This window comes from Tachypleus tridentatus, chromosome 7, assembly GCF_004210375.1.
Source record: "Tachypleus tridentatus isolate NWPU-2018 chromosome 7, ASM421037v1, whole genome shotgun sequence".
Lineage (NCBI taxonomy): Eukaryota > Metazoa > Arthropoda > Merostomata > Xiphosura > Limulidae > Tachypleus > Tachypleus tridentatus.
This window is the reverse complement of record NC_134831.1, coordinates 142,732,592-142,794,034: the sequence shown is the minus strand read 5'-3', so window position 1 is coordinate 142,794,034 and position 61,443 is coordinate 142,732,592. Positions and strand designations below refer to the sequence as shown.

Here is a 61,443-nt window from a genome sequence, read left to right as displayed (position 1 = left end):
GAGCGTGGGAATAAAACAAAAGTGGTGCAATTATATCAAGAATAGATAGGTATATGAACGAAATATTTCGAATTTTACTTCAGAGGAGTACAGTCAGTATTCGAAGTTATCAAAAATTTAGGTCTTTTTCTCATTATGTTATAAAAGTAAAGTTAATTTCATAGTATAAATCTGGATTATTGTATGTTATTTCATATATTGCTGATAAAATATTGAGATATTATAACAATTCAAAGCCTAGAGTTGACAGACAAATTCTGACTACATTTTCTCAAATTAGAAGTTAAATTACCCTTTGGGTTTTCATCAGTACCTTTTTTTTTTTTTGTATACTGTGATGGTAGGTAAGAAGGTAGAATTTACAGTTCCTGTGTTGATAAATGTGTCTATATAACATTGAGAAAATAACCTATTTGAAAAAAAAAAAGTTTGATTTAAACTTTACACGAGAAAATACAATCAAATTTTCAGACTTTATCGGAACTGTGTGTGTGTGTTTTTTCCTATAACACAGCCACATTGGGCTATCTGCTGATTCCACCGAGGGGAATCGAGCCGCTGATTTTAGCGTTGTAAATCTGTAGATTTACCGCTGGACCAGCAGGGTACTGATCGGAACTGAAATTACCATCCGAATTGAGACTATAAAAAAAAGGCTTGAAAATTAAACTCAAGTCTCAAAATAAAATTCATTTGCTTACATAAAACATAAATAACAAAATAAAAATATATTGCAAACTCCATCCCCACTTGAAATTCGAATGATATATTTAATTTTTAATTCTTCCTAAAATAAATTGACTGTTAAAGTTAAAATTCTGTTATAAAACTTCTTTTTAAAATCATAAAATAGAAATTCACGTAGAAGGCAATTAAGATGACAAATAGCTGTTCAAATAAGAAAATAAAACAGACTGAAAAAAGAGAGGAGAATGTTTCGAGCGACGGGGATTCAAACCGGGACCGTTAAATCACGAATCAAGTGCCTTAACCGCCTGGTCAAGCCGATCTCGTAGAAATGTCGATATGTATAAAATTTATGATATTTTCCAATAAGATTGATACACACAATTTTCTTTCTTGACACAAATGTATTTTAATATACAAACAACCATACAATTTATAATTATGGTTATTAGAAATAATGGTTTATGTATAAAAATTTTTGCAAACTCACAAACAATATTCAGTCTCCTATCTGGTCTGGAACTGAATATTTTATCGACGATCCAGGTCCACGACGAGCGAATTAATGCACGCTAGCTGTCTATTCTTAGTTGGCCTTACGCCAGTTACAAGCTGACTTTTTACCGACGAAGATATTTAATGTACTCGTAGAGATACGTCCTAAGTTAATTTAATGAAATTAAACGGTTTGTAATGTTTGAAATATATGAACATTCCTGGTCCAAAATCTGTAATTCTTCAATTGATAAGCGTTTATCACAATTATAGCTTCCGAGATTTATAGTATGTTGATTGTAACGACCCAAATATATATCAAACTGGCTCTTGATACATCGATTTATAAATTTTAAGGCAAATTTCTAGAAAGTTCAGTTGGCCCAACATTACTGGTATTTACACAGATATATACATTGTTGATTCTTACGCTCGAGAATCTTCTACAATTTAGAGAACAGGCAGGACTTTCGCAATATACATGTACATTTTAAATATATAAAATGAAATAAACATAAAGAGTAAAATAAATATAAAATATTAAATTCATTACAAGTTAAATACGGAGAAATATATCAGTTAAAACGAGAAACATTAACTTTACAATATATGAAGTTTCAGAAGAATTCTTTCTCATTACATACACTAGGGTGTGAAGTTAAATTTTACCTGTGGTTCAAAATGTTTTAATCGTTTATGAGTATAGAAGCTGTATTATAGGATTACTAATATTACTTTTATTTTACATATTCAATTTACAACTTGACTAACGTCTGAAACTAGTAATTACAAAAAACAAGGAAAGGTATTGGTAACTCGATTAACATATCTTATTTAAGATATTAATAGTTTATTATAATATTTCTAATATTTATAACAACTGTATAGTTTAACACGCTCAAAATGTGTCATTAAGTTTCTAAACACTTACTTAAGAAAGTAAATACAAAATTAGAAGATTTAATATCAAATTTCTTGATGCACATCCATTTTATATGTGCGTTTGTGTTTTTTATTATTGCAAAGCCACATCAGGCTGTCTGCTGAGCTCACCGAGAAGAATCGAACCCCCTGATTTTAGCGTTGTAAATCCCTAGATTTACCGCTGTACTAGCGGGGTCTTTATATGTGAGAAGAAAGGTAAAAAATAGTTTTCAACATAATATTTTTGTGTGGATCTTTATGTATTTCGATAAAATTGGATCTTGATAGGTTTGATTAAAGAACTTTTTCTCATTTTCATTATATAACACTTCAATTTTCAACGTGATTTTTGTATAGTACGACTAAAAACGTAGCCACTATTTGTTGGACATTATCTTTCATAACGTGTGTTCAGTCTTTTGTGTGGATGCATCACTAAGCCACAACTCTTTTATTTTTATTTTTTAATGAACAGAAGGCCTAAACCAGTCCTATTTAAGGGATATTGTAAAAGAACGTTCTGTCTTTCCCCGAACAAGAAAAACCTTTCCCAGTCCAAAGACCCTTGGAAAAAAATCAATACATGCGATGATACCGCGTGCGAAACGGGACTATCACCTAATTAACGTATCATTAACATCATTTTTATCATTGCGTAAAAATGTTTTTGAATCAAGATCAGATTCATGCTGCTTCCGCTGCTTCGAATCGTCACATTGTAATGACAAATCTAAAGAATCCCATATTAGTAAAACTCGTGGCGAGACCTTTGGAAAATGCTGTAAAAAATGTCCAGCATTGGTGGAACTCTGATATCAAAGTACGAAACTTTGACTGTGAGTTGATACAGACAGGTGGAAGAACGCGACAACTTTAAGTTCTTTGGTGCGATTCGTTCACAACAAAACAGGCAGATGTTTTCAAAGCACTCGAAAGATCAAAATACAACTCTTAGTCACTCGTCACATTAATGTGCGTCACAACATCGTCTGTAGAGCTATGAAACGCCAGAAGTTTATTTCATTGTTAAAATCATTTAACTCTCGCTGAGATGTGATTGAAAATGCTGATGGGAAAAATAAAGAAATACTGACTAAAAGCTTGTTCAGTTATTGGTTTCTTGGGTTGTTCATTTTTGGAAAGGGAGAAGGACATTTTTTTTTGCAACACCCTCATGTTTGTTAATACAGTGTGCTCTTCCTGTCGTAAATATTTATGAATCATCTCCTATTTTTTTGCAGTTCAAAACTAAGTTTGGTATGGTATTGGAAAAAAAGTAGGCTTAAGTGGTTAGATCAGGGATTCCTAAGTTCTAGAAATAGACATTTCTATGTTATAGCTTCTGAGTAGTAAAAGGTTAAACAATTAGTAGCACAAATGGCCTACGTTGCTATTCTCAATAGAATAGCGAGATTGAATGCCACAGTTGTAACTACTGAACAGTTAAAAGTTCTTACTATGTTTAGCATTATATCGTGGTTCGAACCATCAATAGGGTCACCACTTTTCCAAACCTAAAATCTGGATTGTCCAGCTCTTGCCCCTAAATTCAAAAAAGGTTATTACGAATTGGAAATGATATAACTTTTATTTAATTTAATTTATTTTTCCACAATATTTCCACATATAATAAAACTTTCATATTAGAAATAATTTCAACTACTTTTCGGTAATACACAAAATCAACGAGCAAAAATAGTGCATCTATACATCTAAGAAATCTTTAATTATTCACTTTATCCAATTCATCTTAAAATGCACTACTTCATACCTAGATTTATTTAAGAATCCAAATGTTTCAAATCTATTACTAGATTTAGAATTTAGCATTACCTTGAACTCTTTAGACACATTCTTTTTGAAGAATGAATAGAATGTATGAGAGTTTTTTTATTATTAGATAGTCATAAAATTCAGTACCTATCTATACGTCGCGTGTTTTGACGAATAGTAATGCCTTTAACTCGTCTTCACATTAAAATCTGCGCAACCTTGGTTTTACACTGCTGGCCTGGTGGAACTTTCGAGTTTGGCAGCAGAGTACGCGTTACAAAAATGAGAAACTCGTTTAGTTCTATTATAAATGTAATTCGTTCGGACTGACAGTTTTATGATAAAGACATTTTCTGCGTACAGAGAGCTTTTCTTGAGACTCTGGAACAAACTAAGAAGACAAAAAAGGGGAGACTATACCAGAAAAACCGAAAGTCTTTTCATCTTGGATCTGCTGATGCACAGTCCAGAACGTTATCAACTAAGCCACGTGTGGAACGTGTTCATTAGCATATCACGAATGAATCTTAAGATCTCTAATCCACAGTCCAGCACACTGACTAGAAGACAACATCTTACCTTTCTGAAAGAACAAATAGCTCCAAAAACAAGTACTACTACTGGCAGAAATTTTGATTTAAATTAAATTCTTCCGATATAATAATCGGAAGACAACCTGCTCGAGGTAGAGACAAAGCAGATTTGAGTTTAGGTGAACCCAAGGCTTTTTGTAGTTCTTCTTATTGTACAGTTTGTTTTCTTCTGCTTATGGGCTTCTGCGTTGTCTAACAACTGGCCTTGGCAGAGATAGATCTAAATATTCAAAACGAAGATCTTGTGTGTGAGTAAATGGGAGTTCCTTGAAAACCAAACACTTTCATTGATAAAACACCGAATACTCTACTTAACTACTGCCCGATTAGACTCGAAAGCTGTTAAACAAACTGGTGGAGGAGGAGGACAGTGTGAAAAGTGTAAAGGCAGGTTACTATGATAAGGAATTCAACTTGCTGCGGATTATGCTGACGAAGGAATTTCTGCTAGGAAATGAACTGGCCTGAGCTGGTCTCCTTCGTCACTGGATGATGGGCGACGGGAAAAGGAGAACGAAACGGGTTGAAGTATCGTTGGTTTAGATGTTCGGCGATGAGAAAGATTCAGCAGATATGTGAATTAATAAAACATTTACTGAATGAGATGACACATAACTGACAGGCAGCTTGAGCTGGAAGGTCGAAAAGGTTGAAGAACGCTTGGTGGCTTGGTGCTGTCGTTGATGGATTTGAATACCTGAAGGTTTTGTGCGACTTACTTCCTCTTACGCAATTTCATTTTGGTAAACTAAGTAGTTGTGGTGGCAGTGTCAGTTAAGATACAAACATCTCGTGCTTTATTCAGACCAATACGTTTGAGTTCTTTGATTCTTGTTTGTATTCGATTGGGGAAATTCCTAAAAGTAGCAAGGTAGTTGTTTTTGGAACATATGTTCACATAGAGGATACAGAGGATATGTAACTCTCCCACAGGTAAAACAGTTCTTCTTTTGTAACGGATGTGCCGCCATTTTATGTGAAATTCTGAAACATCCTGCAAGGAAATATATAAACTCTGAGTTGACGCCACTGGTGATACAAGGAAATGTATATCGAGGCTAAACTACCTTAGAATGTCTATCAAAATATAATTTCGTCTAATTGAAATCTCAAATCCATAAGCAACTGTTATATTTAAAGAAATATTAATGAAACATTCTCTGGCAGACCCAAAATTTGATCACGCCAGCGTCATTTACAGGCACTCTTACAACAATGTCTAGACAACAATGTTTCATTGGCTGTAAAGAAACATGAAAATTCATTCAAATATCTTTATGTCTTTGAAATAAAATGCAAATTTAGGAGTACAATAAATATAATTGATATTTAGTGAAGTTCATTTTATCTATTCTTTCATTATTCTGTTTTTTGGGCAATATTATATAAGGTACATGCGAATGCAATATTTATTTTGTTACTTTTTATTTTTTACGGGATCTGTTAGGTTCTGACTTCACTTTTACAATTATTTGTTGTATCGGATCATGATACTTTTGGTTATAGTTGTAGCTTGCATTAAAATGTGACTTATACAAACTCGTAGAAGTACAAACATTTTAAAAACAATGTAAATTATTTTAATTTATATAACGGGGCTAATATTTCTTGTTAAAATCAGCATCACCATGTTGTAGAATAAGATGTAACGGCTAACTTATATTGAGTAAGAACTTAGAGAACTTTATTTTCGAAATTACGGGGTAAATTCTGTGAAAATATTTCAATAAATTTCGACTCCCCAATAGCACAGCGGTAAATCTGAAGGCTCATAAAGGTGGAAATCAGGTTTCGATGTGCTGAGAAAGCGTAGCACAGATAGCCCATTTTGTAGCTCTGTACTTAAATAGATAAAAGCAAACAAATAAACAACATTAAAGGTGTTTATATCGCAATTCACTTATATTTTGCTAAACATTTAATTTTCGAAGATGAGTGTGATTTTTATTTATTTTATGAACAGTGAACTTTCTAGTATGCCTTCCTTCGAATTCCGTTTTAGTAAGCCAATTTTCTAATCCTATTCCTCCGAGAAATATTCTTAAATTAAAATGGTATTTTATTTTTATGTTAGAATTAGAAGCATAAAACGACAAAAATAACTTGTCTCAAGGTTTTGAATGCAAAGTACCCGAAAATATTATACATTACGTATGAAGAATATCGCTTCAATTTTTAACTCATCCCTTCATTCGTCAGTACTTTCACCCTCAATATCTTTAATATCAGACAACTCTATGTAAGTACCTACAATGCCAGAGCTCTCTACGTCAATACTCTTAATTCGAGGCCATTCACATAAAAATATTTGGCATTAGTAACTGCGATATCAGAGTATTGTACGTCAGTACCTTCAACCTCCTTTCTGAATGACACAATAATATTCAGGTCGGAAACCTCTCTACACGAGCAACCAATAACTGCATCAAAATACTATGTTGCTCATCTCAAGGAATATGGATCTCTCTTGAATACTGACAGATTGAAATGGTCAAAAACACCACATGTATCATCAGAAAAATTGCCCTCTATTTGGTCAAACAGTTGTCACATTTAACAAAAATTGGTTCTTAGAACCCTAGTGGGTAAAGTAAAGCCACGAGTTAAATGGTGATTTCTATTAGACTTGCCTTTTTTGGACATCATAATTTTTCAAAAGACAGGTGAATAAAATAAAAACCATAAAGGTCTAAAAAGAATTTGCTTTCTCATAAACCACTTTTCGAAAGCTAGCTAATTACAATAAATTTACCATGCATGAAAATACTTACTACCATAAAGTTTCACTTGTAAAACGAGCTTTATTTCTTGCCAATTGTAAGGATTGTTCAAAGCGTATTGACTTTGTTTTAAATATTTGTATTAAATGTTTGTATTAAATAGTTTTACTTTTTGCGTCAATTGATCTCATTAATTCTGCAAGGAGTTTCCAAGGTGACCTTCACCGAACGTATAAATACTGGATGAAATGTTTTTCACATTTAAACAGATGTAAATATGCAAAATATTTACAACAATTTGGTAGTTTCTATCTGAACGCCACCTGGTCTAAACTGACAGATTAGAGACCTCAAGATTCAGCTACAACGATCCAAACATTTCAACTGGTGATCGTAAGGAGTGACGTTACTGAGTAGCATCCACCATCTATATAGCTAGTATTAACTGGATAGCACGAGTTACTTTTGTGAGTTGCCCACAGCTGAAAATTGGGTGATTATTGAACAACATATCGAGGAGGAGGGGGGATCTAACGTTCTATACATCCTGATTCGTAGCCTTAAATACCATATATATAAATCACAATCCTACCCTAAGACGTTTCAAGAAGGTAGAAATCGTTGTATGACAGATAACCACATATTCATACAAAACATTTTGAGAGATATTTGTTTATGTGTTATTAAGACAATATGTAATAATTTCTCAAGCCTACCTTCAAAAGCATAAAGAGCGCGACCTGAAGATTATAACGGTTTCAGATTTCGGCATAATATTGACAAATGTGTGTAAAAATCTGGCAACCTGTTAGGAATAAGTTTCGATTTTTGTTACAAAAACATGGGATCATATAATAAATACATTACTATATGGATCAGGACTATCATTGCCCACGAAACATAAAACTTCAAATCATTTGTTTGGAACCCAATCCAAAGTTTGTGACAAACATCTCTTTCTGTTATATTTTTAACATTGAAGTTTAGCACATTTCATGGGAATATTTCACACAAAAACATGATACAGGATGTTGAATTCGCTGATGTGAAACCTAATTCGACTGTGACTGAAATACTAATCATACAGCGTTCAGTAGAGTTCATAAATATATTAATACAAGCTAAACACTTTTTCTTAACAATATATTGATAGACCTGAATATCGCAGCTGCTCTTATTATTTCTAGATAGTTATACTTTAGGAGATTCGATCACAGAAAGCTATCTTATTATTAAATCTTAAACCTTAAGTAGTGACTTTATTTAAAAAGGCTAACTGGTTTCATATATTGTATATTGTTTTAAAAATACTACAATCTATGCAAATATTCTACAATTACCCCTGTTGCTAAGATCAATTAAATCTATTTTTAGTTTTTGTTCTGCTTTTCTTTTTAAATTTCCCCGTGGATGTTTTAGAGTAAATTTAAAATTAGTCTGTAATAAAGAGTTCCCTTTATCGATTAGCATCTGCTAAAATCGAATTAAATTAGACAAGAATTTGAGAAATATGTATAATCACGAATTAAATCTCATGAGAAACGTTATTTTCTCTAAAAGTTTGGAATTGTGTGTGTATCTTTCTGATAACAAAGCCCCATCGGGCCATCTGCTATGCCAGCACAGATAGCCCTCGAGTAGCTTTGTGCGAAATTCAAGAAACAAACAAAAAAAACGACAATCATTAACCCTTAAATGACGGCCATCATCAGTTGATGCTGCTTCTTTCAATATTCCCGCTGTTTCAGGGTTAAGTAATGATAAAATTTGCGATCAGAATAATCGGTCACAGCATGTAGCTCATTGTACAGCCTTGGGACTAAAAAACAAACATATGTCATTTGAGTGTTCCTCTGAGCATTTTTCTTTCACATTCCTACAGTTTCGTAACTACAAATATCTTATCTTTCTAGTCATTGCACCTTCTGAGTCACTGGCAGGCTTGTTTGTTGCACTCTTGTCCTTTACAATATCAGAAAGATGTTTTCAAATATTTCGTTGAAATATCGTAAGGTAACAATGTCCAATAACATCACTAGAAGTTCGAAATACGTCAGTAAAAAGAAAGGTACGAAAACAACAACGTCTTTTCACTTTAAAAAAGTAACGTTTATATGTGTAACTAAACATGCAATTAACTATAAAAAAGAGAGTGTTTTGAAATCATTAGAAAGTTTGAGGCGCTTTTCTGAAGTACAGGGTTATGAATATGAAGTGATAACAATTGTGAAAAACTATGTTATTCGGAAATACAGCTTTTCTTGAAAATAATGATTTATCATCCGTGATGACGAGAAAACCCACTTGTAGAAAAAATATATATGTAAAAACTGCTGGTTTGGGTAGAGAAAGAAGGTCAAAACGTTGTTCGCTTCTCTACATAGTGCTTTCTCTATTCATATCAGCCGTTTTTACATATATAATAACTTATCATTTACGCAAAAATAATTTGTTATGAGGACAGAAATAATTTCAAAACAAGAGCTTTAAACCCAGTCATATGGAAGTATTTTCAGCTTTACAAAGTGACTACATTACTCATTTTAGACTATTTGATGATTTAAAACAAATTTTAAGCCGTTTTATTTCTAGATATAATCGTAAGTTCTGGTAATAAAAAACATTATTTTATGCACAGAGAAAACTGAAACACTTTAACAGAATTTCAACGTTTTATTGAAATAAAGAATATATGATAATTATTCATGTACTTAGATATAATAATAAGACACTTTCAACATAATTCTTATTGTGCATGTGTGAACTATTAAAAATCTTTAGTGTGAATGACTCTGTACAGGTAGAAGCAACTTGATGAACAGGTCACAGATTTTCATCAATCCTTGAATAAAATAAAATCGTTTAACAGAACTGCGAGAAACGCGATGACTTTCCAAAGATATTGTTAATGATATTTCGTGTAAAAACACTTTTAATGGGTTGGTGATATACTGCTGTTAATTTTTCAGCTTCCAGTTTGTGCATAATTCGTATTCGTCAAATATGTTATTTTATCAGTTTTGTTGTTGTAACCATCATATAAGGCGCTTTCTTATTGGTCTCAAATTTTTTTATGAGTGTACACTGCTACAGTTTCGTAAAAACAACGTCCTTATCTTGCAAATCATTTTCCCTTCCTAGATCCCTGATGGGATTGTCTTCCACACTTTCATTCTCTGTCACATCAGGAAGATGTTTACAAAGCTTTTGTACAAACACAGCAACGTAACAGTCTCCAATAACGTTGCTCGAAGTTCGAAATCGGTCGCTGCAAACAAAAATATAACAGTGCATTTTTATTTTAAAAAACAACGTTTTAAACACTTATAAAGATACAATTAATCAAGCGACAGAGTTCCATAATTGGTAAACAAGTTTGAGCTACTTCCCTTCCTGAAATACAAGGTTATGAACAAAAATATATTAACTTAATTTTGTAATTTTTTAGAATAACATCCGTTACACATAAAATGTTCTCCACTTCCCTTTACAATAATATTAAACGAACTGTGATATTTTGTAACTTATACTTAATTCATTATTAACTATTAGATTTGTATATTATTTTATAAGGTAAAAGGAAATAGTTAGAACTTTATTTACTATATTTAAATTTGTACACAACATTAGCTCCCCGCAAATAATCAAGTCAGATTTCATGATCAATGAAGCTAAAAAAGACACTTTTGTTCAAAAACATTATGATACTTTTTGACTTTTATGAAGGGTTATGTGCTGTTGGGGTTCTATACACAAGATGAATCAAAATTAAAATCAGTTTGTTTTCAATAAATTCAGGAATAAAAGTTATTAAAATAAAAATATAAACCACTAGTTGTTTTGTGATTCGTTTCACAACGAAACTTTCCATTACAATTGTTTGTCAGTGTGTCTTATAAAGCTAGATTATGCTTTTTCGATGTTTTATTATGATTTTAAACATTTATGTTTACTATTAAGATTCTTTAAAACTGATCAACATATCTGCAACATTATAACTTACTTAAGCATGGTCAATATACCTGCGGTAATATACAGGTTTTAAACTCGGAGAACAATCTTTTACTGTTTGTTTTTTTATAATAACAATTGCTAAGTGCTAATGCTAATTTTGATTTCTTTACTACTCCATAATTTAGGTCATAATAACAATTGCTAAGTGCTAATGCTAATTTTGATTTCATTGCTACTCAGTCAGTTTGGTCACATATAATGTTACAAAGGAATGATATTTTTTAATGGTGCATCACAACTGTTTCTGAAAAAAACATATTTAGAAATATCCGTAGTACTATCATCGTTCTGACACAAAGTATCCACTGCCTGTTGTAATATCTCTTCCAATGGAAGCTGGTCAGAGATTCCACGACAAGACTAACACAACGATCCTCATTTTAATTTAACTGCGTTTACCTTGTGAATAAAGATTGTTCTATTTTACTACGCATTAAGTCAAGTCTCTTTTCATTCATCAAAATAATACAAAGTCAATGAATTCAGTTTTACGCCGTGAAACTCTTTCAGTCAAACATAACTACTATTCTACCAGTTTTGAACCCGGAATCTCCAGGTGGTTAGGGCGTTCGACTCGTAATCTAAGGGTCGTGGATTTGAATCTCCGTCCGACCAAACATACTCGTCTTTACAGCCATGAGAGCGTTATAAGTGATGGTTAATCCCATTATTGGTTGTTAAAGAGTAGCCCTAGTGGTAGCGATGAGTGGTGAAGGTTAACTGCCTTCCCTTAGTCTTACACTGCTAAGTTATGGACTGCTAGCTCAGATAGCCCTCGTATTGCTTTTGCGCGAAAATCAAAAAATAAACAAAACCATTCCATTACTATTTAGAAGATCATATGCTTCTCAATAAGTATTTAGAACGGCAAGGGGCCAGGAAGAAAAGGTGTTGTTTTTTTTTCTTAAAAAGCGTCAGAGCGAGGTAAGAATGACACAAACTATTATACGATGGATGAAGCAGAATAAGCTCTCTCGCTAGGGCTGGGACAGTGTGACCAAGTTCTTAACCACATAGTAACCGTCACAGTTTTCATAATATAACTCATAACAGTATACATTAGTTTATAGTTAATTTTATTGTTTTATTACCTTTTGAATCATGTTTCACTAATGATCTCGTCACATAAGTTGTAAATCACAAAGCGAATGTGCAGCTGCTGTTACCGTATCGAATTACGAAATGCACCGGCTGCTCGTGTGAACACCTCGTGAAGAGTTTTTATTAGTATTATACGTTTCCTTATCTTACCTTATCTGCTCTAATAAATTTCAGATATTACATTTTAGCTATTTTTATAATTATAAATAAACAAAACTCATGAAAAACATAAATATAGTACTCAGCTTCGAAAATATCACAAACCACCCCTTCTTCTTTTTACCTAATTCAAGCACTTTATGTGTTACAAGTACAAGCAAAAAATCTATTATTGGAGAGTTTTAAAATAACTTACTTACAAGTGGAATGGATAAATATCTTTATATCAGAAAGCATAATGCAATATTTTATTTACGTTTAGAGACCAAACAAATATCTTTGCTAAAAACATGTAATGTGTTAGTGTACCAAAAATGGGTTGTTTATTAAACGCGTATTGAACATGTTAATACGCAACCACAGTAGCAAAAATTGTATAAACACGATTTAATGATATGATTATTTATACGGGCACCGAAAATGTCAAGATTACCTGTCTTGAAGATATATTGACAGTATCAGTACTTACACAAGCCAATCAATAGCTAACAGTAAGGATATATAAGAAGGATTCCTGATTCCCACAGACGAAAGAGCTGCCAATAGATACACAGGATTTGGACCTCCAGCTATTCCTGGTGCTGCCACCGTCAACAACACTGTTGTAAGACTGGAGAAATAGTTCTTGACTGTAGTTATTTCACAATAATAAATCGTTTGGCTACTGCTATGTATTGAAGTATTAAAAACATTCTAAAGTAAAATTGTAGTTCAAGACTCACCATAAAAATGTTAGAAGAATATCATAGATGTAATATTGTTGTTCTATCTTATAACAGAATACACAAGTCACCAAAACAATAAACAATCGAACACCAAAGTTATATAATACGAAGAAAATAGCTTTGAAACTCATATTTATATTTCTTTTATTCATATCAACAAAAATATATACGTACAAATTGTCATAAAAATATTAATATTTTCAACCTTACGTAAAATAAATAACCATTTAACAGCTGCAATCAGCAGCTAGTTGAGAGTTAAGATAACGACGAAAACAGGTGGTAATGTATCGAAGAAATGGGAGACCATTTGACGTGGTAAACTGATCGGTTGTCAGTTGTTAAAGTGAAAGTTTTTACATAATATGAAAACATGTTCTTTTGTTGTACGCATAGCGGTTACATTTTTATATCTGTTCATTTGAAATATATTTATGTAAAGTACTGGTTCTCATGATGTCATAAGCATAATTATGGGGAATATCAATGGGAAGCCATTGTGTCTTGTAATTAATCATGTTACGTTCTATTTGTGGGTTTCATAAAATTCGAGAGATCACTCAAAGTCGGCTGCATATCAGATAAATGGTGTGTAGCTTACAAGGACAAAATACATAGGTTTTATTACAAGTACATTTGAAGAAATATAAAACGTTTCACTGAGTGAAGTCAACATTCTCATATTTAATAAATTTTAAGAAAGTATACATTTTTTAAAATTGTGCTTCTATATAAATTAAAGCTAAAATAAAAATGATAGTAAGAAAAGGGTTAGTGTTTAAAAAAGCAAGTCTCTTGAAGAAATTACTACGAACGAAAGTTTTGTGCATTTCTTATGGTTTTTCAACCTTTAATAAAATTGCAGAAACTTTGACATAATTGCTTGTGTTAGAACAATTTATGCAGAAGCTGGTATGTCATTGAATAAGCTTGTTAATCCGTTGTTAAACACAAAGAGCTATCTGTATTCTCCCAACAAGAAGTATCGAATCCCGGTTTCAAGCAGGTGATTGTTTGTTTGTGTTTGAATTTCTCACAAAGCTACACGAGAGCTATCTGAGCTAGCCGTCCCTAATTTAGCAGTGTAAAACTAAAGGGAAGGCAGCTAGTCATCACCACCCACCGCCAATTCTTGGGCTTCTCTTTTACCAACGAATAGTGGGATTGATCGAAACATTATATCGCCTCCACGGCTGAATGGTGCGACGGGGATTTAAAGACCGTAAACATATCGCTATGCCAATTGGGGGCGCTGCAATAGAGAGATAATTCTGAAGTTATACAAATGAAACTTTTAAAAAAAAGTATGTAACTAATAATGTGTGTGTATATATCTCCTAAATATATCCTTTATGCCCAATGGTGATTTTAATCATAATTGCAAAATTCGATTTCACAATTCCTCCCCCTTTAAAGTTCAAATGATCCTTTTTTTTTCTGAAAAGATAAATAAAGTCTGTTACTAAAATCCAAGAATTTTATCCCACAACTGATGTTGTAAATAATTTTTTTAGATTATATAAATTAAGTTCTTTCGTTGTGTGCATAGCAGTTAAACTTGTATATCTATTAATTTGAAGCACGTCTTATACGAGTCCATTTACATATTTTTTTAATATCAAAATGTAATGTTCCAAAACTGCATCACTTCAGTGTAACCAGCTGTTAGCCTCCTCTCATGGAACAACGCAATAATATGGGAAACAAAACTTAAATATAAAAACAACAGTATATGAGAAAACTTCCACCGACTCAGTGATAATAGCTTTGGAGTTTGCGATGAAAGTATTGATATTAATATTCAATACTACAAGTAAACAAATCAACAGCTCATAATCCTGCTAATACTACAAAACTGTTGCCTCAGCAAAAAGAAGTGAGAATGGGTCGCTTACATAAACAGACTAAAACTTCTACGTTTGCAGAAATACTGCAAGCTTTCCCTTTTTTTGCGTGCTTTTTAACTGCAGTTTAGGTTAAGATAGGTCGTACTTTCGTGGTGGTAATTTCTGTTTCTCTTGAATAATCTATTACATTAAATATATTTGTAAAACCGTTATGTACTAAACAAAGAGAAAAGAAATAGGAAGAAGGACTTCCTACATACAAAATATCATATTTTAATAAATAATAATAAATCATGAACACAGCTTTTCAAATGCAGTTGGCATTGATGTTTTCAATAGAATTTCCTTTAATTGCAAAGTTTGGTTTTGTTAGACAGTCCTTTCTGTTTTCTCATCCATAATTTTACACACAATTTTTTGAAATATTCTATAATAAATTATAGCCTATATTGCTTTCATGACTCCATGTTTAAAACTGTTCATACCCTCACGCAAACCAGCGAAACAAAACTGGTGTTATGTGTTCAGGTTCCAAAGAAGGCGTGGGTTCGAATCCCCGTCACACCAAACATGCTCCCCCTTTCAACCGTAGGAAAGTTATAATGTCCTACTATTCGTTGGTAAAAAAGTAACCTAAGAGTTGGGGGTGGATGGTGATGACTAGCTGCCTTCCCTCTAATCTTACAGTTCTCTGGCATTTTTAACTGTTTATTTTAATGTCTGAAATACCTTTGTTTAAGAAACGTCCAGAAAAAAAAAATGTGCTGGTTTATTGATTTCTTTGTATTTCATAGAAACCATAAACTAGGTATTGTGAAGCACTTTATTATGGAGTTAAGCTCCTTTAAAATACAGAAAGAAAAGTACGTAATGATCAAAATTTGGCAAGTGTTTATGAATGACGTCATTTACATCTCTTCAACCATCCATTAGCAACTTTACAAAGGATAGTGAAAGAATCAATAACTTTTAAAATAATTCTTCTCAGGTAATACACAACATTTGTTGTTTTTTTTTTTTCAAATTCTATGAGGTTTTAATTGTCGTGTGTGGGTGGTGTATATACTTTTATTTTATTTTGGCTTTTCCCTTTAGCAGATATAATTGTCTTTCACATGTGTTGCCCTCCTCCAATCATCTTTATTCATTCTTGTGCTTCTTCATCATGTTTTCTTTAATTCCATCTTCCAATCCTTTACTAGCCTTCCGTGTCTTCTCTCTCCGGTTTCCAGCAGGCTCTAATTTTCTCCTTATTGCTTATTTTATTCTATACTTTTCACGCGACTGAACCACCCCAGGGTCGCCTCTTGGACTTTTTAATTTATTCCACAAACACCTGCCATTTCTTTCATTTCCTTATGTGTTCTCTTTCATTCACTGCTACTCCAACAGCCAGGTTAGCATTCTCTTTTCTGTTTTAAGCAGCAAGCATTCTTCTTTCTTCTTCAGAGTTCAGGTCTCGACTCCGTAAAGGAGGACCAGTGCCCTTTCGTTTCCTACAGCTCTGACGAATTCTATCTCTCACAGCTTTCTCACTACCTCCTCAATTTTAGATTGTGCTTCCAATGCGTTCAATGTCTTCTACCTGTTCCAGCGAGTACTTGTCTACTCAGGTCATTGATGGTAATGGTGACCAGTAGAAGTTAATGCCTGACCCTTGGTGCAGTTCAACGTAATCCTCAAACCTGTTTGCTTTTCGGTTTTTACGAATGTTGTCGCTCCTTCATAAGTAGCTGTAAATAGCTTGATCAGCTTTTGAGAAAGTGTTATTTTTCAGAAGCACCAATACACTAATTATCGTTGCACGTTCTCATATGCTTTCTCCTAATCTAGAAATTCATGGTATAACTTCGTGTTTTCTTTAAAGTACTTCTCCTCCAATTCTCTCAAAATAACTATCGCATATTTTTTCTCCAACGTCGAAATCCAAACAGTATTTCGTCGATGGTTACGAATTTCCTTATCCCATTTTCTTTCAGTTTCATCAGCTTCTTCACTAGTTTTATTCCTCTATAGTTTCCACATTGAAGATAATCTATTTCCTGTTTGTTCTTTACCACTCTCTCTCCGTTCTGTGCATATCTGCTCTTCAATACATACTTAACTTCATCATCTCTTCGTGCCTTGACTATCTGAATCACAATCATTGATGAGCCCCCATCTTGCGTATATTCATTTTTCTTATTACTTCTTTGACCCCCTCTCTACTGACGTCCAACACTGCCTGCTATTGGTAGTGTAATCTCCAATTCTTTTTCCTCATATCTGGCGTTAAGTAGATCCTTGCAGTATCGTTTTCATTCGTCAGGAGTTTCCTTTCTTTGTCCTGAACTACATTGATCACTGCAAGGATAGTGTATATACTATATGTATACATTATATATGCAGAAAAACATGCAAAGCTATCTGCGCAATACTTGCCACTGCAGAGATTGAAACCTCTAGCTTTAGCATGGTGAGCCTTCTATATTACGCTGAAGTACAAAACATATATAATAATGAGATTTGGATAAATGATGTCAAAATTTCAGCTTCGGCTTTAAAGACTCGACAAATATAATATTGGATAATCAATAACATTTACAGCAAGGTGGCCATAACCCTTCAAAAATATAAAGATTAGGTCTCCAGACAAAAAAACATTAATGTATGTAAAATATCAAAAATAGATCAAATTGCCTCGTTTACATAGACTATACTAGTAGCTACATAATAAGGGTGTATAAAATATCCTCTGGTTATAGACGATTCTCTTAGTTACGTAACTATTTTTTTGTTTCCTTGAGGAAATAGCATCACTATTTCTTAACCTATTTCTTCTTCTTATAAATTATATTTTAATCCAAAACCAACATAAAACCAAAGTAGCTTTCAATTATTGGTTATTATGGAAAAAAACAACAACAAAAACATTTGAACACAAATTATATGAGTACCTTAAAATCACCAAGGCTCCAGCTCCAAGATGAATAGCCATTACCTGAGAGATGAAAAGAACCTGAATTGTAAGATCTATACATCCTCCTCCCATGTGGGCAATCATTCCGAGGGGGAAGAACAAACCGTGTGACGCAGGGATGAGCCTTATTTTGTTCTTCCATAGTCCGCATAGTAACCGGAAGTGTAGCAGCACTGCCATTAAGGTAAAAACTGTGTGTATTTGACAATAAATAATGGGATTACGTAGATACGTACACAGATAAACACATTAATACCAAACATTCAATAATTTCACAGTCTATTATAATTGTTTACCTTTCTTTAAAACATTGAAATATTCACATTTTTTTGTTTGTTTAATTTTTGCGCAAAACTACACGAGGACTATTTGTGCTAGCCGTTTCTAATTTAGCTGTGTAAGATAGAGGGAAGGCGGCTAGTCATCACTACCCATCGCCAACTCTTTTACCAAAGAATAGTGGGATTTACCGTCACATTTTATTGCCCCCCACGGCTGACTGGGTGAACATGTTTGGTGTGAAAGGAATTCCAACCCGCGATCCTCGGATCACGAGTAAAGTGCCTTAACCACCTGACCTCTTATTTTTTGAGATTTAGTCAAACAAATAAAAAGTTCTTCAATATTAGCTCATTTAAAAGTAACAAATAAACATAGGCCTGTGTATAAAGCATTATAAATAGCATAACCGAGGGAGATTTAGTTATTTTAAGAAACATTTAATGACATACAGTACCTTGATGAAGTTCCAAAAGCAGTAAAAAACACAGGTAAAATACTAACGAAGAATTTTAATGGATTTTTCCTGACTATGAGAAGGTAAAGTGTAGGAAGAAGAACTAACTGATGAATGGCATAACCAGAAAAAACAGTCACTAGGTACAACCCTATGTTCCGGAACATCTCAGTCACGGATGAAGTTTTCAATCCTTCTTCACACATCCAGAAGAACATCCCAATAATCAAAATCCTAGATTTGTATAAAAACACTCGTTTACATAGACATAAAGAGTGTTACCAAACAAATATCACCTTGTATTTTACTTTAAAGTGCATATCACGGATAACCCACATTATTTAAGGTGCAACTACTTTTAGAGTAAACTTATACTCTAATTATACGTATTGCACACAGCATGAAATAAGCTGGCGCAAAATCCTTTATTTTTAGCCAGATTTTATATTGAAATCATAATTAAATTTTATATCCTGAATTTTAACAAAGACCAAATTCTTTCCTGATTGCTGCAACTTTTCTTTAAACTGTTGTGCTAAATTGTTTAATTTTCTTTACATTACGTTGCTTCTCAAAATTTTAACGTACAACAATACTTTTAACAGACTCTTGAAATGGACTTGTTTCAGTGAAAAACTTACAACATTTACTGAAACGACTTAAGTTATTTACCAGACTCCATTAGTGGGTGTTAGATGTGAAGGGGTAATACTTCACAAAGACGTGGCTGCATGGATATGTGTGTTTGTAAATCAGATGTTTTAATAAACACTTAAGTCATACCAAAGTAAGAATTGAAGAATCTTCATGATGACAGCATTGATCTGCACAATGACTTGCCTCAGCAGCGCCACTTTATCGCCTAGAGACGACATAGCACAGCCAAACACCACACTGAATACCAAGAGACCTAAGTCAGAAAGTTATCAAATATCAAAGAATGGCAGTCACCTAATTCTGGATACAAATTAAGATCACCTGTATATTAAGTAACTAGAATATTAACCAAACAATTCTCTCATAGAATTATTTACTATATGTCACTAGGTTACTTTAGTTATAAAACTACTAATATTGAGAATTAAATAAATAAAATTTTGGGATGAATGACAACTGAACGTGATAGCCAGATAATGTTATTTTTCACTTGGTGGTCAAAATTCAAACGTTCTGCGATTGGTTAGTCTTTTTGCAGTTAACCGCAACACTACAAAATGGACTGAGGACTGGCATGGCCAAGTGACTGTTGCACTCTAATCAAAGGGTCGAGGGTTCGAATCTCCGTCACACCAAATATGCTCGTCCTTTCAGCCGTGGGGGCGTTATAATGTGACGGTCATTCCCACTATTTGTATTTGTTTAATTAGTGAATTGTAAATATGTTAGTCACGAAATACATACAAAGAAATTAATGTCGACTTTTCCCATTTATCTCATTAATGTGTCAAAGATTATAAGTTACAAAGTTGTCGTTTCTTTCTCAAAATTCATGTTTACGTTACATATTAAAGTTTTATTTGGCGATTTATTTCCCTTTTTATAGATCAATGACTGAGTGCAGCCCAGTGGTATTTTTGACTGTAGATGAAGTGCTCAATGGTTTGTATCCCGTTACAGCCGAAAACAAATAAAAAAACACGCTCCGCATGGATGCATTTAAATAACGATCGTTGAATATCATTATTCTATTAGAGTAGCCCCCGAGGTAGCAGAGTAGGCGTTGACTAGTTGTCTTCCCTCCAGTTATCGTTTCAAAGTTAGGGCCGATTAGTGCAGGTAACTATTGAGTTGTTTTTGTGTGGAAATTCAAACAAACACGTCCTCCCAGAAATGAAAACTGATTAGGAGAAATAAATCTAGTGAAGGCAATTTCTGTACTTGTTATGTATTATTAGTATTTACATTTACTTATAACTTCGGTAACAACAAATAAAAATAACATTTTCTACTTGTATGACAACATATGACAGAAAAATTTGTTCGTTCTTATCAGAAATCAAACTTCGAAGTGAAACAATAATTCAGTATTGTATAGCAGTCTTACACAATTGTGTAAATAATCTTTAACGATAGATTTAGATATTTCTATTTCATGATTTGGTTCAAAGCTACTTGTTGATGTAATTATTATAAGCATAAGTCCCTGAACTGTATACGAACATATAGACCTCCCATAGAAAAGCCCTTAGCTGACGTCACATGCTCCAATTATCAATTTTATGCCTTTTTAGTTAGCGATACAGATAAAACTTTACTCTATCCTATCCTTGAAATAAAGAGGTTTTTAATATTAGTTATTAAAAGCAATACAGAATTATTATATTTGTGTATTTTCTTATAACGAAGTCAAATTTGGCTATAAGTTGAGTCCTCCACGGGGAATCGAACCGCTGATTTTAGTTTTCTAAATCAGTAGACTTACCGCTGTACCAGCTAGGGAGGGTATTATTTGTAATTATATAAGAAAGATCCAGTTTTACCAGTCCAACTGTAGGTGCTTATAAGAAAATAAAGATAATTCAATGTATAGTGCATTCTTAGGAATATCTTGCATTTATTGTTTTGAATTTCACAAAAAAACTGCATGAAAAATATTTGCGCTGGCTTTCTCTAACTTAACAGTGAAAGACTAGAGGGAAAGGAAGTGGTCACTATCCATCGCCAACTCTTGGGATACTCTTTTACCATAGAACAATGAGATTGATGGTGACATTATAACATACCCAGAGCTAAAACGGTAAGTGTGTTTGGCAGAACAGAAATCTGAACCTTGGACCCTCACATTACAAATCAAGTGCCCTAACCAACTAGCCATAACACGCCTCGGGTACGTCTGGATAAGCAGACTAAAAATCAATCTAAAAACATACTCGACTATAATACACATTTACAAAGTTCTAACTCTTATTTACTCACCAATCAACCGATAATAACCATAGAATTAATGATTTATCATAATACAGCGGAGGTAAAAGTATACTTTTAACCATAGTACTCTTGTTTCCTATACTGAATTTTATCAACTCACCCTCTGTAGGGAATTATTTTACAGTATTTGGTTTACCTATATAGTTAACTCCGTCTTGCAGTTTGACTACTTTTGTGCTTGTGGTAGCGTTCTGTTCCGTTGTGTTGCTAAATTCAAAAAGGGGCTGTCTTTTAACCACGGTTACTTCCTGAAAAACAAGTTGAATCTCAGAAAAGATTATAACATTATCATATTATGTGAAAATTTCTTAGCGCATGATTGCCTCGTAATAGAACCAATCTCGAGCGTCTTTCCTTGTGATAAATCCTTCGACTCTTAGAAAATACTGTTAGGATCATAGTTTAAAGTCGATAATACAAGAGTTAAAAAAGATTATAGACATACGTATTCAATTGGAAGATAACAGAAAACTGCGTAATAACAAATCACAGGACCAAATTGTCTTCTACCTACTAACTCTGTGATATTCTTATGTGAACCTGTATTCCTTTAATAGCGATTAGATAAGATATGCTGAATAACAGAAGGTTTGAGTAAAGAATCTATACCAGAGAAATGCCTCTAGGATTGACAAGTTTAAAGTGAAGATATTAAATATAAAACACAATGAACCAATATTTATTTAATACTAAAATAATCAATGATAAACAAATGTATTGTGTGACGTCTTTAATGATGAGGTCCAGGAGTGTTTGAATATGTTTAATGTGGAAATATAGATCTGGAATTTGTATCTAGATTGTTTGAGGTTGAGAAAGCATGACATTATATATGGAAAACAATGCTGACATTCGTCTCAGGATGTGGACACTACCCCTGTGACGGTTAGTTAATTGCATCGAAATATAACGAAAGGTATATATTCAAAGTAATACCTGAATTACCAGTGAAAATGGCCAATGTCCGTTTGTACATAGTATGATCTATTTTACAAAAACCTTCCCACGAGAAATTGCATCATTATAGCATCCTAGCTGAACGTTCCAGTTCAGTAAGCAATTAGGGTGAGAGGAAATTACTAACTGATTTGATTTAAATTCCATATTAAAACTACAAGCGCACTATGTACATAAATTTTAATGCATTATATTAAAAAGGGAATAGGAAACAGTAGCATTCCACATCCACAGCGGATCAAACATGGCTCACTCTTTCGTAAACAAATAAAAGACGTAATTTATGTTATTTAGTACAAATTAATGATTGCCGTCTAAATATACATAATACATATTGTATAATTTATATGTTACAACTTGTGCCTCGAAGAAACTAAACTCAGCTTTGTACAACAAGGAGGCTAAAACTAAACTAATTAAGCAACTAGTTTGAAAACAGAAGAATAACTTAGAATTATAAAAACGTGAAACACAAAATCAACAATAAAGTATCAAAAATCTATATAGATACTAATATAAAGAAATGAAACATTGCAGAAAAGGAATTCAGCGCCATCTAAAGTCATACAATATAAACTAATTACCAGCTATTTTACTTCACAAATTCTGGAATAAAAGTGCTTTTAAAATTTAGGATTTAAGCTGGTATTATCTGTCAAAATACGTGTTTGTTATCAAAGCAGTAAAGGAAATATTTCTTATTTAGATAGCTCAGCAACAAATTCATAAGGGTCATTTGAGAATCAATTCATCTATACGTTAAGGCAAAAAACAAAAAAACAATTGGTACTTTATGAAACCATTAGACTTTCTAAAAACTTTTTTATCACTTATGGAAATATAATTATGTTTTTAGATTTTCCTATATTTACATATACACGCTTTTATTTGTATAAACATATGATTTTTATCATTTTAAGAAGAAATAAAGCAGAAATATATTCTCACATTCATGAAAGTGGCTCGCATTAGGTTGTTAGGAAAGGCATTTCTGAAAACAATGAGAAAAAAATATTTTAATTGTCCAAAAAAAATAAAATGGAAAGAACAATTGTAAATTGAAAATAATAAAAATTACAGAAGATTAAACTGCTTTAAACAATTTTCATATCTAAACACAATGCGAAACAAACGTGAGACCTCCACACGTAGTTCACGACACATTATCGACTATTTGGTATTGCAATAATGCACTAGATATAGCTGGTTAAATATAATACAGCTCATTGCTTGGAAAGGATATTCGTAGAGCGAAATCTCTAAAAGTCGTACAACAAGTGAAAAAACAATGAATACGTGTTGTTATGCGTGTGAAACAAAAGTAAACTAAGTATGGGCGATGGTGCTGTGGGCTAACTGCCTTCTCTTTAGCCTATCAGCTCAACATTTTGGACAGTTAACGCAAATTAACGCCCAATGTTGCAAATGGTAATAATATACTGAATATCGTAAAGGATCCATAGAAATATAGAAGGCTTTGGAAAATACATAATATGTGAATCAAAATGTATGGATTATTAAGGATATGATTAAGAATCTCTGGGTTTAGAAAAACTATTTACAGACAATGGTTTTCATTTCCGACATGGAGTTAGAATGTTAAACGATAGCTTTTTGCTATATTTTGTAATTTGGAAAGACTCTTCTATTAATGTGGTGAAAGACTTATACTGAATTGCAGTTTACGACCTAAACTTGAGAAGCATCTTTCTAGTTTTGAATTCGAAAATAGTTTATCATATAAATCACGAGTGAAAATGTTTTTCAACACTGATATTATAAATGTAGCAAGTAGAATCCTTATATCAACGTGCCAGAATTCAAGAGATAATACAAATATTAGAAGCGGAACTTCATGGTTATATGGAAATTTTGTATTACTCTGTGTATATATTTTTCAGTGTAAGTTATTTAAGCTCATAAATCTAATAACAAGGCTTATTTATGAAGTTCTCGTTTTGATGAGCAATATTTAGATCAAGTATCTCAGAACGGCTAGTATGGGTATAACACTTTTATTAATAAGCAGAGAACAACTTTTCGACCTTTCTAGATCATCTTCAGGTTCGCAAATTGGGTTTTGCGTCATCAAAAGTTTGTGCATAGTTTGTGATATTTTTCCTGAAGTTTTTAGTGTCATGGAAGAGGTGTCTCCTCAGAGAATTTTTAACACCTTTTAAATTCTTACCTAACTTATATTACGACAGTACAGCTACACTAATTTTTTTCAGTTAATTATCAATTAAGCTTACTATTATGCTTACCGAAACAAGTCAATTACAGAATCCAAAATCTGATCGTCATTGTTGGATCGGTACTGCTCACCGCTATTATTTTCCAAAGAGGTACTTAGCCTTCCAGGATGGATAAGAAAAGCCAGAATAATACCTAAAACTGCACAGAACAAAGCGATGCCGAAGAAGAAACTAATTGTGAGGCCAACCAATCTTCCATTGTTACCCTTACCAAGAGACGAAATACCTGAAAAGAATTATTTCAGTTGTACAGCCTGATTACATAGCAAAACTCCAAAAAGAAGTGACAAGAAAAATCCACTCAAATTAAGACCTTTAAAGTCTATCAAACCAGGAGAGATTTCGTGCTATAACTACTGAGCTTCAATATACATTCAGAGGAACCAAAATTCCCTCATATTTTACAGGTCTGGCATACCTCCTAGGTAATTAGATAAGAAATCTAGTAATCCGCTCACTAAGAAGATATAATCCATAGATTTCTCGCCACACATTTACATTGGAAGTAATTATGTTTAGTAATGTTTCACATAAGAAAATTCGCCCATTGATTACCCTCTGATTTAAGCTGCGAATAATTACGAGAATAACGAACCAGCAGCTGTTAATGTGATCTGTCAGAGGGAAATTAAACTAAGAATGACTGAATTGCCTTTTAGTAACTGTTAATAAAACAATTATGCTATTTTTACACTGGCTTTCAGTGTAGCCACTTTGTTATTTATAATTAATCAAATGATTACAAAACAGGTTTCTTTTAGAATTTAACGATCATTTTAGTTATATCATGAAAACAAAAAACTACTACCATTTACGTTTCAATGATTTTAAAAATGGACCCAAATACTAACCGTGTTATATTCAAATTAGCATTGTATCGAAGTGCCTTTCGTCAAGATTTAGATGTGGCGTACATCACTTGGTGGTATGGAAAGCAAAGACCGTCACTTTGTCCGTAATCATACAGATAAATGACTGTGGTAACTGTTGGTTCTCCAGCGGATCTCATCCAGTATCACATCAGTAGTGGAACTGTGCTTGATACCGCAGAAAGTAAGGAACACAATCATCCATTGCTCGACTGTCGTACTATTAAAACATTGATCAGCTCCACCCATATTGATTGTTAGGTTGAGATCATTGACCTTTTTAATGGGTGGAGCTGCCGAATACTTTTATTTCCAGCAACTCCTCATCTGAGTCTTTATCTGATTCATAAAAGAAGGCCAGATAAGAATCTTTATCCCCTTCCTCATCTTTGAACAGGTGTTTATGTCTCATAACGTATCCTCATTCACGTCTGACATATAAGTCTTATCTTTCGACTTCTGATCAAGCCACGGATCCAAAAAACTCGTCTTTTATAACAATAAATACAAATTATGAGCCTTCAGATTCATAGTCTGAACATGTCAATAAAAGATCTCACCCGACCTTAGCATGGTAAGGATTGAGTACAATTTACTTTTCACTACTACCAGTGTTTAGACGCCCTCGCAAATACAGCGGTAAGTCTACAGACTTGCAACGCAAAAATCAGGGGGTTCGATTTCCCTCAGTGAATACAGCAGCTATGCTCCAAAAAGAAACACACACAGTGTTTTGATAAAATTTTATTCGTGAATTCAAAATGTTTTCTACATTTAAGAACAACAGTCACTGAAAGAAAAGACTAAAGCCTCTTTCAAATTTTTTAAGAATTTGTCTTCTAACTGACAAAAAAATGGAATGCCAACTTTTGTACAGGAAACTATAAATGGCAGAAAAGAGCAACGTTATTACTTAAACTCAGAATAAGAAAATTATAAGTTGCATGTAAATGTAGTACCATACTGTCCTACTTGTTTTTTATTCCTTTTAATTTTAAAGTAAATTTTGCAAAATTTTGACCCTTTTTTTCTATAGTTTCACAGTTGGAACACCGTAATGCTAATTAGACAATGTAGAGATTAGGTGCTTATTATCTGAATGTCTTGCAAAAATAACAAAGGATTTTAAATAACATGTAAAGTTATTCTTATTAGTGAATCATGTAGTAGTCACAGATGAACTCTGTTGTCTTAAGTGTCCATTGTTCAACTGATATAACAGGGACCAATCAGCGTTTTTTGGGTCAAACACTGAACAGATTATTGCTATAACTAAAACAGTGGTAGATTTTACCCAAACTTTTCATAGGCTTTTTAAAGATTTTACCTAATTTATCAAAATACTTTACTCGGTGTTTTCATACATTTTTCAGATTTTAAGCAGAATTTATCTTATAATTTTAAAACAGTGAGAGATATGAGTTAGTCTAGAAAGATATATGCATTCCTCTGTGGTAAACAAGGTCAGTGTATTATGTTGCTATATTTTTCTTTTTTAAGAACGTTTTAAGATTTCCAGTGACTATAAAGTAAACTTCCTTTATTTGTATGGGTGAGTGGATTCAACCACAAATTTAGTTTACTGTGTAAGCTCATCTGAAAACAAAGAGTAGATTTGTTTTGTGTAATTAGCATTTATTTCTTTTTTATATTTGAATTGGTTCTATAGATTTATATTAACCTAGAAACACGTTCTCTGTTAAGGTTATGCTGGTTGAAGTTACACGCAAAGACGTTTGGTTGAATAAAGATTTGACGAGTCACACTGTTCCTCTATTTTACTCGAACATGATCGCTTACCCTGTTGTATTACCTTGAGTTGTTCAAAAAAGGGCGTAGTTGGTTGTACTCTAAGCTGTGGTGTCTTTGTAGACTTGAACTACTCTGCTTTGCCACAAATCCTCCAGATGACACATAAACGTATTTGAAATTTTTTGTTTATCTTGGATCTCCCATGGTCGGTTTTAGGTCCTTAGAACTTTAACGCACTAGCATTCATATTCGATCATATACAACCTTTTTATTTAAAATATTAAAGTGGTTTTGTTCACACTGGCCTGAAATATATGTCAGTAAATGTATAAAATTAAGGAGTACTAAATTACTTTTTAGGGGAAAAATAGATGGAATAACACGTGATAGTAAAAATAATTCTCGTAACTAAGTAGATAATTTTTTTATACATTGGGATGAGTGAAAATGAAAAATCATTTTATTCATTACTACGCTGGAGTATTTGAGTTCTATCCATGATATAGAAATTCGTTGGCAATTGGTCAACATTTACGCATGTTGTTGTTGTTGTTTAGCAGTGAATGAGTTTATAAGACTTACCTACGGTCACATTACACACTATCAATGGTACTATGAGCAGGATAAAACTTCGGATGACAAGTTTTCCAGGAAATCCAATCAATTGAATTGTTCTCGAATCCGGTTCAAAACGACGTAACGTCAGACCAATAAAAAAACCTGTTAATGTCGCGGTAATGATAAGGATGGATAGTTTATGTCGGCGCCAAAACGGTCTCAGCTGGAACTGATAAAAAATTGACTTTTGGACAGAGAAATACAACCCTACAAAGTATAGCTTTTGTTATCACTGAAATTCACAAAAAATGATTTACATATTACACTCTTCAATTGTGGTACTGGGGAGAAAGAGATTTAAAATGCATGATTAATTAAACCTCACTTCATGTTTGTACATGTAATATATTATTTTTGTCTGACCAACGCTACACAAGAGCTGTCTGCACACGTCGTCTCTAATTCTTAACTTACAGGTCGAGGAAAGACAGCTAAACTACAGCACCCACCGCTAATTCTGAAGCTATTCTTATTTGATCAGATAGTGAGATTTGACCATCCCGCTAATGGCGCACCGTATTTCCAAAATTTGAAGTAAAATCTTGCGTATATGACTCACACAACATGAATACTCAATTCACAGTCTGACAAGACAACAATGAAGCCACGACAGATCCACATAGGATATGTAATTAATAAGGAAACTTAAAAGTAAAAGGAGCGGAATAATTATTGCAAAAATATTTTTCAGACATAAACTGTCTATTCACATGTAAAGCTTAATGTTGTCTGTTTTCCCCTCAGGTATAAGAAACAGATATATATATATAGAACCAAAACTGAACTAAGCTTTAAATGATGATCTAGCTTTTAAGGTAAAGAAACACAACTGTTAAAAGTAAAAAATCAAAAATGTGTTTCTCTTGGATCTTTGCAATGATTCAACATTAAAACACAAAAACATCATAATAGCACTACTTACTGAATGAATAAAAAATATAGTGTTTCTCAGTATTTCAACAGTGTTTGAACAAGCAGTAAGAGGAAACATATGCAAACAGCTTTAGAAATAATAAACACTTATATTAGAGAAAACATTACGATGAACAAAAATATATTGAGGACGAAATAAAAACTTTCAATGACGCAAGCAATGTTCAGATAGATATATTTGTTAACTTTAAAATCAGATTATCTGAAGCGTAACTGATCCCTCCTTAACGCAATGTCTTTTGTTGTTGTCATATTTTGCCAAAGCTAACAATATCTATGTTAGATGTTCTCAGGCTTAGGTCTATGATTTCAAAATTGAAGACGAGTAGCGCAGACAATCCTCTTGTAGCTTTGAGCAAAATTCACCAAAACAACAACAACATTTATCATAATCCGAAAACTCACCCACCAAGAAAAGCAGAACTATTAAATGTTCCTCCTAAACTTTCTACTGTCAATAGCGAAGTATTAAAAACGTATTTTCTAGTTAACGTTTTAAGAGTTAAACAAGAAATAATTTAATAATTGCGAGAGAGAGAGACAGCAAGAAGACTTGCTATTTGGACGATCAAAACTGTTCTTGGTGGGTTTTTTTCTATTATTGAAATTCCAAATGTAGCTTTGTTTGAAACACACTTAATGTTTTCTCCCATGTTTTTATAATTCTGTCATTTCCTTTTCATTCAAGTTTTGCCGTATTCATTTCGTTTGTTTACATGAGAAACAGTTAAAAATTTTTCGGGTCTAAACAAACATTTAATTTTTCATAAACTAACCTTAAATTCTTGACGTTGAGGCAGGTTGGGAAATAGTTAAAATTCTTTCGGGTCTAAAATAACATTTAATTTTTCATAGAATAACCCTAAATCGTTGACATTGAGACAGGTTAAGAAACAGTTAAAATTTCTTCGGGTCTGAAATAACATTTAATTTTTCATAGACTAACCTTAAATCCTTGACGTTGAGGCAGGTTGGGAGGTATCTTCTCTTCCTGAAATACCATCGTACAGCTAACAAATACTTGCTGTTTATTCACGTGAAACAACTTTTTTTTTTTTTCACTCTCCTTATTCAGTTCCGCAGAAAGACATGCAACCAGTTCTTGTCAAAACAGCCAGGTTCCACCTGTACACAATTTTTATTTATATATTCTTGGTTTGTAATTCATGACGTGATGTATAATACGTATTTTTGTTGACGTTTTTACTCAGTTGTATTGTATCGTTATAACAACTTGTTTTTGAAATACGTTCCGAAGTATTTAACAAAAGGAATATTTTCTTAATAACACCTACTTCACGTTCCGGGGTTAGCGTATACTGCCTCCGTACTAAATAGAATGTTAGGGCTTTCGTCTTACAGGGTAAAGTAGAGGCTAACTCTATATCCCGAAACCAGTTCAGGATGTAGCACACCTTGGATAGTACGTAATTTCGTCACTATCAGCAGAGTGTAACCAACAGCTTTTTTTTTTTTTTTTTAAAAATGTTTGTTGTTTTCCAGCAGTAGAACTTACATTTTTGAAAGTGCTAACCTACTACCCAACACATGCAAAATAACGACTCGTGCATAAGGTTATTTCAATTAAATTTAGCAGAGCGATTGGTTTAACTATGGTGTATTGGAATAAGTAATTTAGTGGCCATTTTATTCTTACCTGAAACTCATATAATAAGATTGTTTTCTTTTTCGTTTGTTTGTCTCACCATAAAACTAAACAAAAAATTCTCTTTGTTTTATCGTCTCAAGTGGCACAGCGGTGTGTATGCGGGCTTACAACACTAAAATCCGGTTGTCAATAATCGTGACAGGCAAAGCACAGATAGCCTATTGTGTAGCTTTGTGCTTAATTACAAACAAACAAACTGTATTTTACACACCACAGAGAGTCAAATCCCAAAATTTAACTTTGTAAGTCTATAAACCTGCCGCTGATCTACTGGGAGACTAATGATTTTTTCTGTATTTAACTCTAAAAGGAACAACAAGAAACACATATTAATACAAGAAATAAACGATTTTATAACACTGAAATGTGTTTTTATTTAATTAGACATTCAGCGTTTTGCTTTCTAATTTATATACAAGCGTTCAATAAATCACTATAAAATTTGAAATGGTTTAAATAATAAATTGTGTTCGAATTCATAACGTACATTTGTATAGCGGCCTCCCACTAGTACAGCGCGGTATGTCTTCGGATTTACAACGCTAAAATCAGGGATTCGATTCCCCTCGGTGGGCTGGGCAGATAGCCCTATGTGGCTTTGCTGTAAGAAACACACACTTGTACAGCGTGCTTTGATATATTTAATAGTAAAGCTGATTGTTGAAAAATTAACTGCTATCTGTAGTAAACGAACGTTCTATCAAGATTACAGAGCGAAGTAACGAAAATTAGGATAATATTAATGAAATAATTAAATTAAGATTTTGTTATGTTTGTTTCTTTTGGCGCAAGATAGACAATAAAATGTCTGTATTTTCTCCGCCTCAGAGAAAGAAACAAAGAGTGAATGTCACTCAAAACTTGAGAACAGAACCATTTCGATCAAAATATAGAAAGAACTAAAAGCCAGCAAAATATCAAAACCACAACCTCTAGTATAACCAACACTGAAACAAGGCTCGGCATGGCCAGGTGGTAAAGGCACTCCATTCGTAATTCGCGGGTTCAAAACTTCGTCATACCAAACATGCTCCTCCTTTCAGCCGTGGGGGCGTTATAATGTACGATCAATCCCATTATTCGTTGATACAAGAGTAGCCCAAGAGTTGGCGGAGGGTGGTTGAAGACGAGTAGCGCAGATAGATCTTGTGTAACTTTGCGCGAAATTCAAAAACAAACAAACAAACAATACTTAATATGTCAAAAGCACACTGTACAAATGTACGTTATAAATTCTAATAGAATTTATTATTTAAACCATTTGAAACTTTATTCCATAAGTTGTGGCTTTTATTGAACGCTTCTATAGAAGCTACGAGGCGATATGTTGAGTGACTAATTAAATAACAACAATTCTTCAGTGCCATAAGATTGTTTATTTCTAGTATTAATATGTCATCTATAAATTAATTTACACTACAAAAATTAAACAGAAGATATAGATTTTGCGCACAGCTTTTGTTTGTTGTGCTTTTCAACAGTTGGTATTATCAGTTAAAAAACTAAGGAAAATCAACAAATCAGTAGTGTCCGTCATTTATGAAGTTATTTTTGAGAAATAACATGATTGGCTATCACTCAGATAACGCCCACACAACCCAAAGTATGGAGTGTGATAAGTGATACATCGTTGCTCGAACCTTGGACCATCGATTCGAAATTCGATAGTTATACATTAAACCACGCTAGGCTTCAAATGGGTTTCAATAATAAAGCAACACATGTTAGGTTACTATCAGTTAATTTTATTTAAAAATAAAAATTTTGAATTTTCTACGAAGCCTCGTTTGCGTCATCACAAGAGGTCGACTGCATCCTAGTGGTTAATGTACTGGTGTGTGGGTTTGGGGTCCGCGTCTCGTTTTACCTCCAATATAGTTTTTAATGTGCTTCATCTTAGAGTGGGACCAAGGGTGCATTATAATCGTTAAAATAAAATTCCACTATTTGGTTTGATTTCTTTGCCCTAATACAGTGTTGGTTTGTCTATATCTCTCTGGTTTATCACTTTAAAATTAGGAACGACAAACATACCTTAGCGCGAAATTTAACCGAACAAACGAAACATTTTATGTGGATAAATCTGCATCGCTAAATGTCGTTATTCCATTGTCTGCCTGAATATTGCATTTACGTGCAGTTAATATATATTTTTGGTGCTGGTAATTAATGTATAACTCATTGTACATCGCTGTTCAGAGATCAGTTATCTAGCCGATTCAAATATCTTAGATAATGAGAAAAACCTCTTTAAAACAACTAAACACAAAATTAGATTTTAAAACAAACAAACAACTTAAGTATATAAAATAGCCATAGGAAAGGGGCTTCTGGCTCTTCGTTTATGATTCAAACCATCTCTTATTTTTTAAAATTGTAAATGCCGCGTTTAGTAATAAATTCACAACCAAATATGATCACAATATCTCACAAAAATATGTTTATTGGTTAATGATTACATGTTTTTGTTTGTTAATAATTGTTTTTAGAGTTTGTAATGATTTCAGAAAACAAAATGAACGTAGGCAGTGAGCCTCGCTAATCAAAAGTTAAATTAAGTTGGAAATGTTGTTTTGAATTAAGCACAAAGCTATACAATGGGCTATCTGTGCTCTGCCTACCACGGGTATCGAAACCTGGTTTTCAACGTTGTAAGTCTGCAGACATACCGCTGAGCCACTGGTGGGTAAGATAAGAATATAATACTGGTTGTACAATGCAACTTTATTATCATTTATTCAGAGCGTAATATCAACTGTTCAGATGTGCAGTGTTTGTAGAAATATCTGTCATTAGTATATATAGAAAGTTATTAATATCACCAATCCAGAAGTATCAGACTCTTAGATATGAAACAGCGGATAATAAAAGGTATGTAAGAAACAAGTACATCTCTTTGTTGTTGTTTATGATATATTTGTATTTTTCAAGTTTATGATAGCGATACTTTCAAAAGTGTACATGATATTTTTTTTGCATCATATCATTCAAAACTTATTACTGATAATATGATTAGCTCACCCAATCATTATATATGCAAAAACGGCTCGTTTGGGTTGAGAAAATATTTTACATAGAAGAGCAAACAACGTTTCGACCTTCTTCGGTTATCGTCAGGTTCACAAAGAAAGAGGTAACTGACCGGAAGCTGACCACATGTTTGAAAGGGGTTGTATAACTGAATGTCGAAATGTAGAGGGCGGTATTAGATGTTTGAATATATAATTTTATTTATTTTATTATATTAATATAGGTATAAAGGCGTTCCTTTATTTGGTTTATTTTGGGTTTAAGTTGTTGTATAAGTAAGGCTTCTTTAATTTTGCGTTTGTTTATGTTTGTTTCTTTATTTAGTATTTGAGTGTTTTCTATGGTTATGTTGTGTTTATTTGACTTGCAGTGTTCGAAAACGTGTGAAGGTGACTTTTTTATGTTCTTTGAATCTGGTTTCCATTTTTTTACTTGTTTCTCCAATATAGAAGTCGTGGCAGTTATCACATTGTATTTTATAAATAATGTTGGTGTTGTGTTTGTCAGTGTAGTTTTTACATAGTATAGACCTCAGTTTTGTGCCTGATTTTTGAATAAATTTGGTATTAACTGGAATGTCATATTTTGTTACTAATTTTTTGCCAAATGTTGGTTATTTGTTTGCTGATGTCAGGAATATATGATATACAGCAGTATATGGTTTCGTGGTTTTTTTATTCGTGAGCTGTATTTACTTTAGTTGGTTGATTTTGCTTTCTGTCTAGGTGTGTGCGCATAATGTTTTCTACGGTTTGTGAAGGAAACTTATTGATGTTGATGAAGTATTGTTTTATTTTGTCTAATTCATCGTTAATTTTATCTGGTGAGCATAGTTTTATGGCTGTGTTTATTTGGTTTCTTAGTATGTTGAGTTTTTGTTTTGTTTTATGTGCTGAGTCCCAAGGAATGTATAGTCCAGTATGGGTGATTTTTCGGTGGATTTCTGTTTTGAATTGTGTGTCAGTTCTTGTAATTTTGAGGTTAAGAAATGATATTTGATTGCTTTCTTCCTGTTCACATGTAAAGTTAATGTTGGGATGTATAGAGTTAGTGTGATTAAAAAAACTTAAGTATGTGTTCTGTAGATTTGAATCCCGCAACCGTGTCATCTACATATATGTACCAGTATAGTGGTGGATGTAATGCTGTGTTAATTGCTTGTGTTTCAACTTGTGTCATAAAAATATTGGCTAGAACTGGTGATACTGGGTTGCCCATGCTCAGGCCATTTGTTTGTATATAGTTTTGGTTGTTGAACATGAAGTTTGTCTTTATCGTGGTGAATTCTATGAGGGTTGCTAACTGGTTACTGGGAATTTCTATAGTTGGGTTAGGGTCTCGGATATAGAGTTCTAAGGCTATCTTGCAGGCTTCAGTGGTTGGAACTTCTCTAAAGCTGGATATAACATCGAAACTGGCCATTAAGGCTTTATGATTAAGTTGATTTAGATTATACTTGAAATTAAAAGAGTCTTTGATGAATGAGCTGGCTAATGTTACATATTTGGAGAATGCCCATGCTATGTATTTACCAAGATTGTAATTAAACGATTCATATGTGGACATTATTGGTCGTAATGGACAATCTGGTTTATGAGGCTTGGGGATGCCGTATATTTGCGGTGTGCGTGAGTCGGTTTTACGTAGGTAGGAATAAAGTGTTTGTGAAACTGTGTTGGCTTTTTTCATTTGTAGTTAATTTGTTCAGTTGCGTCTCGTGTGTCTTTGTTGGATTTGTGTGTATTGGTTTAAATTTGTTCGTGTCTGATAGGATATTCTTTATTTTTTGGATGTATTCATTCGTGTTCATTATGACTATAGCGTTACCTTTATCTGCTTTTAGAATTTTTATGTTTTTTGTCTTGTTTTAGGTTTTTAATGGAATTAATGTCTCTTTTTGTAAGGTTATTTTTTAGTTTTCTGTTTTGTGACATTATGTTGATGGTTTTGTGAGAAAATTCTTTGAAAAAATCGTTTAAGATGCTGTTTTTAGGTGTTTCTGGAAAATATAAATTTGTAATTTTACCTGGGAAGTTTGGCTGTTGGATGTCAATAAAATTATCTAAGTTGTCTTCTTTCTGTTGGTTGTGTTTGGTTGTTTCCTTGTTTTTCTTCTCTGTAGAAAGTATCACCTGACGATCACCGAAGAAGGTCGAAACGTTGTTCGCTCTTCTATGTAAAATATTTTCTCAACCCAAACGAGCCGTTTTTGCATATATATTTCTCAACAAGTGGGTTTCTCGACATCACTGATTCACCCAATCATTATTTAGCTTCTGGTAAGTAGTGTCATCTAGTGACGAAGATACAAAACGTATATAAAAAATATAAACGTAGCAACAAATTCATTTGATGCGAATCGAAGTTTAATCATGAACAGGAGAATAACGCATCAACAACGAATGTTTGACACGTGTTTGTGTGTACGGTAACAAACATCTAATTGTCGAACATTTCGGAATACACGTATTCCATTTTTAGCGAGCTGTATTAAACATGGTAAATCCCTTATTATTCAAGTCCTAATACGTAAGTTCCTTTCTCACAAACTTGAGCTCTTAAAGAAACCATACACTGTTGGTAAACACCCATTAAGACTTTTTTAGGTAAGCAAAGTTTCATGCTGAAATCACAATATTAAGAATAATTAAAACGTTATGTGCACAACGTAAACTACAAATGATATTTCAATCACCTTTTATTATATAAAATCTATTCCGATCTAAGGACCTATTACCTATTCTTAAATGTTCCAGAGTCGTATACAAATACACAGGCGTTGGCTGTAATATTACTTACATTGAAAAACAACACTACAATTATATCTGTGAGTCTGCAAACATATGCCAGTATCGAACAGAACAGGTAAAACCTACCAAATCAACCAGACTCTGTGTAACCTGTTACAAATATGTAGCAGCGGCAGATAATATGGTGTAATGAATAAAAATATGCATATGTTGATGCAAGTCTTAATTATTCTGTTTCATTTATTACATATGTTATGCAAAATATCGACTAAATATAGCTGTATAAATTAAGTGTTCTATGATTTGGTATGGCTTATAAATCTTTCGTCCTTCTACTGGGCATAATATTCTCATTTCTAAAATCTTCTATCCAATACTCCTATTTTATACATATGACGAACTAAGACTTAGGTCCAAATAAAACTGGTTCTTGTCAAATTATTTTTAAGCAGAAATAATTAGTTAAAGGGCGCCTCTTATATTATTGTAAATCAGTATTATTATTGGCTCTAAACGAGAAAAGGATACGCCCAGCTTTTCAAGACGATGGGATTACTCTGTCAGAATAACACTGATTAAGGAAATTCACGTCATCATGAAACCTGTTTCTTTATAAACATATTTTATCATATCAGTGCTACTTTCAGGCTATATTAACGTGCGAAATTTAAGAGCTTGTGAGCTAAATGACCAAATAAGGTGCAACTACGAAATGTCATGTTTGTTTCTTGTTCTTCTTCTTACTTATATGTTGATCTTACAACCAAATCCACACAAAGGGCTCACTACTAAGTTCCATTGTGGGTATCGAGCCCTGGAATTTTATTATCATAAGTCAAGAAGCTTAACCACTAAACTACATTACATCAAAAGGATAACTGGTTCCTTAGTATTCGATTTCTACAACTACAGTTGGTGACTTTTTTTAAGATCGGCTATAGCAATCTGGTTATAGTCATGATGACGAAAACTAAACTACATGAAAAACTTTGGCTTAGCGTTGTATTAGTAGTCACTTATTTATCCTTTGTATCATCTTTCACTTAGCTTATTGTTCTTGAACTTCAATTTTTGTACTTCTCAGGTAAATCCTTAAACACCTTTAGGTTTTGCAAATCAGTGACTAATGAAAGGGTAGTAAACAACAGTATTATCCTTATACGAATGGTTTCTCTTTTCATGACTCCTCACAGGATTTACTTATAAGAAGAAAGTGGATACAGTCACAGATGGAACATAACATTACAGAGAAGAGTTCAGCCCTTATACTTACAAAATAACTTTTACAGTTGGTGAACATATCTTGCATACCTTTTTAGCTGTTGCATTTGGTGTTTTTTTCTCAACTATAGCATTTATTTAGCATGTTTATATAGCTGTATCACCTGTGGAATTTTCTTCCTCTTGCAAGTATTTCAGTCACTAGCTATCGCTTTTTGTATAGTTGTGTTTTTTTAGTTGACAGACCAAATGACACATTTTAAAAAATATTAGACAACAGTTTATTTCAAGTTAAACAAAAACCATGACAGTTCACCATTGTGCATAGAAGGAAACTGCTCATGTTGAATCTTGTCTGCGTCATGTTATCTTGCGTAAAAACATCACTCATTTCGCAGATTCCGTAACTGACATACATCGCTACTCACAGAATTTTAATAACAATTACTACTTTTAGTAACCGTTTCCATGATTGTAAAATAATTTCGAATATGCAGATCAATAAGCCACGTGACAATCATATACAATATAAAATCTCCATGGAACAGTATGCATCAGAACTACATTTATCTTGTTTAGTATAGATGTTGTATGATGCTACTGAAAATTGATCGTCTTTGGAAAGGATACAAAAGAGTATTTTTTAATGCAAGATATTAATACACTGAGATCATAAATATGTGCCCACAATAGGATATTAGAATTTACATAACATGAATATTCTTTGTTCGATTTGGTATTGGAAACTAAAGGAATATGAAACAATTTATTAAACCAGGACAAAGAAAAAAGGAGACCTGCAATAGGTCTTGTTTCAGGAATGTTAAGCAAAATGTGGCGTTTTTTTTAGCAGGTGAAAACCCAGCAACTTGAGGATCAGTGACAAAAGCCGTCTAAGTGTTAGTAGTAACAGTATGCAATACAATAAAAAACTATTTTTGTCTGTAAAAGCGACACAAACCACGTATAAACAGAGTATTTTTATGACATATCTATTTAAGTACTGTATATTTAAGTAGCTGGAAAACAAAACGTATATTCATGGTATTCATAAGAACACAAGTCATTTAATTTCCCAGCAGCAACACCTCTGGCTTTTTGTGTACATGTACAATTGAAACAAATGCTGGAAAACCGTCTTTCTCGTACACTAGATGGCGAATGGAAAACATACAAAGAGAATAGGTGTGCTTTGAACAAGCGAACGTGGAAACAGCAAGTGTAACAATGATGTAATAAGGGCGTGGAGACATCAGTTGTAACAATGATGTGATAAGGACGTGGAGACATCAATTGTAACAATGATGTGATAAGGACGTGGAGACATCAACTGTAACAATGATGTGATAAGGACGTGGAGACATCAACTGTAACAATGATGTGATAAGGACGTGGAAACAGCAACTGTAACAATGATGTGATAAAGATCAAAAACTGTTTTAATATAAAATACTGAATGTCTGTAGATCTACTTTTTCAAATATCTACAGTTTGTTGGCTCGTGTACTTTTTTATTTTAACTAAGATATACGTGGTTAAATTCTTGTAAAGAGGTTCAAATTTATTTCAATAATAAATCGTTTCTTTTTCATTCCTTACCAGGCTTTCATCTTCTTCAGTCTCTTTAAAATATTTCTAAAACCTAAAAACTCATTCTGTCATTGAAAAATATACATTCTTAGGATTAAATATTTCTGAGAAATAAATCATATCGAATATTACTGCCCCCACTAGTACAGCCGTATGTCTCCGGATTTACAACGCTAAAATCAGATATTCGATTCCCCTCGGTGGGCTGAGCAGATAATCCTTTCTGGCTTTGCTGCAAAAAAAACAAACAAACGAATATTACTACACTACTGCCATCACACAGAGACATTTGTAATTTGAATGACGAATGTAAACATGTCGCCAGATTTGTTAACATACACACAGGTCTAACACAATATGCCAATTGTGGTATGGTATTTAGATACTACCATATCCCCTAAACAGTTAAAGTTTCTGCAAGAACTGCATGGACTGTTAAGCGAAAATTAAATCGAACAAAGACGATGAAAAGAAAACAAACAAACACAAATGAAACCAATTTTTATTCACAATAGCTTATAAATATCCCACATTTATAATCCTACAAAGCCTTAGTGTGGTATTCCATAAGTCATAAGATTATGTACTTCAACCAGTAATTCACATACAGTTCTAAGTTCTGGAAATATCTTACTTCGTGTGTACAAAACAAAACGTGTGTAACTCCGTTTGGCTCAACATGGCTAGGTGATTAAGGCATTTGACTCATAATCTGAGGAACGCTGGTTCGAATCCTTGTTACACCAAATATGCTCACACTTTCAGCCGTGAGGGCATTATAATGTGACGGTTAATCTAACTATTCGTTGCTAAAAGAATAGTCCAAGAGTTGGCGGTGGGTGGTGATGACGAGCTGCCTTCCTTCTAGTCTTACACTGCTAAATTAGGTACGGCAAGCGCAGATATTCCTCGTGTAACTTTGTGCAAAATTCAAAACAAACAACCAAATAATGGGAATATTTTATGTGACAACGTGAAATGAATATTAAACACTTACTATTAAACACTTATTAAAGACAAACAGTTATCTTTGGAGCTTTTATTCAAATTGAAACGCCAGAGAAAGCCACTGTAATTGACATATCTTTGTCTTAGTCACCTTCCAGTGTAACTAATGTTTCAGTTTCTGTACTTTACCAAAACAATTCTCGGTTGTTTTTTATAGAAGTTTGTTTTAAATATTTAATTTTGAATTTATGAACAAATAGATTTTTCTTTCGTTGATTTTCTAAATTTTCTAAGCTTTGATGAAATCAACATCAATCTGATTCTGAGTTTAAACTTTAAAATTTAAATTAATGAATTTATTATTGTTCACCTAAATATGCACGATAGTTAATACGACATCTATAAAACATTGCTTATAAACATCTGTAGCCAAATCTTGTTAGTAACAATGTCAGCAATCTAGACAATAAAGCTAACAATGTACTTACTCTTTTACATAATATTGCATAAATATATTTGTTGAATATTTAGTGTGCCATACTGGGTATTTCTTTTTAATTTAATTCAAACGTAGGAAGTTTGATTTTTGAGAGCTGATTAAGGTACGGGACCAACTTGCTCGTATTCTGGTCATCTGTTGTATTTAGGTATTCTATTTCTGTGTCACTTGACCATCTCTTCAGTTACTATAGCGATTTCAACTGTATGGTGGGTTTTCGTGAAACCTGAAATATTGCCCTTCCTTTTCTTATTTTTATTGAATGACCAGAAGAGATGGCGCTGTTGTTTTCTGTACACTGTCATAAGCTCATGATGAAAGGAATCAAGTTCTGATTATGGCGATCTGTCCGTGAATTAAAACAGTTCTTTGATCAGGAAGACATACGTGCTTTGTAAAGCTAAGCTAAGCAGTAGGAATTACTTATAGAAATAAATATCGATGGACAGTAATGAAAGTGCCACATTTTTACCTTGTCGGTCCGTTCATTCCCAGGTATACAGACGAATAGTATCATTCCATCAGTTCGACAAAATCAGTAGATAACACTGTATTCTACAACAAACCATAATAGTTACAGACCCCACGCGTATTTAACGAGGAGGAACCAGTTAATGAACCAGAAAAAAAATAATGGCTTGATGAAACGAAGAAGGAATATCAACTAACCAAGGTTATGCCAAAAAATGCTTACGAATAAAATATTAAAATGAACTCTGTTTTTGTTGTTGTCTTTTAACATTTCTTTAAAGCGTACAAAGTAAAACTTTTTTTTATTTTGTTCACAACGTTTCACAGGATTTACTTGGTATCATGCGATGAAATACAAAAAAAAATATTTTAAAGAAGCATTTAATCAGAACTTGTAATGTGAGCTGCGCAATGAAAGAAAAATTTTGTTTCGAAAAGCACTTCTTACGTTCACCATAATGTGTTAAAACACAGAAACGAGGCTTACTGAAGCATTAGCTAAGAGTATACGATACTCCAAGTTATTGTTCTCTTTATTTCTTAGCGTAAAGAAAACATAAAACACTATAGTAGAAAGTCATTAAGAGAAGCCACAAGTTCGTACACTTCACAAGTATGTAGCGAACACTTTAACTTTTAAATTTATGATAACATCTTAAAGTTGAAAAAAATTATTATGAACAGACCTTGATGTCCCTCTATTTTGATCTTTATTTTCTTGTTAATCATTTAACGTCACAAATATAAATACAGCACTCATTAAAGCACAAATTTATGGATTTATCTGCCAAAACGTTGAATACGTGTGATTTGTATTTGTTTTTATGACGATAAACCTTAAAGAAATTTTGCGCACATCATTGGGGGAAGGATATAGACTTCAAATTGGCAATTGTCCCAAACCCTGGACTTCATTTAGTAAGCATTAAACCATAAACAAATTTCTTAGCTAAACTATAGGACATGTTATAAAAGATAATAGCATGTCACACTGAGAAAATTACGTTTAAAGTTTATTATTAAGTACAACACTACACAAGAGCGATCTGTGCTCTGCCCATCACGGGTATCAAAACCCAATGCTGGGTATAAAGACCCCTTCATGATTCAGAGACGTCCCCTTGCATTAATCGAACGCCTCCATAATCCTCATTACTTCTGTGGCTACACCAAAGAGAGGCCTGTATCCAAAAACAAACCCCAATAAGACTCCAGCCTCTGCTACCTGAGCGCAAACTCCATGTTTTGTCTTGCTAGGTTGTGAATGGAAACATGAGCGTAATTTCAAAGATAGCGTCCCTAGAATCTTACGTGGGTGTCAAGCACACAAAACTTAATTTAGTATTATTGTTTACAACCCTGAATGCCATTCCTTAGGTTCTATCATGTCTGCATGATATTTACGGACGCGTTGTAGCCTTCCACCTTTTACCATGAGGAGATAACTTTCCATGCGAACCTGAATTTACTTGTTGTGTTTGATGCTGCTATGTAACTCTGAAAGGAGCTCGCGGACATAAAGAAAAGACTTAAAGATGAGAGATAGACTCCTTTGAGAGCTGTATTTATATAATCGTTCTTGAATATTTCACACGTTTCTGAAACGTTTCTCTTTTTCTTTTAAAATAAATGTCCTGCTTTTGAATGGCATTTACCGAAGATTCATATGTATACTAATAAACCAGTATAATGATATTAATTGCATTATCCTTAAATGTTTCTGATGTCTCTTAGATTAATAACCTCGATTAAATATTTTTGTCACGAGTAACTAGCATCAAAAGACGTGTTAGACATATTTCAAAACAACAAAACTAAGAAAAAGGATCATATTTAAAAATTGATTTTAATATAATGCAGATGAGTTTCTAGGTTAATTGCAATTTATTTCACGAAATGATGATTGCATATCAGATAAAGGTTTGTTTGTTTTGTATTTCGCACAAAGCTTCTCGAGGGCTATCTGCGCTAGCAGTCCCTAATTTACCAGTGTAAGACTAGAGGGAAGGCAGCGTCATCATCACCCACCGCCAACTCTTGGGCTACTCTTTTACCAACGAATAGTGGCATTGACCGTCACATTATAACGCCCATACGGCTGAAATGGCGAAAATTTGTTTTGTTTGACGGGGATTCGAACCCGCAACTTTCAGATGACAAGTTGAGCACCCTAACCACCTGGCAATGCCTGGACAGCTGTAAATGAAATGGAGCCAATGTGTATCGTAAAATCAACCGTAACAATAAATTACCACGAATATCAAAGATACAAATAATAATTGAATTGCACCGACTAATGCAAAAAGTAGTTTACTAAAAATGTTAAGTACAGATTTGTTAATTATGTCAAGACACAAAATAACGCTGACTGACGAGTCGACCCAAGCTATAACAGGAACCACAGTTCGAGCTGTTTACTGACAGAACGACGCCTGAGAAACTCAGACTGCAAATATAGATTAAAACTTCAATTAAAATTATTCACTCATAAAAAACTGTTAGCTCAACAGAATATCAAAGAAACTTGAACATGAAAATCTAAAAGGAGTTGAATATAATGTAAACTGTAAACCAAACATTTAGTTTCACTTCATACTGACGAAAGACGTAGAATGTGACATTCGAATAAAAATCGAACCCTGTCTTAAGGAATATTTTCATACAGTTTTTTTTTTGTATTTGGAAAAGTGGATATAATTTCTGTTTTTTTTTCTCTAAACTATCAAAACACATAAACATTTCTATATGTCATAATTAAAAGTAGCCTATTACATAGATTTAAAAATGTCTTGTTTCTCGTTTCTTACTGAGATTTATCAAACATTATCTGGATTATAAATTAACGTTTACGTCATTTCTGAGCGCAGTTGTGGTGATATCTTTATTTTTGTATTTTATAAATGTTTTTTTTTCGATACTTAATCATGATTTGTAGTTTTAGCACTTTTACTTTTGTAACGGTTCATTCAGTAATGGAATGGAAATATTATTTTATTAATAGACACTGCTTATTAATAAGAACATTATTTGAGCAATAATAGAGTTTAACATATTTATGTTTATTGTATCACCTCTGATGAATGATCATACACAGCAGTTGCTGAACTGGTAATTAATAAACAAACGATGAATGTTTAGACGATGAAAAAGGTATTTCATTCCATGTAGAAAACCCATTTAATAAAAATAGAACACAATAATAATTTTAACAATGAAACCATAATTCAGAATATCTACTGACAACAAATGGATATTAGTCAAAATTGTCAAAATCGATTTACTTACATCCAGAGCAGAGGAGGAAAATTTTCTTTTATTTCTAAATACAATCCTGCATTTTGTAGCCAAGTTAACAAAAATAACTTTATATCTTAGACACAGTACGTCATATTATCTTTCATTACACAGTAAATCATCAGAACATTAGGGACAAAACTTCAAGAACAGAGTATAGACTAAAGTAGCTCTATCCCTGCAGACTTATTTCTTTAAAACAGAATAAAGTTATTTTGTTGTTGTGTATCACAATTTGTATTCCATTACTTACATTGGCAACCACCAGCAACCACTGGTGCTATACATTACCACATCTTTTTTCAAAGCTGTTATAAATGCAGTGATATTTGTCGAGATTTGTCATTTGCATCTTTCAAGCTTTGTTGAACACGTTTTAAAACAGATTGCATTCACTTCAAATCTATGGATTGCCTAGGTTTTCGAACTACTGCGAAACGTGGTGTAAAACCACATTTAAAAAGGTAGGGTCTGCTTTAAAAAATCTGTCAATGTAAATAGAATGAGCAGAATGTCAAAAATATTTCATGACATTTTAATGCTATTACAATTAAACCAACACAGTTAAAATAAGCCCATAGTATGGTATTGTTCAACCTGTATTCACACTTGGTCAGAAACACAAGTACCTAAAATGCTGTAACAGGTTCAAATTCAATCTATCCATTCGAAGTGATATTTGTTGTTTATTGTTTTACGTCTAGCGCATCGTGAAAGTTAACGCGTTCCATGATAGCCTAGAATGATAGATTTAAATCTAGCTCTACTGTTTAGATTTACTACACATTTCAAGATCGTATCGTTGAAGAGAAACCAATTTTAAACGATTAAGTTGATAATTTATATTAACGATTCAGAGGCCTACATTCCAAGGCATATTACCCAAGATAAGTCTTGGTATGAGTAATTGGTTTGAAATATCGTAGATAATCATATCAGTGTCATATCTAATAACCCTTCATATATGAATGTTTAAAACGTCGACTGAAGCCCAAATGGTTGTCTGCGGCAGCTACTACCCTTTATAAGCTCTTCAATGTAGTACTTTAATGGATCTTTAGATCCAGAACATGTTTTTGGATTTATTGATCCAAGCCAGACATCGAAAAGATTCGTTTGTTTCGATGCTTACCGTTTTTATTCGTTTATAAGACGATTCGCTTATAAGACGGGTCCCAACTTCACCTGAGAGATTGTCGATATTCTGTTTAGACTCATTTATAAGACGAAGGAAGGAAAGCAGGTAACGAGAGAAAAGTGAAAAAAATGGAAATTAATAGAAACCTAATTTTGGGTTTCGTATACGATATTTCGATATCAGATTAGAAGGAGAAAAATAGAAGAGATAGAAAAGTGAAAATAAATGAATAAATCCAAACTCGGTGTTCAAGCGTTTAATGGAATTTCATCAACTATTTTATTTACTGTATGATAAATATTCATATTTAAAACACATAACAAAGAACAATCTAACGCACAAAACTTATCACAACATATTTCAGTATCAAAGTACTTTATGCTAACTTTAAACCACATTTCTTCAAAGTATTAAAAGAGTTTACGCAAACTGCACTTTAATAGAACACAGCAAATCAGTATGCAAGTTATGAAATTCAAAAGCCTTCAAATTATTCGTTGTCGCTATCTCCAAACAGTTCATAAAACTGCTCCTCGGACAATCCATCATCGTAGAGGTCACATTCCTCCGTGTTCTCCACAATCACAGATCTAATAATAACAAGATAGCTCACATTCCTATTTTCACTGTCTGAAATATTTGCACAGTTCTGAGTGAACTAAATTTATTTTCTATGTCTGTAGATCTCGCCTATAAGACGGGGCCGCCCCCCAATTTGAGCCCGAAATCTCGAGGAAAAATCCCCGTCTTATAAGCGAGTAAACACGGTAGTCAACAATCAGTTCTCGCCCTATCTTCTACACTCAAACCTGCCTCGACTTAACTTCGTCTCTGCTTTTGCTTGTACATACCTGCCTCAATATTTAAAAAACAAATACAGCCTAATTAGGATCAGCCCACTTGGTTCGAATAGACCCTAATAACTCTCAGAAATCTCTAATAGTGTCGAGCAAATAAGATTGTTTAATCTTCGAACACCCTTTATAATTAATTATTTCTTTCGAATTAACTAATTTTACATCAGAACAACTGCCAAACGACAAAGAAGGTCATAATACTTCACGGAATTCAAATGCACATTCATTCCTAGATGAGGCTATCATATCCAATTACCCTTTAGTAACAACATATAAAACAGCCATGTTTGCGTTTAACACGAGAGCATTGTTTAAGAACGCCTAATTTCAAAGCATATATCGCTATTATACTTCCTAAATTCAAAAACTATATATTTTGCTTTTAATAAATCCTAGATAATTATATTGTAATGATAAGAGGGAGTGACAGTTTTAATAACATTCCTAAAATTCCTTAGAGTTGAATCGTGTGAAAAATGTTTAGATTTATTGAACTTGGAACTTTGAATATATTCTATAAATTCTTCCTGTTGCTTAATGCTAATTAATTTTAAGAAGTTCTATTCTCATGTTTTTTTCGTCCTATTAGTTGATCGTCCCGCTTTATGTTCAATTTTTATTTTTATTTTCACACAACATATATATAACAATTGCAACTAAAGTTGTTTGAATAATTAACAACGGATGGTGGTTACTTTTGTTCCTAAAGCATTTTTGATTCAACATTACAGTCTTCAATGTTGTTTTCCGTCTTTTCTGTAGCTTCTGAAAAAAAAAAGGAGATAAAAAGATCTTAGTCGTGTAACATCGGAAACTTATCTCAGAGTTTTAAGCGTGCTTTCTCAATGGCTCAGCGGCAAGCTTGAAGATTTATAACGCTAAAAATTGTGATTCGATCCAGGGATGGGAACAGCAGAGATTGTGCAGCTTTTTCCCTGAAACTAACAAATTTTCCTATAACCCATACTTAACAATACCTTTATTGATGAAACCGTGATTGTAGTTAAACGAACAGTTGTCTTGTTTTCCATCAGTTCTGTAAACGAGCTAGGAGTAAAAGGAAAATGTAAACATCTTACTTAATTCTAACTAACAATAGTTTCAACCTAATGAGGCCCAGCAGGGCCAAGTGTGTTAAGGCGTTCGACTCATAATCCGAAGGTCGCGGATTCGAATCCCGGTCGCATCAAACATGCTCGCCCTTTCAGCCGTGGGGGCGTTATAATGTGACGGACAATCCCACTATTCATTAATAGCCCAAAAGTTGGCGGTGAGTGGTGAAGACTAGCTCCCTTCTCTCTAGTCTTACACTGCTAAATTAGGGACGGCTAGCGCAGATAGCCCTCGAGTAGCTTTACGCAAAATTCAAAAAACAAACAATTCAACCTAATGTTTTTTTTCAGAAACATTTCTATAAATGAATAAAAACTGTTCTTTCGTTCCTAATTCCAACTGGAACACAACAAACAAAGTGTGGCACAAAGAGACAAAATACACACGTTAATACAAACCAATTTAACTTCCAACAACCTGGTGTGTAAATCAGTCAAATATTTTTGTACATCGACTGTTAGTTTTATTTACTTAAAAATCAAACCCGCACTGGGCAATCTGGTGAATACACCGCGAGGATTCGAACCACGGAATTTAGCATTGTAAGTCCGTAAATATATCGCTGTCCCTTTCGAAAACAATTAAATACAACATAACAACCTGTAATAATTTATGAAAAACAGAACATTTCCTATTCCATTCTATTCTCATGATTATAATTCTTAGTGTACGCTCACCTAAATTCAATGTTTCTTCTAATGCTTCATCAGTAACATTTTTAGACTTCCGACGGGAGAATCGCTTATATATCTGAAAGAATACAGCCATGAGGATACCAACGCACATCATGGAAAATCCGTATAATGCAGGGAAGAGAAGAATGTATCTTTGTAACTGTAAAAATTCAAATATGTGCTAATTAAATATAAGTTACAAGTAATAATTCCATCAATGAAACAGTTTGTTCGTATTTTTCTAATAGAACTATGGAAATATCCATTTTAATTTCTCTTATTTTATTCATTTTATTGAACATAAGTTATTTTTGTAAACATGTTAAAAATTACAAAATAATGGATAATTTAAAACCTGGTGCTTAGTCATGTCATCAAACGTTACATGAACTTTAGGTCCTTTTCACTAAAGAAGCACTAAATAAATAGCGAGAAAATGAGTTCATGAGGCTCATGAAATTATATTCAGTCATGTCATTACGATAATATCTCCCTAATATTAGAGCTGACATAATCAGGTGGTTAAGGCACTCGACTCATAATCCGCGAGTTGCAGGTTCGGATCCCCTGTTACACCAAACATGGTCGCACTTTCAGTGGTAGGAGCATTATAATGTGACGGACAAGCCCACTATTCATTAGTGAAACAGTAATTCAGAATTAGCGGTGAATGATGATGACTAGTTGTCTTCCCTGTTCTCTTACACTGTGAAATTAGTGACGGCTAGCGCTGATTGTCTTCGTGTAGCTTTGCACGAAATTCGAAACAAACCAAACCTATTTCTTCAGAGTCATTTACCGGCAGCAAATGTTGTGCATGGTCCACATCTTGGGTGCTCCCTCACTGTTGCCGGGATTTTGCTGTTACAACTCCATTACAATGATTTACTGTTCCGAACTTAGCATTGTTCCTTTTACATTCACTGGCAGAAATTGTTCATTTCATTTTGTGCTTATAGCTAAAATATATCTATCCTTGTTTAACTGATATGTAAAAATGTGATTCTGCTATTCCAGAAACCAGTGGATGTTACATGATGACTTTATTATGATTCGTGTTGTTGTCTTACTTTATAATACCGAAACGACATTGATTTACCGAATTCATTGAAATAAAATAGCAAACAGCTTGTAACGGAAAACTTGCCACATTTGGAAAACGGAAAGAATATATACTAGTTAAACGAATTTCTTTTGCTTTCTATAATAAACGGCACATGTCTGTCTTAATCTTTTTTAAAAAAAACTTTTCACGTACGTAGCGAAGCCACAAGAAATATTTCAAAGGATAGTTGGTAAAAATAAATAAATAAACCATTTAAACAGAAATGCTCACGAAAGATATCAGATATGATAATTAAAATTACATTTCTGTATGGAAGCAAAGCAAATTGGTTTTATTTTCAAATTTCAGTAAAATATATTAATATTTTAGTGTTTTAGTGTTAAATATACTTATTCGCTTGTTTCAGTTATATTAACAAACTGTTGAAGTGTTACTGTTTAATGTCACTCCCGGTATAAAATATAAAACTTAATTTACTGTAACAGAAGAGCGTGGTAGAGAAATAGAAAAAGCAAGATGAAACCACATCTCGGAGCAAAAATTTCTTCAATAACATAAAATTACAGAAGGTTAAGTATTCGCATATTTCGCTGAAAATCTGCAAAAGACACAGAATAAAAATATTTCAAGGAATGTACAATCTTTAATAAAAACGGATTCATTCCAATATAAAAACAATGATAAAAAATGGATAAAACGAGATATGGTTAGAAAAAACAAGTGTCAACACAAGATTCAATGAATGAACACTTTATATTGATAGTAAAATGTATGATCTTACACTGAAAGGAAACGAAAGAGAAATCACGGTGAGAGCAGTTCCAATATTCTGAAATCCAGCTTCAATTCCAATAGTCCTACAAATATGCCATGGTTGGCGAAAGATCCGACCAAAGACGGCCCCAAGAAATATTCCTCCGCTTGGCATGAGTATTTCAGCTATATACAGTGTGGTAGGAACGTCATCAAAGATGTCGGGGAAAATAAAGACTTCCATTATATGAACGATAAGAATGATACCAAATCCACTGTAACTTCCTAGCTAGAAGAATAATAAATAAAAGATGTTTTAGGAAAATACTTTATAGTTCTTGCCCTCTTAAGTTATTTTAAAGGCATTCTAATGCTTTACAAAATTTACACCCAACAGTAAACTAAGATATCGGGATATAAATTTATATTCATGAGTAATCCATAAAAGGAAACGTGGTCATACTTAAATAAACGTTTTAGTCTGTAGTCACAGGTTAATGTGCATAAATATATTTGACATTTTTTTAACTTTAAAACAGGGTTTACTGCGTGATAACGTTTTTAAAAAATGACTACCTTTTGCACAAAAACAACTTGATTAAATATGCTACAGTAACACTTTTAAAAAAATGTACGAAACAAGAAATAACATCAATAACTTCAGTTGTTTGATTTATATTCAGGTGTATATAGGCTAATGAAATAGTTAATAGTTTTGAGTAACATATTCCAGTGATTTAGTCGATTTCAGTAATAAATACACTTTAAGAGCTATATCGTGTAGAACGTGCATACAATTTGAAAAACAAAGAATTATACGTGCATATTATTACATTATCCCTAATACGTTGTTTGAATGAATGAAAAAATAGTAATTTCCTTATAAATACTATTACTAACGTGTTTTCCTCTTTTCTTTATTTACTGTGACAGCAGGGATGGAGTTAGAATTAACCAACTTTGAGTGACAGGTGAGCATATCTGATATTTCACTATAAAGATCGTATATTAAGTCTTTGACTTCAGTGATACCATACCTAGCCAACCTCAAATCACAGTCGCCAGTAGTTGCAGTAATACTGACTGACCCCCACTCAGTCTTCAAACTGACCGTCGGGTGAATATTGTTTAAAAATTTGGTACCATGTCCACCTGAATTATTTAGCTTCTGTTGTTTTCGTTTCGTTTATTGTTAAGTACGGATATCTTGATTAATTAACATTTTGTACAGTAACAGATACAACAAGTCGACATTTGCTTATTTTTTTCACAGTAACTTGAACATTTTTCAACTCATCATATTTATATTCATTTTCCCTTATTTTTTCACGATGAATTTATAAATGGGATCACATCTGAATTGCGGATAGAATGTTAGCATTTTTAGATATATTTCTTGGACATATTCATAGTATAATTCTTCCGACTTTTTTTCAAAATATTTCTCTTAAACACCAGCATGTGAATTTTGTCTTTTTTGAGGTTATTTTGGTTCTAATATTATCATATAGTGCCTATAAATACATGGACGACCGGAAACGTTTAGTAAAAGTTCATTGATAAACTATTATTACTCTTACAATTAGAATTATTATTACTATTCAGACCATCATCAGAGACATCACTTCCTTTCAAACTATTACTACTACATCGTCAGTGGAACCGACTTTCTTGGAAGTAATTCATCAAAGATTACTTTTCTTGTGGAATCATTGCACTGTTATGTGTCCTTCTCAGTGGATGTTTCTTCTTCCATTTTCATCAGCTTTTATTATCTTTCACAGTGAAATGTTTGAGCAAAGTAGTTTTTCATACTATAAAATTTCATAGTATTATAAAAAGGTGTTTGTTTGCTTAGACCAATATTAAATTACCAAATGAAAATATATATATCCCTCTTTTGGTTTTTCTTCTAATAGGACCATAAGGGACTCAGGAAAAAAAAAAATTGAGAATAACGCATTGAGTGAAAACAGTTCAGCTGAAAGAAGCATCTAAAAATTCACCAGTAATGACAAAAATGCTATGACTGATAATATTTTTACACAACGTGAAAGCCCTTTCCAACATGATTATTATGTTCTAAGTGATAATATATCCACAGAAAGTGAAAGCTCTCATGAACATAATTATTACATTGTAAGTGATAATATTTCCACAGAAACTGATAGCTCTCTTGAGCATAATGATTACGTTCTGAGTGATAATATTTCTACCGAAAGTGATAGCTCTCTTGAACACGGTATAATAGATTATGAAATTTTTAACAATAACAAAAAGTAGTGAAGACTCGTGGCGTCTTATACAAAAACCACCCGATGGTTTAGATTAATTATGAGCTATAAGTGAAGATGCCGGAATATAAGAAACCGTAGAAAGTGACAAGCTGTTATCCAATAGACAGAGCTGAAAAATAGAAAATAAATTCTATTCTCGTGCATGATGTATTATTGAAAACATTTCTGCAGAAAAATATCTAATGTTATTAATATTTTGTAAGGAACTCGGGCATGATTTCAGTGAAAACACATTATTAAGTCCAAATGAAAATTAATGGATGAAAAATGTTCAATGAGCCAAAAACTGTACGTGTTGAAGTACTAAAAGATAGCGATTTCTTAAACTAACTTGTTTGTTTGTTTTTGAATTTCGCACAAAGCTACTCGAGGGCTATCTGTGCTAGCCGTCCCTAATTTAACAGTGTAAGACTAGAGGGAAGGCAGCTAGTCATCACCACCCATCGCCAACTCTTGGGATACTCTTTTACCAACGAATAGTGGGATTGACCGTCACATTATAATGCCCTCACGGCTGGGAGGGCGAGCATGTTTGGTGCGACCGCGATGCAAACCCGCGACCCTCGGATTACGAGTCGAACGCCTTAACACACTTGGCCATGCCAGGCCCCTTAAACTAACTAGTGGACAAACAATTCGACTGATGATACACATGCAATAACACATTCGACGTAACATAATGCAAAACTAATAAGTTATTGGAGTAAGGTAGTAAATAAACCGTGCTCTACCAATAAAACTCATAAAAATAATAAATATACAGATAAAAAACAGCAAATACGACACAAAATAGTAAAACAAAAATCTAAAACTCTCTTATAAAACCCTTTGTATGGATAGTTCTTTTTTATGTATTTTGATTATCATTGTCTATTTAAGGTCTCTTCGCTGACAAAATCAAACGAAATAACAATACCCTGATCTGGTAAAATTCCTATAAATTAAACGAGTCCTATCATCATGAAAGATGTTTATCCACACTAATTAAACCAAAGTATTTTCAGCAGAAGTCCTTTTATCTCAAGTAATATATGACTAAAATTGGTCATATAAAATATCTTTGATTAATCAGACATGAAGCATGTTGAAAGAACTCTAGAAAGGAAATAACACTGGGTAGGACGAATTCCTAGATTGGTTATAATTTATATTATTACTTTATACAAAGCTACATATATATATATATGTATGTATGTATAATATGAGGTCAAGTTATTTTGAAAGTCTTTCATTGATATAAGACAATCATTAAATGTTATTAATGAAGAGATGTGCCGATTATCAGATAATTATTGATCAAAATGTAAATAGCTTGAACCTACAACATTCAGAGAGGACAATATATCAGATAATTTTCTGACCTCAGAGAGTTATATCCTTAGTAAATAAGATTGTGCAGAACCATGTTGTCGTCAATAGGCAGTTCAGAAATTACTTCGTCACCTGAGTTTGCTTAAGAACAAAACTACTGTGAGCTATTTGGGGTCTTTCCATTGTTATAAGAATGTAAGATTATTGCTATCCCATTAGAGCTCCCAGTGCTTCTTAGGAATATGATTGAACTACAGAATATTGTCATTTTTCAACGTGAATAAGCCCACTGGAAGGCGACATATTCCAATATGGTCTAACTCAGAATGTTCCCACGTTAAGTTTAGACAAAAAGTATGTTTGAGGAGTTAAAGTGTTTGCCATCTCATACGATTGAAAGATCAGTCACCATGCCTACCTGGCGATAAAAAATAATTTATTATTTGTCATAACACAACCGTAAAATTCCAGTTCATTACTTATAAGTATCTTAATTTTCACCTTATATTGCTTAAAATAATTAAAATTTGCAAATTGTAAATATCTTACCTTAGTAAATATTTGAGCCACTTTTGGTAACTTTACTTTCAATAACATTCCAAAAGCAAGAGGCAACACGATAATTATCAGAGAGACTGCCATCTTCCAGTAAGGAATTATAACAGTTCCTGTATCAATTCCGTGTGAATAAATCCACAAGTTCAAAGGCATCATTCCTAGAGCAATAATTGTTGACCACGTTGTCATAGCGACACTGAAGTAAAAAATATAAATGATTATTTAGTTAAAGGAGACTTATAAAACAAAATAACACTACAACTTATTGAGGTTTGCTTTAAAGTGTGTCGATGTGCAGCATTAAATATTGCTTTTGTTTGTTTATAAAATAAAGTTACATTATGGGACATATGTACCGTGCCCATTGCATGTATTGAGGACCTCAGTGACATGTCTGTAGACTTACTGTAATAAACACCGGGTTTTAATTATCGTGGTGGAAAAAACACAGTTAGCCCATTGCACTGCTTTGTGCTTAACTACAAACTAACAAAGCGTGAATTAAACCTGAATTTTTCGCACGATAACCCTCAGACTTCCAGGTGAGCCATGGAGGCACACTGCTTTTGTGAAGAAGGAAATAAAGTATTCCTTGTGACCAATACAAATTTAGATTTTCTATTGTTATAAACAAAAAATAAGACGAACAATTACCTTATAAAATATATAGATACTTGTAAGTAATATAAAAAAATTATAGTAAGAAAATGCTCTCTTTTCATTGAATAAAATTTATTACTTGGTATTGCGCTGGTTGTGATTTATTTTACAGAATGCACATTCGGTTCCTCAGTCGTTAATCTGAGGACTTATAACGCTAACAATCAGATTTTGACAGCTGCAATAAACAGAGCACAAACAGCCCATTGTGCAGCTTTGCACTTAACGATAAAATAACACCTATGAAATCTCCAGTACAGTCTATGCACTCAAGAATCTGTCACCCTCTGGTACAGCACTAAGTATGCGGATTTACAATGCTAAAATCGGGGGTTCGATTCCCCTCGGTGGACTCAGCAGATAAATCAATGTGGCTTTTCTATAAGAAAAATACACAAACACACACACACACTCATGAAATATACAAACCATACTTTCCACAATGCAAAGGAAGTTTCTGGTTACCTTCCTTCTCACAAACCTATTTACCTAACTACATCCAGAAAGAAACATAAAAAATGCAAACGTCAAGCAATGCACATAATGTAAGGTAGCAGTTCGCTCACAAATGTAAATCTCGACAAACATAAGAATTAAAGACTCAGTAAACTTATTTAATATCCTACTGTTGACCAAAATGTCCAGAAACAATATATTCAACTCTACTAAACTCAAAGAAGCACTATTACGTCATGGTTACACCCTGAAATAAAGCTGAAACAGTTCAAACTTTCCTCGTAACTAGTTCAAAATTCGCTGTAAGGTCTTTTCCTCAGTCTGCATAAAATTTCGCAAGAAAATCGTTATAAGTTCTTTTAACGTTATAATTGCAGTACTTTTTCCCTCAAACAAAAACTGTCCTCATTGTGTTTATAACGACCATAGAACACATGTGTACCTATCAAATGAATTTAATTTAGCAATTAATATCGTTTGGTTTGTTTCGAATTTCGCGAGAGAAGGCAGCTAGTTATCATCATCCAAAGCCTACTCTTTTGCCAATGAATTGTGGGATTGAACGTCACATTATAACACACTCACGGCTGAAAGGGCGAGTATGTGTGACTTTGGTGTGACGGGGGATTCAAACTGGCGATCCTCGGATTACGAGTCAAGTGCCTTAACCACTTGGACATGTCGGGCCAGTTAGTGTTGTCAGTAAAAGGTGGCCACTTAGCGACTTTGTAAGAGTATAACTGAAATATTCGGAAAATGAAGACCACTGATAATTTCTCGGCTAGAGAAACGATTAGAATCCCTGGAATTTCACGTAAAGCTACACGAGGACCATCTGCGACACCGTCCCTAACTTAAGACGGCCTGGCATGGCCAAGCGCGTAAGGCGTGCGACTCGTAATCCGAGGGTCGCGGGTTCGCGCCCGCGTCGCGCTAAACATGCTCGCCCTCCCAACCGTGGGGGTGTTATAATGTAACGGTCAATCCCACTATTCGTTGGTAAAAGAGTAGCCCAAGAGTTGGCGATGGGTGGTAATGACTAGCTGCCTTCCCTCTAGTCTTACACTGCTAAATTAGGGACGGCTAGCACAGATAGCCCTCGAGTAGCTTTGTGCGAAATTCCAAAAAAAAAAAAAAAAACAACCCTAACTTAAGAGTGAACATTTTTGGAAAGGCAGTTAGTCATCACTATCCATCACCAACTAATTGGTGAAGTGGCCGTCACGTTATAGCGCTCCCACAAATAATAGGGTAAGCGCATTGAGTAAAACAGTGATTCGAACTCGCGCTCCTTCTATTGCGGATCGAACGTCCTAACCATCTGGCTACGGAAACTATTTGAGATAAGGTACTTGCAGATGTAATCTAAGAGAGACGAACTAGCCTTCATGGTGTTGGAATAAACTTGTAGGTTCAAGAAAACCTGAAAAAATCGAAACAAAACCTTATGACCTGAGAGCTTTCGAAAGGTGGACCTTTCTTCTTCAGTAGCAAAAAAGAGAGAAAAGCAAGACGACATCCATGGAGACAGAAAGCAATCCTTTATAAAACGATATTTAAAAAATTAATAAACTGTCATAGTATAAACACAAACATGCACTTTAACTGATATACATACACAAGTTAATGTTGTGTTAATTTTAACATATCTTTACCTCGGATGGTTTTTCTATAAATTTTGCACCTCTGGATCAAAAGGAGAAACTAGGACATACATATAAATAAAAGTATATCACACGAGAAACATACACACTGAAACAGCAAGAGCTGCAATGATAAGGAAAGGATGACAATGCTGAAGGTGTTTGGATAATCCTTCGTTTGCGGCTTGTGTAAATCTGCCTACAACACCATGTGCAAAAATTCGTGAATTTTTGTGGCTGGCCATTCAAAATGTTGCGCACAAAATGTTTGCATCATATGATGTCGATCATAGTCGTCTGCGCCAATATTGAATGATGTCAACCTCAGTTGAAGGGTTAAAAAAGTAAGTTATCAGAGGAAACTTTTAATAATTACTAAAGTTTACAAGAATCACGGAAAGCTGAAACTATGTAATCTCAAAAACTTAAATTGTTGAAGGAAGTTTTGCTAGTTTCTAAGGTTTACAGGTAAACAAAACTAACAGAATAAGAAAGCACCCATATAATTACCACGTACGTATTCAATGAAGTAAATCCCACGCTGCGACAACGACAAGTCGTCGTATTTACATTACTATAATCAGAAGCTCAATTCCCCTCAGTGGACACGTCAAGTAATTCAATTTGGTTTTGCTATAAGAAAACACGCACGCACGCACGCACGCACACACACACACTGTATGGAACATACGGATGTTGCATCAGTGATGTCGAGAAAACTCACTTGTAGAGAAAAATATATATGTAAATACGGCTCGCTTGGGTTGAGAAAATATTTTACGTAGAAGAGCAAACGTTTCGACCTTCTTCGGTCATCGTCAGGTTCACTTTGTTCGCTCCTCTACGTAAAATATTTTTTTCAACCAAAACAAGCCGTTTTTACATATGTATTTGGATGTTACATCACTTCTATCATCAAATATCGTGATATTATAATAATTGAAAGACATGGAGAATTCCTATATATTAATATTAAAAAAAAACATGTTAACTCTGATGTTTGTGTTATTTCAGACTTTTTAACTGGTTAGAAGAAAACTGGCTTTATACAATGAGCATTAAATACGTTACCAATAAAATGGACATAATACGGGTTGTAGGGGACAATAAATTATTTTTTCTGTAAAACTTTTTCAAGCCCCATGCTAGTACAGCGGTATGTCTCCGGATTTACAAATTTAAATCAGGCGTTCGATTCCCCTCGGTGGGCTGAGTAGATAGCCCTTTGTAGCTTTGCTATAAGAAAAAACACGCACACACACTTTTCTCAAACTTTACCACAAGCTAATTGAATGATTACTACCAACAGATTAAATAAAAAGTCTATCGGGTTAGATTATTGAGACCAAGTTTTACCTTCAAAATTCCCCCAGTGACACAGCAGCATGTCTCCGGATTCATACTGATAAAACCCTGATTTCAATACATGTGGTGAAGATTACGCAGAAAACCCACTACGTAGCTTTGTGCTTAATTTCAAACAAATCAAGATATAAATTATGTGTAAACAAATAAAATACGTACATTAAAGTTTTGATTTCAGGAGTAATAAGGCAAGTAACCGAGATAAAAAACTAAATAGGTCGACAACATAACGAAATATAAACCTAATTTGGCTCATTAATCACATAAATTTGTTTTTTATTTTCTGAAATTAAATAGTGAATGTGGGTATATAGTGACATTCTCAGATTGCGTGTTTAATATATATTATTTACTTGTCACCGTTACTTCATTTCAAACTGATATGCACGCATTATTTTTCTTTCAGTTAAATCTAACTCTGCCATTATCTTTTGAGTAACAGTTGGATACTTTAGGTGAATGAAGTTCAAATAAAGTTTAAATACATTTGAAAAATATTCTTGCAGTTTATGCTAAATCTTTAATGGTATAATAAAGCAAGATATTTCTTATTTTGTTATTCACCTTATTACGATGGCACAAATATCAAGCGCAAAAAATTATAAAACAGTAACACGAAAAGTTAGATAACCTTGCTTTCACGATTCCTTACTTTCAATATACGTTTTAAGTAAACAGCATATTACGTGTAAATGTTTGAACCCGCAAACATGCTATATAGTTACCTTAAAGAAAACAAATGACACTAAAACTAAACCAACCTTAAAGAAACATCTCCTCCACAGAAATAGGTAATCATGTTAGATGTACTTCCTCCAGGACAACATGATAAAATCATTATTCCTGTTGCGTATAAAGCACCCATTCCACAGATCTTAACAAAAGAAAATGCCAGAAGAGGAATAAGAAAAAACTGACTGGCCAAACCTATAACCAAACCTATAGGTTTCTTCAGGTGACTCCAAATCTGCAAAAAGAAAAATCATATCGTGCATTAAAATCTATTTTCAGTTATAAAACCTGCATCTATACACTGTACCGTTTTTTACAGCTCTGTACTCTTACATATATTCAAGAATCACAGCTTTGTTGTGGGTAACCACTAATATGAGAGCTTAAGAAGAAAGAATGGTATTTCTCTCATGAAGCCCAATGTTATACGCTTGACAAAACAGGCATTCTCTGAAAATGGTAGAATAGAGGAGCAGCAAAACAAAACCGCTTTACTGAAAGATTTGTTTGTTTTTTAAATTTCACTCAAAGCTACTCCAGGGCTATCTGCGCTAGCTGTCCCTAATTTTGCAGTGTAAGACCAGAGGGAAGGAAGCTACTCATCTCCACCCACGGTCAACTATTGGGCTACTCTTTTATCAACGAATAGTGAGATTGAGCGTTACATTATAACTCCCCCACGGCTAAATGGCGATCATGTTTGGTGCTACGGGATTCGAATCCGCGAGATTACGAGACGAACGCCTTAATCCACCTGGACATACCGGGCCTTACTGAAAGAATCCAACTGTTAATGTATCTTTCTAATGTCACTCATATCTTTTAGTAACCTATACTATTTATTTATTCATTTTCCATAGCTAATTACTAATAAACTAATCAGCTGGCTCCTTTTTTAAATACTTTTAACTTTAAATCTATTTCAATCAACTGAATCATTAAACCTTAAAGGCCCAATTTTGATATAATCTCCTTCTTCATATCAGTCCTAACTTCTATAGCCTGCAAGATAGTTTTAGAACCTTATATCCAAGACCCTAACCAATTAATACACATCCACAGCATCCAATTAGCAACCCTTAGAGAATTCACTACCGCAAAAAACTAACTTTATGTTCAATGACCAAAACTACCTACAAATAAGTGGCCGAAGAACGGCCAATCTCGTGTCAGCAATTCTAGCCAACATTTTTATATACACATTAAATGTCAAGCAATCTATTCAACCTTACACCCACTACTATACTGGTAATGATGTGCTGACAATACAATTGCTGGTTTCACATCCACAGAACACACACTCAGTTTTTTCAACCACGTTAACTTTACACACCCCAAAATTACATTCACCTGTGAACAGGAAAAAGCTAACCAAATAGAATTTCTCAACCTCAATATCACAAGAACCGGTATACAATGGAAATTAGAAACCCACAGAAAAATCACTCATACTGGACAATACATTCTCTGGAACTCAGGGCATGAAACAAACAAAAAATGAATATATTAAGAAACCAAAGAAACACAATCGTAAATCTATGTTCACCTGATAAAATTAATGAGTAAATCAACAAAATAAATCAACACTTCATGAACATCAACAAATTTCCTCCTAAAACCGTGAAAAAATTATATGCACACACCAAGAACGGTAACAAACAAACAACAATAAATTCCAAGATACAACAAACTACAAAACCTAACACTGCTGCATATGTTTCTGACATCAGCGAAGAAAATAACTAACACTTGGAAAACTTATAAGAAGACCCGGCATAGCCAGATGGTTAAGGAACTCAATTTTTAAACTGAGGGTCGCGCGTTAAATTCCCCGTCGCACCAAACATGTTCGCCATTTCAGCTATGTGGGCGTTATAATGTGACAGTCAATCCTACTATTCGTTGGTAAAAGAGTTGCCCAAGAATTGGCGGTAGGTGGTGATAACTAGCTGCTTTTCCTCTAGTCTTACACTGCTAAATTAAGGACGGCAAACGCAGATAGCCCTCATGTAGCTTTGCGCGAAATGCAAAACAAACCAAAACTTATAAGAAAACACAAATTTCCAGTAAACTCCAGTTTTTTTTTAAACTAGGTAAAAAACTAAAGTAATCCATACTATGTAAAAACTACACTGACAAACACAATACCAACATTACTCATAAAATACAATGTAATAACTGCCACGACTTTGATATTGGAGAAACGAGCAAATTTTGTTCCTGGATAGTATGTGTTATTCCTTAATTGCTTATGTTGTCAAAGTATACACCAGACAAATAAAATGTTTATAACGCTCAAAACT

General features: G+C 33.4%; 2 protein-coding genes across 7 annotated transcripts in view; both read right to left on the bottom strand.

Annotated features, from left to right (window-relative positions):
* Positions 1–10,235: 10,235 nt before the first annotated feature.
* LOC143256778 (putative sodium-dependent excitatory amino acid transporter glt-3) lies at positions 10,236–30,390 on the bottom strand. 6 transcript variants are annotated; one of them, XM_076514433.1, is made up of 10 exons: positions 29,992–30,389; positions 28,077–28,281; positions 24,883–25,099; positions 23,567–23,609; positions 21,798–21,909; positions 19,517–19,643; positions 18,734–18,967; positions 17,975–18,188; positions 12,936–13,076; positions 10,236–10,460 (listed from the first exon to the last, which is right to left on the bottom strand). In XM_076514433.1, the coding sequence occupies exons 1-9, from the start codon at positions 30,046–30,048 to the stop codon at positions 12,945–12,947; spliced, it is 1,341 nt and encodes a 446-aa protein (XP_076370548.1). In that variant the 5' UTR covers positions 30,049–30,389; the 3' UTR covers positions 10,236–10,460; positions 12,936–12,944. The 6 variants fall into 6 exon arrangements, with proteins under 6 accessions (XP_076370548.1, XP_076370551.1, XP_076370552.1 ...); XM_076514436.1 differs by having other exon boundaries at positions 18,842–18,967; XM_076514437.1 differs by having other exon boundaries at positions 17,975–18,170; positions 18,842–18,967.
* A 16,825-nt stretch (positions 30,391–47,215) lies between these two features.
* LOC143257827 (ileal sodium/bile acid cotransporter-like) overlaps positions 47,216–61,443 on the bottom strand; it is a 20,485-nt gene continuing 6,257 nt past the window's right edge. The window contains exons 2-7 of the mRNA XM_076516856.1: positions 60,387–60,490; positions 59,170–59,375; positions 54,276–54,480; positions 50,147–50,407; positions 48,303–48,459; positions 47,216–47,277 (exon numbers count right to left, since the gene is read on the bottom strand). Coding sequence (XP_076372971.1) covers positions 47,216–47,277; positions 48,303–48,459; positions 50,147–50,407; positions 54,276–54,480; positions 59,170–59,375; positions 60,387–60,490 — 995 coding nt within the window. The remainder of the gene's footprint in view (positions 47,278–48,302; positions 48,460–50,146; positions 50,408–54,275; positions 54,481–59,169; positions 59,376–60,386; positions 60,491–61,443) is intronic.

Coding starts and splice junctions, on each gene's coding strand:
- LOC143256778 (XM_076514433.1), bottom strand. CDS start 30,048: ATGGTATTTCAGGAAGAGAAGATACCTCCCAACCTGCCTCAACGTCAA. Junction 18,189..18,733: donor GCTTTTGGAACTTCATCAAG/GTACTGTATGTC, acceptor AAATACACACAG/TTTTTACCTTAATGGCAGTG. Junction 13,077..17,974: donor GGAGCCTTGGTGATTTTAAG/GTACTCATATAA, acceptor CTATTTCTCCAG/TCTTACAACAGTGTTGTTGA.